This window comes from Silene latifolia, chromosome Y (assembly GCF_048544455.1).
Source record: "Silene latifolia isolate original U9 population chromosome Y, ASM4854445v1, whole genome shotgun sequence".
Lineage (NCBI taxonomy): Eukaryota > Viridiplantae > Streptophyta > Magnoliopsida > Caryophyllales > Caryophyllaceae > Silene > Silene latifolia.
The window spans coordinates 54,350,809-54,422,897 of NC_133538.1; the positions used below are offsets into that span (position 1 = coordinate 54,350,809).

Sequence of the window (72,089 nt, forward strand, 5' to 3'; positions counted from 1 at the left end):
TCAACAGGAACTTTTTCAGTCTCAGCAGGAGCTTTGGAAGTTGTTGTCTTTCTCCTACCACCAGCCATATCTTATTTTTCTGGAAACTGAATTTTTGCAAAGAGATAATTTTTAGAAAGAGAAAGAAGAAAATTAGAAATTGGAATGTGAAGACAAACACGGCAAAGGCAGGATATTTATAACCGCAAATTTATAACGGCTAGGAAAGCAAGTGGTTGAGATTAATAATGACTCTCCTAGGGTTTTGTGAACCTACCATATTTATGGCAAGTAGCCGTTACAAGAAGTTGAATCAAACACTAATTCTAATCCGATAAAAAATCCCTGCCCAAATCCTTCGCCTGGCCCAAATTTTTATCTCCTTATTCTTGGACAGACCCAATAATGGAATAAGCAGATAAGGGGCAATTGTTGGGCCCAAAATTATCCTGCTATCCTGCCTGACCTGACATAGGCCTGGCAACAGCCAAAGCCGAGTTCCAAGCAAAAGACATCTGAAACCAGACATTGATCAAGTATGGACAGGCACCAAACAGGAGTTGATAAAAGACAGGTGAAAGATAACCAGTAGCCTGAAAGGGAAAAACACCAGGCTAACATCGAATAAGCATTGCAGGCGAAAAACAGGCAATTTATATATACTCCCTACAAAAAAGGAAGACCAATTCAAAAAGGAAAAGATATAGGGGATAGTCAAAAGCAACGGCTAAATAAGATGGCAACTACCTCCAGGTAAATAGGGCACATGCCCTATTTACCAGGAAACCCTAAACGGCAGAGAGAAAACGGTGAAAACAAGTATAAATATAAGAGAAGACAAAATCAGAAAGGACATTACACACTCTCTCATCCTTACTTACATTTGTGTATTCTTAAGCATTATAATTTCGCCTGTCAGGCCTGATATACCAATACTCTGTCAGGCTATCTAAAATCATAGTAACAATCACTCCTGGCTTGGTGCCCGTGGTTTTTTCCCTTATTCCCAGGGTTTTTCCACGTATAAAATCTCTGTGTTATTATTTGTTACCTGTTATTTTACTTAATAATACTAGTCAGGCGAATTGTTTGAGTTAGATTACCCTACATATAAACCCCTGGCAGGGTATTCATGTTCAGTGAAATCCCTGTCAAAACAGAAGGCCTTTGATTCTGTGAGTTGGTCTTTTCTTGCTGATTGTTTAAGACTCTTTGGTTTTCCAACTGAGTTCACTTCTGGGGTTTTAGCTTATGTTACCTCGTCTCACTTTTCCCTAAACATCAATGGAGTAACTGAGGGATTTTTCCCAGGCAGGAGAGATCTTAGACAGGGGGACCCTCTCTCCCCATACTTGTTTGCCTTGTGTATGGCAGTTTTATCATGGTTACTGAGGCACCACCCCTCTCACCCTGGGTTTTCTTATCATCCTAAATGTGTGTAGATTAATCTCACACATCTAGTTTTTGCAGATTATCTCTTGGTTTTTACTGGAGATGACCTCCCCTCTATAAAAGCAGTTAGTAATTGTCCAGCTCTTTTTGCTACATATTCTGGGCTAAGGGTCAACCCAATGAAAACCAATCTGAACTTTGGTGGGGTATCTTCTCAGATAAAGGCTCTTATCCTCTTTACTACAAGGTGTGCAGAAGGAGATTTCCCTGTTAGATATCTGGGCATCCCTCTCTTTAGTGCTAGACTTACTCAGAAGCATTTCCAGCCAATGCTAGATAAAATCAAGAGCAAGATCCCTCATTGAGCAAATCATCTTCTTAGTTATGCAGGTAAGATTGCACTAATTAACTCAGTTATTTTTGGTCTCCAAAATTTCTGGGGTGCTAGTGTATTGCTCTGATAAGAAATTGCTTAAAAGATTACAAAACTTTGTATGCATTTCTTATGGGGTGTTGAAGAGGGGCATCATAAACTGGTGTTTAAGAACTGGGACAGTTTCTGTCTCCCTAGAAAAGAGGGTGGGGTTAATATCAAGGAAATTCTAAGTTGGAATAAAACCCAACTTATGATTTGGATCAGAAAGCTTGAACTTGACTCGAACACTATATGGGCTGAATGGGTAAAAGCTTATCTGCTTAAGGGCAAAAGCATCTGGGAATTTCAAGTCACTACTGCTCATTCCTGGGGGATCCACAATATAGTCTCTTGTAAGGACAGTTTGATTGAGCATGCAGGGTCTTTGGAGAGAACTAGGAGTCTTCTCTGCAAACATGATTTTAAGAAGCAGATATATAAACTTCTTCGTCCAAAAGGGGCTTCCTTCTCTGCTTATAAGACTTTGGGAGATCCACTTAACTTCCCTGAGCATATAGTGATAGGACTCCTCGCTGCCCAAGACAAGCTTGCTGCCCTTGACAACATATGCAAGAGAGGATTTCTTCTTGCCAATAGATGTGCCTTGTGCTACTACCAAGCTGAAAGTAGAAATCATTTGTTCTTTGAGTGTGCATTCTCTTCTGAAGTCTGGCAAGCTATCACTCAGTGGCTTAAAATCCCTGCAATTACAGGTTTCTCTAGACTGATCCGTTGGTTTAAAGCTTGTAACTGTGGGGTGAGCCGGGCCAAGAGGTAAAGGAGATGTACGTTCCTTTGCGCTGTATATTTGTTATGGCTGGAGCGTAATCGAAGGATCTTCCAGCGCAAGCACTCTCAGATGGCAACTATAATTGGGCATATCAAGTTTCTCGTAATCATTAGATTTGAAAAATATTTTGGACTGTATGACTGAGTTGGTTCTTTTTACTTTGTGATTTTCTTAGGTTGTTTAAGGTGGCCTCATTGGCTTTCCTTGTAGTGAAGCATAGGATCTTGTACCTCCTCATTGATAATTAATATATATGATCCTAATTCCCTGCAATAATAATAATAATAATAATAATAATAATAATAATAATAATAATAATAATAATAATAATAATAATAATAATAATAATAATAATAATAATAATAATAATAATAATAATAATAATAATAATAAGGGTAGAGTTCCGGTGAGAACGGGGCTTATCGTGAGAACGGTGAGAACCAATCCCTACCATTCAATTTTGATCTAAGGGACAAGATTTAACATCATCTTAAAGGTTAAGCTTTAATATTACACCCAATCCACCCAAAAGTCAATGAACAAAAGGTCAACACCGGTCAAGGGTGGTGATCGCCGGTCAATGGTGGTGCCGGTGGTCGTTGGTCCTGGTCAAGGGTGGTTGATCGCCGGTCAATGGTGGTCACCGGTGGTGGTCAACGCCGGTGGTTGATCACGGTCAATGGTGGTCACGGTGGTCGCCGGTGGTGGTCAACGCCGGTCAATGGTAGCCGGTGGCTGGTAAGGCGGAGGGTCAACGGTGGTTGAAGGTGGTCAACAGCCACCAATGGTCAATGATGATCAACAATTTCAAACTTCAAAAATGTTGTTGATGGGGATTGAACCCACAACCTCTTGGTTGAAATGCACTTACTTTTACCACTGTGACACATGCATCTTATTGTTATTTTTGTATCTCTTTTATATATATATCTTTGTTAAGACCTGAGTTAAAACAATATGTACCTCTAATAAGTATTAAATGTACTTCCAGTTTATATTTAATGTACATTCCTTATAAAATCAATGTACATGATGAGTTAGTTAAGTGTACTTGATAAAAATTGAACAACATATTTTATGTACTTATGTTAATTATTCTTTGTATCTATACTTTATATTTAATTTACCTCCAATATATATAATGTGTCCCCGATGAGTAAGTGAAATAAAGTTAATAAACAATTGTAGTAAATATGATATGTAGCTATAATTATTAAAATGTACATTTATTATATATTTCATGTCCCTTCTATATTATTAAAATGTACTTGAATAACTATTGAAACATGCCTTGTAACTAATTAAGATATACATGGTATGTAACTTTAATATTTATTATATGTACCTATAATATATATTTAATGTGCCTCTTATATAAATAAAATGTACATAATAAAAAATCGAGTCATAATTGATAATTAATTAAAATAAATATGATATGTACCTTTAATAAGTATTATATGGACCTATATTATAAATTTAATGTACCTCTCATATACATAAAATGTAAATGATTTATTCATCCGTGCAAGATAATTAATTAAAATAAACATGATATGAATCTATAATCGTTAATAAATGTACCTATTGTAGATATATTGAATGTACCTCCTAAACAAATTAAAGGTACTTGATGATTTGTTGAAACGTGATTGATAAATAATTTAAATAAAAATAAATACTTTGATATGTACCCATAGTTATTATAAGATGTACCTATATCATATGGTCAATGTACACTTTACACACACACACACACACACACACACACACACACACACACACACACACACACACACACACACACACACACACACACACATATATATATATATATATATAATGAACCTAACGAATTAATGATATGAATTTAATAGATAATTGAAATATACATGACATGTCATATAAGAATATATTATGTACCTCCAATGAAAATAAAATGTACCTTCGGCATAAATATATTGTACGTACATTTTTCATTAAAATATTATAACCTATAACAAATGTAAATTTTATAATAATTATGTAAATAATAAGTACAAATTATCATAAGTACATACGATATTTTGTTCAATCTTTATCAAATATATTTAACTAACTAAGCATTGCATTGATTTTATACTGAATGTACATTGTATATAAGTTAGACGTACATTTAATAATTATTATAGGTACATATTATTTTAACTCAGGTCTTAACATATACACATATATCAAAAGAGATACAAAAATAACAACAAGATGCTTGTGGCACAGTGGTAATAGCAAGAGCATCTCAACCAAGAGGTCATGGGTTCAAACCTCACTAACAACCTTTTTGAAGTTTCACTAAGTGGTTTATCATCTTTGACTATTGGCCGTTAACCACCGCTGACCGACCGCCGGCCACTGCCAGCCACCTTGTATAATAGAGTTAATCACAACCCTTAGATTAGATTTAGTGGAGTTAAATCTAATGGTTGAAAAGTGTTCTCACCGTTCTCACCTAAAGGGTTGTTCTCATATGATCCCAAATCTAATAATAATAATAATAATAATAATAATAATAATAATAATAATAATAATAATAATAATAATAATAATAATAATAATAATAATAATAATAATAATAATAATAAGCTTTGCTAGACTTAGCTTTGCTGTTGCTAAGGGTATGGGAGCCCAGCTTGTTTCTCGGCTCCTCACCAATTTCATGTAAACTTTTTTTTTTTTTAATGAAAGTTGCGCGCATCTTTTTTTTTAAAAATAATAATAATAATAATAATAAAAATAATAATAATAATAATAATAATAATAATAATAATAATAATAATAATAATAATAATAATAATAATAATAATAATAATAATAATGCCGCGCGGGGTTTTACTGCGACTACAGGCTCTGGTATCTTAGGTAACCCTAGTGAAATTGCTGCCCCCAAACTTATGAAGAAATTGGCAGACATTTATTTCGCGACGATTCTTCTTTGCCTCTCAGTGGTCTGTTTTCTCTTTGACACCACGCCAGCTTGCTTTGTGGCAGTCTCAGCAAGGTTCCCACTCCTCTGATTGGTTGCATACGGCTCCTATCTCGAGGTTGGGTCAGACTATGAACGGGAGGAATTACCGTAGTGTGCATGTATATCGTCTGGGTGTTTCGTTATTCACGGTCTCTAGGCCCTGTCCTGCTTGCTCTCGAGTTTTTGCGTATGATGTTTGTTGGGACCACGCTGTTTCTTGTACTGGTACTGTGGGCGTTAAACATCGGCATTACCTCGTCCGTGACACTCTTTTCGACATCTGCTATCGATCTGGTATTTCTGCGGGAAAGGAGGTTGATATCGGTTTGGTTGACGGGCATGGTGGTTCTCTTCGTCCTGCGGATTTGCTTATTTATTCTTGGGACAGAGGACGTGATGTGTGCATTGACTTGACAGGGTCTTCTCCTTTGACTCGGACTGGAATGACGGATTTTGTGCCTGGCCGGGTTGTTGCTGATGCTACTCAGCGTAAGTGTGCTAAGTACGGGGATTTGTGCGCGGCAGCGGGTTATGGTTTCCTTCCCTTCTCTTTCTCATCACTTGCGGATGCTGTTGCCTTGCTCAAGCGGATCCAGAAATTCTCGGTATCTCAGGATGCGGGGGCTCCGGTGGCCGCTTACATTTTTACTAGACTTAGCTTTGCTGTTGCTAAGGGTGTGGGAGCCCAGCTTATTTCTCGGCTCCCCACCAATTCATGTAAACTTTTATTTTTCTTTTAATGAAAGTTGCGCGCATCTTTTTTATTAAAAATAATAATAATAATAATAATAATAATAATAATAATAATAATAATAATAATAATAATAATAATAATAATAATAATAATAATAATAATAATAATAATAATAATAATAATAATAATAATAATGATAATAATAATAATGATAATAATGATAATAATAATAATAATAATGATAATGATAATGATAATGATAATAATAATAATAATAATAATGATAATAATAATAATGATAATAATAATAATAATAATAATAATAATAATAATAATAATAATAATAATAATAATAATAATAATAATAATAATAATAATAATAATAATAATAATAATAATAATAATAATAATAATAATAATAATAATATGATGATGATGATGATGATGATGATGATGATGATGATGATGATGATGATGATGATGATGATGATGATGATGATGATGATGATGATGATGATGATGATGATGATGATGATAATAATAATAATAATAATAATAATAATAATAATAATAATAATAATAATAATAATAATAATAATAATAATAATAATAATAATAATAATAATAGGCCCCTGCGTCCGGCGGATCTTTTGCTTTATTCTTGGGACAGCGGACGAGATGTGTGTGTTGATATGACTGGATCATCTCCTTTGACTCAGTCTGGGATGTCTGACTTTATGCCCGGACACGTGGTAGTTGATGCGGCTCAGCGCAAATGTGCCAAGTATTAGAGCTTTTGTGAGGCGGTTCGCTATAGGTTCTTACCTTTTTCTTTCTCTTCGTTGGGGGAGTTATGGACAGACGATGTTGCCTCACTTAAGCGGATTCATAAATTTTTTGTGTCCCAGATACCGGTGCTCGCGTTGCTGCTGTAACACCCCCATACACCAAGGTGCCTTACCAAGACCACCTAATGCATGAAAGTGCTACCATCTCGGTTACCCGAGGCAATGTATATCAAATAGACCATCCAAGAACGTACTTTAAATAAATAAGTTTAAAGTGATTATATGTCAAAACTCAAAACTGGAAAGTACAACACAACTGTTCCAAAACAAAACCAACTAAAGTAAATAAAATGTTCGACATAACAACGGAAGACGTCTAATAGACTCGTGGTAACTCATGCCCAGCTAATCCCTCGCGCATCCAAATAGTACCTTCTCAATAACTTCTCACCATCCCCGAATGGATCACCGCAGTTTTTAAAACAATTAAACGGGGTCAGTTACTGCATACACAATATAAGATATACAACAACAATATACAAACACAATTCTCCAACTCCGGCACATCACCAATCACCTGGCTAGCCTGAAGGTCTAGCCCTGCCAGATTATGGCCGCAACCAGTATTCCACACCGCCAGTGGGGGACCGCAGCCGTTCCCACCTAAGCCCCGTCATCTTTACCGAGCGAAAACCCATGTTCCTTAATGTGCACATCCCCTCTTGTGGCGGGTTCCACAACGGACGAATTAAGGGCGTGAAGCCACTCCCGCAAGTGGCTCCACTCAGTTGAGGGCGCACCTCGCGAACCACAGACAAACAACAACAACCAACTACAACATCAATAATACCAATTCAATTACGATATAAACAAATGCCATTAACCAAGAACCAAAAACTAACAACCAATAACTATCTCATAATCATGTAAACAATAACAGAGTAGGAAACCCTACCTGGAATGCAATCACCACAATCGATACAATAGCAGATCAGAAACGCTCCTCTAGGAAATCACCTCCCACAATACGACGGTCTCAACGGTGTAAAGAACTCTGGAATCCAACGACTCAAGCCCTTAGATTTTATAGCAATGTGAGAGGGAAATGATACGTAACTTTTGGTTTCTCTTGTAAAAACTTAGAATAAGTAAAAGTAACTGACGAAAAGTGCTTTTTATATCAATCTCGCGTTGCTATCAAAACCCGGCCAAAAACCCGTAAAACCTGACGCACTCGATCGAGTAAGTGAGATACTCGATCGAGTTGCCCCTACTCGATCGAGTACCCATCAGACAGAACACTGTCCAGAACGCAAAACTGACTTACTCAATAGAGTAAGCCTTACTCGATAGAGTACCCAACAGCACATAAAACCGTAGTATTACAGCCTTTCCTCCATAAAAATGAACTTCGTCCCCGACGTTCAAACCCATACACAAAAACAAACTTACTAACTCATCTACGACACAACAACGCAACAAAACTCAAAAAAAGCAAAACCCAACCACAACTCATACCGACTCAAAACAGCCACTAACTGTACCAAAACCAACATAAAACCATATCAAAACCTTATGCGATCATCTCCTACCCCCTAAAAGAAACATGGTTACGTCCCTGTAACCACACATACCTGATCAAAAAGAGACGGATACCGCTCCTTCATAACCTCTTCCGCCTCCCAAGTTTCATCCTCGACATTGTGATTAGACCATAAAACCTTGAGTAACACTGTTTCCCCGGATCTTATTTTGCGAACCTTGCTATCAAGAATCTGTTTTGGCACCTGTAGATAAGACAAGGATTCATCCAACTCGATGTTCTCTACCTCTAACACATGGTAAGGGTCACTCACATACTTCCGTAACTGATACACATGGAACACGTTATGTACACGATCCAAAACTGGTGGCAAAGCTAACCGATAAGCAACCTCTCCTACACGATCCAAAATCTCATACGGTCCAATGAACTTTTGGCTTAAATTCCCTTTCTTACCAAACCGCATAACCCTAAGCATAAGTGACACTTTCAAAAGAACCTTATCCACAACCTAAAACTCAATGTCCCGACGATGTAAATCCGCATAGGTCTTTTGTTGATCTTGGACCGCTTTCATCTTTTGCCTAATCACTTTCACTTGTTCTATCATCTTCTATACCATCTGCGGTCCTAAAACCACTGCCTCATCACTATCATCCCAGCAAATCGGACTCCTACAACTCCTCCCATACAAAGCCTCAAACGGAGCCATCCCAATACTCGTATGGTAGCTGTTGTTGTAAGAAAACTCGATCAAATCCAACCTATCTTCTCAACTACCACCAAACTCCATCTCTTTGGTAGTTCTTGATAGTTCTCTTTGTCTGTCCATCTATTTCAGGATGAAACGTAGTACTCATCTTCAAGGTAGTTCCCATGAACTCCTGCAACTCTTGCCAAAAACGAGAAATGAACCTCGCATCCCGATCTGATACAATGTCTTTTGGCACCTCATGTAACCTCACCACATGCTTCCTGTAGCCATTAGCCAACTGCACCTTACTCCATTTATCTTTCATTGGAATAAAGTGAGCTGACTTAGTCAAACGGTCAGCGATCACCCATATCATGTTATTACCTTGCTAGATCCTCGGTAAACCCACTATGAAATCCATGGAGATAGACTCACATTTTCACTCAGGTACCTCAAGAGACTGAATCTTACCTTGTGGTCTTCGTTGCTCCCCTTTGACTTTCTGACATGTCAAACACCTAGCCACAAACTCAGCTGTCTCCCTTTTCATCCCAGGCCACCATAAAGTCTTCTTCAGATCTCTATAAAGCTTGTCCCCACCCGGATATACTTAATACGGTGTGCAGTGAGCCTCTGTCATGATTACCTTTTTCAACTCATCATCTTTAGGCACACACCATCTCCCATCAAACCGAACACTCCCATCAGAATGAATAGAGAACTGAGACATTGTCCCTTTCTCTATTCCAGCTCTCCATTCCTGAATCTTAAAATCAAGAGCATGCTTCCTCTGAATATCATCATAAAGATCCGACTCCACTGTCAAGTCTCCCCTAGCATCCCCTTTTTGAATCACATGTATACCCATCTTACCTACCTCATCTCTCGACCTCATCAAAGACATAGCGGTGCATAAAGAATGCACACGCTTCCAGCTCAACGCATCAACAACCACGTTTGCTTTCCCTTCATGGTATATGATATCCATGTCATAATCCCCGATAAGCTCCATCTTTCTCCTCTGTCTCATGTTCAGCTCCTTTTGAGTAAAGATGTACTTTAGACTCTTGTGATCAGAAAACACCTTAAAGGTTGCCCCATAAAGATAGTGCCTCCAAATCTTGAGAGCAGACACAACTGCACCCAACTCTAGATCATGCATTGGATAGTTCTTCTCATAAGGTTTCAATTTCCTAGAAGTATAGGCAATTAATTTCTCATTCTGCATCAACACACAACCCAACCCGTTCTTGGAAACATCTCTATACACCTCAAAGTTTCACACCCTTAAGGTAAAGCTAAAACTGAAGTTGTGGTCAAACGCTTCTTTAATGTTTGGAACACCGTCTCACAACTTTTATCCCATCAAAACCTGTTCTTTTTTCTTATCAACGCAGTCGTAGGCCTGGCGATCTTCGAAAAGTCCTTCATGAACCGTCGATAGTACCCTACCAAACCCAAGAAACTCCTGATATCGACCACATTCTTTGGTGCTTCCCACTTAGCTACTGCCTCTATCTTTTTAGGATCAACAGATACACCCTCTTTAGAAATCACATGACCCAGAAAAGCCACTTCCTCTAGCCAGAACTCACACTTAGACAACTTTGCATACAGCTGGTTGTCGCGTAGAGTTTGCAACACCAACCTTAAATGCTCCTCGTTCTCCTCCTTAGTCTTCGAATAAACTAAGATGTCATCTATGAACACCACCACGAACTGATCCAAGAACAGACTGAAGACCCGGTTCATCAAATCCATAAACACTTCCGGCGCATTAGACAACCCAAACGGCATCACCACATACACATAGTGACCATACCTCGACCGAAAAGCAGTCTTTGGAATGTCTTCATCCCGAATCCTCACCTGATGGTACCCTGATCTCAGATCAATCTTTGAAAAGACTCCGGCCCCACTCAGTTGGTCAAACAGATCATCTATCCTTGGCAAAGGATACTTGTTCTTCACTGTAATATTATTCAGCTCCCTTTAGACGATACACAACCTCAAGCTCCAATCTTTCTTCTTCACTAACAGAATTGGTGCTCCCCATGGCGATACACTAGGTCTAATGTATCCCTTGTCTATCAAATCATCCAACTGTTTATTTAGCTCCCCTAACTCCTTAGGACCCATGCGGTACGGGGCCTTAGAGATCGGTCTCGTCCCTGGTTTCAACTCCACACTGAAATCTATCTCTCTCTCTTTGGTGGCAAACCCGGTATCTCATCTAGAAAAACATCTAGAAACTCTCCCACCACTGGTATCTCATCTGCTATCAACTCCACCATACTATGCTCTTTCACATGGCATAGAATCAAAGGACACCCCTTCCTTAAGTAGGACTTCAAGGTCACCGCTATAATCACTTTGACTTTGGGTTTGACAACAAACCCACGAAAAGACACTCTAACTCCCTTAAGACCTCTCAAAGAGACTTTCTTTTGGTGACAATCTATTCTAGCCTTGTACTTACCCAACCAATCTATACCAACTATCATTTCAAAACCATCCATTGGAAATTCTAACAAATCCACTTGAAGATCAACCTGCCGAACTATCATGGATACAGCCATATACAACCTCCCACAAGACACTGACTCACCCGACGGTATAAAAACCTCATCTTTTACAAACTCAAACTCTCTCAAACCCATAAACTTAGCATGATCCGACGGTAAAAAGAGTGTGATGCCCCCGAATCAAACAAAACAAAGGTAGAAACATCATTAACAAGAAAGGTACCAGTGATCACGTGTGCATCATCCTCAACAGCTTTCTTGTTCATCATGAACAACTTGTCATTGGTCTTTTGTCCCCCTCCTTGTACTGTACTAGCTGAAGTAGAAGGCTTGGTAGCTGACCCCCTGATTGTTGTTAGCCGCCGGTTTCTGATAAGAATTACCGCCAATGCGGTTGGACTCACCGTTGTTGTTACCATGCCCTCCTTGATTATTCCATGACCTAGTTGGTCGGTTGCTAGGATTGCTCTATGTCGGGCCCTGAGAAAAGCTCCCCTGTGATGGCCTCTCGAACCCTCTCCCTCCGGCACTAGTACACTCATGCCTCTTGTGGTCCATACCGGCATAGTTGAAACACGAGATACTCCAACTGCTGCTACCACCACGTCCACGCCCATAAGAAGCTCCACCACTGAAACCTGATCCCGATGAATAAGCCCTTGCCTGGTTATGATTACCCCTCTTGTAGCTAGACTGACCACCACCATTACTCTCAGCCTTTCTCTTTTCTGGACCCCTCTCTTTGTTTTCTTTGGCCATCTCGACCAACCGCTCAGCTCGTCCTGCCCTCTTATACATTTCCTTAACATCAGTAAGGACCCCAACCGGTAGCTTCTCCATGATCTGATAAGTCAACCCCTTCTCATACCGAAGTGCTAAGTTCTCCTGACTCAGCCCCATGTCCTCAGCATATCTCGACTTCTCATTAAAGTTTGGATAGTACTTCGCCACCGTCATATCCGAGGTAATCTTGAAAGAATCAAACTCCTCCCGCAACTTACTACGAACATGCTCCGGAATGAACTCCCTTCTCATCGCTCTTTTGAACTAAACCAATGGTATGGCAGACTTACCCTACTTCAGATAAAGATCTAGGGAACTCTCTCTCACCTTGTCCCACCATTCCCCCGCAGTATCTCTCAGGTAGAACGCAGCTTGTTCCACCTTAAAATCCTCGGGACAATGAACCACTCCCAAGATGTTCTCCATCTCCCTATGCCAATTGTCGAGCAAAATTTGCGCACCAGTACCCATATATTCTTTTGGGTTAAAGCGGGATATCGTAGTGCTCATCTTGGCAAAGTCTACCCCGGCATCTTTGTCTTTTCCAAACCTCTTAAGGGCCTCGGTAAGCGTATCTTGATGCTCAAGCGTCTACACTCATCTCCTGAGCCCTAGCATACATGGTTGACCTCTTTGGCGGCATATCTTTGAGCTATAAGAGGAGAGATAAACATAAGCCCATAGCCTACGGCTCAAAGCAAATATGACCCACGCAGCACCTACTCGATCGAGTAACCACACCCACTCGATCGAGAAGAGGTCACCTGATCGAGTTGCCCACTTACTCGATCGAGTTCCCCAACTCCAGAACCTGACCAGAACTGACACAAAAACAAACTCGATCGAGTCACATACGTACTCTATCGAGTAGCCCCCCCTCGATCGAGTTCTCCCCCTACTCGATCGAGTTGCACAAAACAGCAGCTACTGCCCAACGTTGTCATATACCCACTCGATCGAGTCCACCCTACTCGATCTAGTTACCCCCACTCGATCGAGTCATGTTGACGTTTATAACTACCCGCATGCCTTTAACTTTATAACATTTCATCTAGATCAAAACATAGTATACAACACAACATCCTGTACTCAACATGTATTTATATAGCCACATTATTAATCATTTCAGCATACAACATGTTCAACCACAATCATATTATCATATAAATCTACCTTCACCTCTTTGCACCACATCCTCCATTCAACCACACATCATCCATCCAACAAATTCATATAACATTAGTAAACACATAGCGATCCCATGACACCTCATAGTGACCGGTTCAAAGTTGTAGGGCGAGTTTGCGCCTTTAGGACGTCTGCAAAATCTTTGCATTAGCTCCTAACAACTCCTACCCGGCTTCATTGTAGTTTGACTCTCTAAGTTCATTAGATTCCTTAGTTATAGATTCCAAAATCATCGCTCTGATACCACTTTGTAACATCCCCATAAACCAAGGTGTCTTACCAAGACCACCTAATGCATGAAAGTGCTACCATCTCGGTTACCCGAGGCAATGTAAATCAAATATACCATCCAAGAACGTACTTTAAATAATTAAGTTTAAAGTGATTACATGCCAAAACTCAAAATTGCAAAGTACAATACAACTTTTCCAAAACCAAACCAACTAAAGTAAATAAAATGTTTGATATAACAGCGGAAGACTTCTAATAGACTCGTGGTGACTCATGCCCAGCTAATCCCTCACGCATCCAAATCATACCTGCTCAATACCTGCTCACCATCCCCGAATGGATCACCACAATTTTTAAAACAATTAATGGGGTCAGTTACTGCATACACAATATAAGATATACAACAACAATATACAAACACAATTCTCCAACTCCGTCACTCTAATACCCCGTAATTTCATAATATTTATAAGAATAAATAATGTAATTCAAATAATTAATTAATGACATTTATAATAATTGCAAGTAAGAAGTTAATTAAATAATAAAGCAAGTAAGCAAATCGGGAATTGGATTTGAAGCCAATTAAGCGTTGGGCCGTGTGTTGTGGATAAATGGGCCAATTGTATTAGCTTAGCATGAGTATTGGTCGGGATTTGTATCGGGATTTAATAATAATAATAATAATAATAATAATAATAATAATAATAATAATAATAATAATAATAATAATAATAATAATAATAATAATAATAATAATAATAATAATAATAATAATAATAATAATAATAATAATAATAATAATAATAATAATAATAATAATAATAATAATAATAATAATAATAATAATAATAATGGTAAATCCAATAATAATTAGAATAAGGCAATAGTTTCCTAATTGGCATCATATACTCCCTAAACCTAGACAATAAATACAAAGTAAATCTTTAAAGTAATTCATAAAAGTAGAGGAAGGAGATTTATCAGACGGAAGAGCAATTAGCGATAAAAGGTAAGATCGTCTTATAAATAATTCAACTCGTATTTTATGTAATTGAAACCGTATAACATGACCATGACCGTATAGCATGACCATGCCATGACCTTAACCGTATCTCTGACGTGGACCGTCTCGACCTCACCGGATCTGTTATTGACCGACATTGACTAACCAAGGCTGGGAACAAGGGGTGGTTGTCGTGGTGGTTGGGTGTTGTGGCGAGTTGGTTAAACACGGGTTTTGAACCCTTTAATGGACGACGAGTCTTAACCTGGGTATGCTGGGGTTGTGGTGTGCGGGAGTAGTCGACCACAGTGGAGGCGTCAGGGTGGTGGCAGGTGGTGGTTGGTGACGGTGGTGGCGGTAAAACAAGGGAAAATAAGAGAAAGGATGCGACCGTCATAAGACGAGAACCGTGACTATGTTTGTGACTGTACCGGGGAAAGGGTACCACCCATGGAGTCACCGTGGGATAGTGGTGTCAACGGTGGTGGCCAGAGGTGGTTGTAATACTCCGTATTTATGAGTCTTTGGGTACTCTATCGAGTAGGCCTTACTCTGTCGAGTAAGGGTAAGTTGTGTTTTAGAATAGGTTCTGACCTGTTGGGTACTCGATCGAGTAGCTGGGGTACCCGATCGAGTAAGGGGGTACTCGATCGAGTACCTTGGGTACTCGATCGAGTGTCCGGTTTTACGGGGAGTTTTCTCGGGTTTTGTTAATTATGCGATTAAGGTATTTAAACATATTCGTCATTGTTTTAATTCACTTTTACAAAACCTAAAACCCTGTTTAAGAGATAAAGCAGCCACTTCATCTTCCTAATCGCACTCTTAGCAATTCCCGGAGTTCAGACGGTCGGTTCTTGTCGTTTTTCGTGTCGTTGGATTCCTTGCGTCGAGGGTAAGCTTTTAATATAGTTTTTATAATGTGTTGTTAAGATTGGTTAAACCCTAATTTAGGAATTGGGGTTTTGGTGTGTAGTTTGTGATGTGTAGTCTTTATGTGTATGATAGGAGGAGAATTCGTAGAGGAGCCGTTTTGATACATTTGATACCGTCTGCGTGTTGTGCTTTCCGCAGGATTTCCTACTCGCATTAGTCCCATAATGGGATATTGGCGATGTCTTTGTAGTTAGTTGTTTGATATGATGATTGTGATTGTGATTGTGATTGTGATTGTGATTGTGATTGGTTGTCTATGGCTCTCGAGATGCGTTCTCGGCTGAGTGGGGTCACTTGCGGGAGTGACTTCACGCCCTAGTTTCGCCCTTCGTGGAACCCGCCACGGGAGGGGATGTGCACATTAATGGGACAGGGTTATCGCTCGTACGATGAGCGGGGCTTAGGTGGGAACGGCTGCGGTCCCCCACTGTGGGGCGGTCCAAAGTGAATGCATCGATTGAGACGATGGGAGTTGGTGGTGTGTGTGTGTGTGTGTGTGACGTTCACTGTCTTTTTATCTTATTGTTGATATATGTATTGAATTGTGTGATTAGTACGACCCCCGTTTAAATGTTTTAAAACTCGTGGTGATCCATTCGGGGTGGTGAGCGATTTATTGAGCAGTGTGATATGACGCGTATGGGATAGCCGGGATGAGTCATCACGTGGCAGTTAGAAGTCTTCCGCTGTGTCAGACGAAGTCTAGTAGCTTTGATAGTGTTAGCTGTAGACCGTATGAGAACCTTGTAATTTCTTTTATTAGTTTTGGGTTTGAACATGTAGTCACTTAATCTATAATTACTTTAAAAGTACGTTTCTTTATTGTCTTATGATATTCAGTACCTCGGGCAACCGAGATGGTAGTATCCTTATACCTGAGTGGTCCTGGTAAGGCACTTGGAGTATGGGGGTGTTACAGTGGTAGTGATGGTTGTGGTGGTGTTGGCGAGGATCTTTATACACGGTGTTTGTCGATGTCGGGTTTTTGAAGGGGGCTGTTAGGGCGGGTGTTTGTGGGTCGATGGTGGTGGTATGGTTGGTGGTTAGGGCGTGGTGGGATTTGTTGGGTTGCGGGCTGGTGGTGACGGAGGTGGGTGGAGTTGGTGGTGGCTTGTGGTGTCGAGTTTGGTGGGTTTATGGGTGGTGTGGACACGGTTATAAAACCGTGTATATGGGGGTGTTGTTGGGTGTTTTTGTGACGGGTTTTATATTGAGTTGTCCGGGTTTATAATAATCGGGTTTTTGATACCGTAATCATATAATAATAAATAATTAATTTGAATAATAAATAATAGTAGAATGTAATAATTAATAATTGATGGAAAATTATAATATTTATGTTAGGTCGATTTGTGAAGAAATTATAATCAGGTTCGGTTGCTTTAATTATTTGGATCGCTTGAGCTGCTTATTTAGAATTGCTTGCCAGGTAGGGATAAATCCTACTCAACTCTTGTTTGTTAATATTCGGTATGATGGATAATATATATTGAAGTGGAATTTATCTTATGTTGATAAGTGAATTGTTCATATGTTGATATTGTTGTATTTGTTGGAAGAGAGAATTATATTACATTGTGTTGGTTTTTATTAATAATTATGATAAGATGGGTTTAAATTGCTATCGTTGATTGTGAATGTGGAAATTGTGATAAGCTGTGTTACAGTCAGATGTATGTTGTTGAGGGAGTTTGTACTCTGGGGTGAATGGTAATATGTACGTTGTGAGGGAGGGGTACTATTACAGAATGGCAGTACGTTGTTAAGGGAGGGGTACCAAAGTAATGTGAGCACGTTGTTAAAGGAGGTGTGCTAAGTCATGGAAAGGAGCACGTTGTTAAGGGAGTAGTGCAATGTGAATGGAATTGGATTGCCTATCGTATGTTCTTGTTGTTAGTGTTTATTCCTACTAAACCTCGTGGTTGAATGTGTATTCGTGAACACCTATGATGAACCATAATGGGGAGCAGATTTGCCAGGTACTAAAGATTAGCTGACTTGGGAGCTATGAGATGTGTGAGGACTTGGCCAGTCTACCTAGAAGTCTAGATCACATAGATTATCTAATCACTTTACTTATTTCCGCTGCGAGTTGTACTTTAATTTATATTAAGTTTTAGTTTGGATAGTTTGTAATAAACTGTGAGATCCCTTAAAAAATCTCCTTTTTTGAAATAAGTAATGTAGAAGAGTCGCCAGTAGGTTTTATAAAAAAACATACAAAAATTAGTTTAACAGAAAAGTCCCTTTTGATCCCTGGAATGGGGATTGATCCGTCACTCCGGTCTGAACCAAAGATTGCGGATTCAGGGGTAAAGATACGGTCAGGGAAGGTATTAGGCACCCGGGCCACCCATCAAACTGACGGCCTCTACTATTTATTTTTAATATTGTATATTTGACGATTTAAACAAAAGAAAACGATTTTTTAAACAATTTTATACAGGTTATTTACAAACAACAAAGCTAAATTACGATAATATAAGAAGTAAAGAGTAGATATGACCCCCTCAGGCCTACCTGGATACGGGGTTTCGACAATTAGCTTACTCGAAGTGACTTTACGGCGTCTTTATGCTCAAAAAAGGATGGATGTATGTATGTGAGGGTATTCTAGGAAGGTAATATTTTATATGGAATAGTATTTTCTGGAAAGGTAGTATTTTTCTATGAATTTTCCATGTCTAAATAAGGGTGTAAAGAGAAGTATTTATATTAGCAGCTAGTCTTGCTTGTGACGGGCTAATCCCGTCACAAGCTTGTGACCTCTCACAAAAAGAGAGAGGGGACAAGGTAGGGCACCCCCCATGTGCTTCCCACTCACCTCTGAATGGGTATTTTATTAGAGTAAACAGTACCCGTCACAAGCTTGCGACAGGCTAGGTAGCACGGATACTTCTCCTAACTAGCCGTCCCGTGTCCGACACCGTGTCGGACACCCGACACTCGTCGGACAAACGCCTAAAAATGTTATTATTTAGACGAGGAATAAATTGTTAAAAGAGATTGATTAAAAGATTGGTTTGAGTGAGAAATGAGAATTAGTTATAGTTAAGGTCGAATTTTACCTTCAGTTACCTAAATTTAGTATCAAATGCATTAAATTTAGAATCAAATACATTACAAAAATAAAATCATAGGTTATTTATAACCATAAAATATGTTTTTTTTATTAAATTTAAATAGCGTGTCCCGTGTCCTAAATTTCATGGGATGCCGTATCACGTGTCCATGTCGTGTGCGTGTCCGTGTCCGTTTTGGTGCTACCTAGGCGAAAGGTTCTTCCGTCATAAATGAGAATTTGTGTTAAATTAGTTAGGACGGGAGTGTGTGACGAACTCCATAATTTGTGTATGATAAGGTTTGAGCTTACGAAAGCCTATCGATTAGCTGGATTTTCTTATCTCTTTAATTTGATTTCTCTCGTAGTTGTGCTACTATGTATAATTGCATGCTTAGCAAACTTCATTCACCAGTAGGCAACTTGCATTTCCTACATGGAGTACGTATCTCTTTCCAACAATAAGGAAATTAGATTTTTTCATGTTTGGGCCTCACATCCATAAACACGACTTTGGACTTCCTTTTGGTCTGAACTAAAATAATTGCCTTTACATGAGTTGGGCTATTATAAGGCGAGTGGCCTTACTTATTTATCAGGCTCAATTAAATACCGTCTTGAGCGCGATCTATAACAATGTATAACTCCCTATTATTATTTACGGTTTTGTGCCGTTATTATTAAATATTAATCCCATAACTAATTAAGTGGGTTAAGAATGTAGTAAATTACCAAAGTGGACCGGGTTATAAAATGGTTGTCTTTGGGACGATTTTGAGCATAAATAACCTTATATCAAATTCAAGTAAGTTTCATTCCGAATTAAATGAGAGCCTCATCATCGGGTGTTCCAAGGCCGGTAGACATTTTGAGGTGTCCACAGAAGCCCCCCCTTTGACCGACTCTGAGTAAGACGAAGGTCAAAGTAGTCTGGTCGGGACAGATAAAGGTTAAGAAACGTACCTGGGCCTCTTATATTACCTGTCTAGAGTAGCTGGTTGACATAGAGATCATAAAACTTTGTTTTATGACTTGACTGGAAGCTGGCATGGCAAAACTTTGTTTCGCTGGTTGGAATTGTCATAGCGAAACTTTGTTTCACTGGTCTGGAAACTGGTATAACGAAACTTTGTTCCGCTAGTCTAGAACCGGTAAAGCCAAACTTTGCTTAGATGTTCTGGAATCTGGTAAAACAAAACTTGGTTTTGCTGCTGGACTGGAATCTGGATCTGGTATAGCTAAACTTTGTTTAGCTTAAAGGTGAGATCGTGAAATCTAATTTCATGAGCTCGGGTGCGTATCAGGGACCGCCGACCAAGTAATTTCAAAATTTTATTTTGAAAAAGGATGGATAAGATCGTAAAATTTTATTTTACAAACTTACATGTGCGTTAGAGCCCGCCGATCGATAAGTTTGAAAATTGCAAAATTTTATTTCGCAAAAGGGCAAGTTCAGAAAATTTTATTTTAAGAACTCAAATGCATGTCAGGGCCTGCCGACCAAATAATTTGAAAATTTGCAAAATCTTATTTCGCAAAAAGGCAAGTTCAGAAAATTTTATTTTGAGAACTTAAATGCATGTCAGGGCCTGCCGACCAATTGATTTAAAAAAATTATTTTGAAATAGATTTGAAAATGTAAAATTTTATTTCACAAAATAGGATGGAGAATTGTAAAATTTTATTTCGCAAAAATAGAGAGGTATAAAACATTATTTTACAAGAGCGGGTTTAAAACCGTCTAACATACTTAATTAAAGTACCTACAACGGGTGAGGAAATAAGGGACAATTTTATTGTCCAAAATTGAAATGGATAAGTAAATAAATTTCTTTTGACTTATCATCACTAAATGCTCTTGTTTGCCTGTGTCATAAAGAAAACCCATTTTGGATCCCCAAAATTTTCTACCATCCAAACTCACCATGTTTCTGAAATTGCGCACCACACAATTTGATTTCTGGATTTTTTTCTTTGATTCCTTCGTTGTTTCTTAACTGATCTTCTTCAGTTCGTCTATTGTTGTTCACCAGACAAAATTAATTTGATGACATAGCTCGTCGAATCCTTTGATTTCACGATTGTTAATGTGGAATAAAATTAACGGTAGATGTGCCGTCATTCCAGCTCCTGATTGGGACAAAATCAGCGTGGGTTGCGCCGCCTTGGCCGTCATTCCAGCTACCAATCGGGGACAAGATGATAATCTTCAAACGGAGTTTGCATACTGGAATTTCAGATACTTATTTCATCGATCAAGTTGACTTCAGATTTTTTTCCTTTTCCCGATTTCTAATTAATTTTCTTAAATCCCTCCATTGTTGCTCAACGAAGCTCCAATCAATCGTCACTTTGTGAATGAATTTTTTTTGAATTTCTTGCGTTTATAGTTGCCTATCAGAGAAAACGCCGATCAATTCGACTATCCTTAATATGGGATGAAATCGGCGTGGGTTGTACCATCATAACTATTATTTGATATCCTGAGTCCCAATCGGCAACCGCAAAACTGATGGCGGAGCGCCATCGAAGTAAGTGCTTCATTTCTATTTTTTGTCAATTGATTTCGAATTTTATGATCTTTAAATGATTATCTTCAAATTTTCCACTCTTGCCCAATCGTTCTATCCTGATTTGGGACAGCAGCTGTGCCATCGTAGCCATCGTCTGAGCAATAGATTGGCGACGAGTTGACTGATAAAGGAGCACTATCGAACCTCTTGGCTATGATTTTGATCGTATTTCCGTCCTTGTTACCAAGCTATCAAATTGTAAGTGTTCCCGTTCTTTTATGAATTGATTTCATATTTCGAATTTTTGCCTTATTTTTTTTGCTTTGTTTTATGCTTTACTGGTCTCAGGAATAAAGTCATGTGCTTTATGATGATGTTAATTATGTATGATGATGCATGATAATATATGACACTGATGACGCATGACCCTAATTCTAATTTACTTATGGCAATAAATGCTACACATAGCTAACCGATGATTAATTAAGTTAACATAGAGACATCTTACATCTCCGTTACTAGTCCTGTTAAACTATTTTTTTCAAAACGTGCTATTGAGCATGATCCGGAGAGGGGCGGAGTATTTGATTTTTTTTTAATTGAAACCCAGTGATGAGCTCCTATTTCTACTTAGTTTTGGCACCATTTGGAGCTCATTTGGTAACATTTGGGGATGGTTTTTGACGATTTTCACATTATTCAACCAATTCCGAATTCATTATCATTTAGCATGTTTCTAATGGATAACAAGATTCCAAGAGGAAAATGGAAGTGTCCAAGGAAGGGTGAAGAACAAGCTTGAATAAATATCACGAACAAAGCCTTCCAAGGATCAAGCAAAGCACGAAAGAAAAGCGGACTACAGCAAGGAACTCGCACCGTGCGAGTTTCCAGACACCAGAACTCGCACGGTGCGACTTTTCTGGGTTTCATGCCGTTTTGTGTTATGGGTTTTTCCTGTGTTAAGCCCATGATTATTAGGTTATGTTAGGCTATAAATAGGATGTTTTCAAGTAGGTTAAGACATCTTATGCACACTTTTAATTAATCAAGTTGTAATTTGGGAATTATTCATCTTTGTTATTGGGTTTAGATCTAGCATGGAGAACTAATCTCCCTTTCTTAATCCGACTCAAAGGCATAATCTTTGGTTGTAAGACTCCTTAATCTTTCCTTAATTATTATTATTGTTCTTAATCTCTTGTGTTTAATTGCTTAATTTTGGAATCCTTGTTAGATTATTGTGATCAAGTGTGATTTCCTTGTTACTTAATCTTTCCAAGTTCCTTAATTTACATGTTGTTGGGTTTATTAAGTGTGATTTCCTTGTAATCCCATGTTGCAACAACTTGTTATTAGACTAATGAATGTGATTTCTTCTTGGTTTAATCAACATTAGAGAGATTAAGTTGTGATTTCTCATTAATTGTGATTTCATTGTGAGTAATTACACCTATTAGATTCCTATTGCTTCATCTTCTTGTTAATTAATCTATGTGTGTGATTTTCACTAGAAGAGTTAATAAGTTGGGTCAATTATTAAGTGTGATTTCCTTGTGATTGACTTCTAATTAAGGGAATTTGGAGATTTAATCTCACTAATAGGACAATAATATTAATAAGAAGGATTGATTGAGTGGTTTTATCAACTAAAGTGCCTAAATTTGGGTCGGATTAAGTCTCTCTTAAAATTGATTAATTTCCATCTTAAAAAAGAGAACGAAAAAGATGAAAAAGAAAGAAAAATCATGTGCGAAGAAAAAAAATGAGAAATTGTATAATGATTTTCACTCCCATGTTCTACTTATATCTTATGGGGAGTTGACGAGTTTTTGGTATTTCGTGAGTAGAGTGCATGGAATTTGCACCGGTTCATTTTGTTATATTGAGTACGAAGTTGGGATGCAGTTCAAAATTTGGATTCGTTGTTGCTAGCCTGGCTATTAACCCCACATATCCAAATTCATCTTAGACCCTTCTTACCCATTACCTCACTTACCCAAATGTAAGTCATCGGCATGTGTCTTGGTCATTAGTTTGGTTGGAATGCGTATGTACGGTTGTAGAGACTTTATTCATGTTAACTGCATGCATGTTCTTATAGGTCGAGTTAGGTGAGTGTCTTTACTTCTTTCCATCTTTCAAGTATATACTCACCTTTTGCCTAATTTTGAGTGATGAACGACCCGTGAGAGTCCAATATCTTTTGAGTCTTGCAAGGTCGACGGTTCAGTAATTTTGAAACATTGATTTAATTCGTTTGCACTTCTCATTTGCCACTTTGTTAGTTGTTACATTAAACTGGTTTTGGTGGGTGATTTGTAGCTGATGCGTTGGTCTCGTTCCACTGTTTATTCTTAGTTGCATTCATAATTTGCTTGGGGATAAGCAAAGGTTTGGTTTGGGGAGATTTGATGCGTGTATTTTATATAAGGTTTTTACCTCATTTTTACACGCATTTCTGTACTATTCATGTAACATCTAGCTACAAATACCCCCGAATATTCTACTTTGGTTCGTTTTATGTAAATTGCATGAATAAACCCAAGAGGAGCTAAATCGGGCCTTAAATCGTCCCATTTGCATGCATTTATGGAGAACGAGGAGCCGGAGCTTGGAATCTAACACTTTGAAGACACATGAGCTGGTTTCGGAAGGTGTTATAATGTCTAACGTGCCTAAATAGTTCGATCGACTACTTTTCTAGTCGATCGAATGCTTCATATACTGAAGGTTACTCGATCGAGCAGTTCGAGTATTCAATCGAGAAGACTTTGCAAGGAGTTGCTCGATCGAGTGGTTTATTTCCACTCGATCGAGAGGTTTGATGCTTAGTTGCTCCATCGAGTGGTTTATTTCCACTCGATCGAGTGGTTTATCCTGTAATAGACTATTTCCGCCTAATTTCGTATGGGCTTTTGTAATTAGTCCATAGATTAGGTTTAGGAGAGGATTTTCGTATGCTAAAAAGTACTCTAAACTGCGTAACTCCTCTCACTGACTTTTACTCTATCATTCACTACTGTTTCTTGGATTTTTGCTCTTCTTCTACACTTTGCTACCCGAATTCGGATCTGTATTGGTATTATTATTCCTCTTTAATTCCTTAATCATAATTACTCTTATTTTGCTATCTTTCTTTTCTTGTTTTATCATTACTTTAATTCAATCTTCACTAGTCTTGTTATGATGTTTAATTCATATTATTTATTTGTTGTTGTTGTTAATTCAATGATGATGCATAGCTAATTCCCTTTTGCTAAGACTAAAGGGGATCCATGATTATGAAGGGATAGTAATCGATTTATTAGGTTAATGCTGGTGTAGTCCTTGTTGTTAACTGCTGCATTTATCTGTATCTGTTTAATTGAGTCGACACAATTAGGCATTTATATCGCAGTAAACCTTGACCTGGACCGAAAGGTTAGAAAGAGTGAGACTAGTAGCGAACAATAGGGCACTATAGTGAGGGCGAAAGCTAAGTTATTTGTGCTTTAAGGCGAATTGAGACCGAAAGGAGATATTCACTGCTCCTTAGACTATATTTGCACTAACCTGAGACCTAGATTACTTGACCGAATGATCATGGTGAACCGTCTGTCTTAGCTGCCTCCTTTATCTGTTTAATCCTTTTTCTCTGCCTTATTCTCTTCCTTACTTCCATTAGTTTAGAACAATCAATCAATTAAAACCCCCCAATTTGGTTACCGTGACGAACTTAGACAAAGCTGACATTTTCCCATCTCCCTGTGGAGATCGACCCGACTTCCCTAGCTATACTAGTTAGAGCCAGTTGGTTATTTTTTATAGGTATTCGACTGACCTGTCAAATTTTGGCGCCGTTGCCGGGGAGGTGGCGCAATTTTGTTGCTTTATTTAAGTTTATTTCTCGTCTCAGGGAATTTATTCCTTGAGACTAATCTCATTTTTTGCAAAGTTTTTGATTAGTTTTGCAGGTTATTTGGTTTGCTTTGTAAAGTCTATTTGCCAGAATGCCCAATATAGCCAGCCATTCAGAGCCGAATGTGGATTCCCTTCCAAAAGTTTTCTTACTACCCATTACTGATCCGGGAACCTTTGGAATCCACCCATCTTACATACAGCTGGTCGAGAGAAATCTCTTTAGGGGGCTACCTGAAGAAGATCCATGCAGCACACATAGAGTCACATTTTTTGACGGTATTGCTCTACCATTCCTCTTTCTGATGGGGTGACACAAGACAAAGTTAAGGGAGCTCTTTTTCCCTTTTCTTTAGCTGATGATGCCCGGGAATGGTTAAGAGATCTAGATAGGGAGGCAAAATTATGTAACCGACTGGAGTTCCCTTGTTTTGGCCTTTTACAGACGATATTTCCCACCGCAGCGCACCAATACCTTGAGAGATCAGATTAGTTCTTTTGAGCAACTATCTACTGAAAACTTGGATGGGGCTTGGACTAGGTTCAAGAAGCTTGTCCGTTCTGTGCCTCATCACGGGTTCAAACGCTGGTTCCTTTGTACTCAGTTTTACAATGGACTATATCGAAACCAGAGAGCTATCCTTGACAGTGTAGCTAAGGGGAGATTCACGAAGAATGTTGAAGATGACCAAGGGTGGCGTCTCATTGAGGAGATGGCTATTCATGTCTCCGAATATGGAAATCCCCGAGTTAGTGAGCAAGTTAATGAGTTGGCAGCGGCTGTAGTGGAAAGTCCTAGCAAAAGTCTAGGTAATGTGGAGATTACGAAGCTACGGTGAAAGTGCACGGGTTTGTTCGACATCGAGCATGTGGATATATGTGGTAGATGTGGCATAGAAGGGCATGACCCTATTGAGTGTCTGGCGAGTATAGAGCGCGTCCTTGCTTATCAGAAATACAAGCAAAGAGTTCCTTTTTCTCAACTGTATGAAGAAATGAAGAATGTTTCTACTCTTTTTACGCCAGCGCCGCAACCGGTCTCTCCTTCTGCAAACGAGGAAATTGCCGAACTGAAATCCTTGATGTTGAATTTAACACAGCAGTTTGGGAAGAAGTGCAATAGGAATGAAACCGTCATAGTGGAATTGAGAGAACAAGTCACACAGTTAACACTCGCGAAAGACCAAGCCAACCTTCTACCGACATGCGATCCAGTTAGTGCAACGAATCTCCAAGTTGGCCTTACTCATGAGAGGCCAAAAGTACCAGAAGGCGGGGTTTTGATAGTCAAGATACCCTTAAGATGATATGGATGAATTTTACGAAATCCTTGCTGCGTGTTGTCCAGACACTCGATCGAGTGAAAAATCTACTCGATCGAGTGAAATAATTCATCCCATCACTCGATCGAGTGATAATTATGGTCGATCGAGTAGTGCCCAAATTGCTGATGGTCGATCGAGTGATATTCTTACTCGATCGAGTAAAAGTGCTGAAGAAATCATTCGATCGAGTGATAAAACTGATCGATCAAGTGAGCATGGAAAAGAGATCACTCGATCGAGTGAAGGAAATGGTCGATCAAGTATTTCCCAACGTGAAACCACTCGATCGAGTACCAGAAGCAGCGGAGATCCTGTTTTACTATCTAATTCCACTACCGTGTCATCTTCCCCTGCTATGGAGACGTCACGCACTGATAAAGGTAAAGAGAAAGTCGCATGTCCACTCAATGCTACCAGAGTACCCTTCACAGGTCGTCTGAAGGACGCGAATATCGAGCGACAGTACGGTAGGTTTTTGGACGTTGTGAAGAACCTCCAGGTAACCGTCTCTTTTACCGAACTTGTTACCCATGTACCTACTTACGCTAAATTTATGAAAGATATTGTGACGCGTAAGAGAGAGCTAAGTGAATTTGAGACTGTTTCATTTATGGAAGAGTCTAGTAATTTACTTTTAAATAAGCCTCCACCTAAAATGAAAGACCCGGGTAGCTTTTCTATTACCTGTGTTATAGGCAATGTGGTTATTGATATGGCTCTTTGTGATTTAGGAGCCAGCGTCAGTGTCATGCCCTTATCTGTCTGCAAGAAATTGAATATGAGTCATCCTAAAGTGACTAACATTACTCTGAGATGGTGATAGATCTCATTAGGAGACCCTTAGGTGTCTTAGAGGACGTGCCTGTGAAAATAGGCACGCTCTTTATCCCAGTGGATTTCATTGTTTTAGATATAGCTGAGGACACCCGGACCCTAATTATCTTAGGAAGACCGTTCCTTTGTACAGTTGGGGCTATTATTGATGTCAAACAAGGGCGTTTGACTCTTGCAGTAGGGGATGACGCGATCACTTTCGGTCCCTTTCTAGTACTTTGGCTCGGCCAATGATAGAGGATACGTGTTATTCGGTTGATATTATTGACGAGTCTATTTATGACTTCTGGTCTGGTTCTTTCATGAAGGACCCACTAGAAGCTCTTATGCTTTTGGATGAGTGTGTAGATAACCCAGATGACGATGATGCTGTGTTGGATTTGCTTATAGATGATTTAGATGAGCGCGAACTCACCGACGCTGAGGGAGAGCGAGTGGAACAGATGATTAGCACTCTTTGCTCCATTGAGGTGAAAGTACCGGAGCGTAAGTCTCTCCCTTCTCATCTAAAATATGTTTTCTTAGACGATACTGAGCAATATCCAGTCATTGTTAGTGCTAAGCTTGATAATGATCAGCTGACATCCTTGATAGCTGTGCTTAAGAAAAACAGGAAAGCATTGGGTTATTCATTAGACGATATCAAGGGGATTAGTCCCGATATTTGTATGCACAGGATAGAGCTGGAGGAAGATCACAAACCTTGAAGACAGGGTCAGCGCCGGCTGAACCAGAAGATGCAGGATGTTGTGATGGCTGAGGTAATGAAGCTGCTCGACGCAGGTATTATTTATTCTGTTGGTCATTCTAAATGGGTGAGTCTAGTGCAGGTAGTCCCGAAGAAAGGAGGGACTACTGTGGTTAAGAATGATAAGAATGAGTTAATACCCACTCGAGTAGTGACTGGTTGGCGGATGTTTATAGATTACAGACAGCTTAATGCCGCCACCAAGAAGGATCACTTTCCCCTTCCTTTTATTGATCAAATGGTATAAAGGTTAGCTTCTCATAATTTTTTTTGCTATTTAGACGGGTATTCCGGGTTCTTTCAGATCGCTATCCACCCAGACGATCAAGCTAAGACTACATTTACTTGTCCTCAGGGCGTGTTTGCTTATCGCAGGATGCCTTTTGGTTTATGTAATGCCCATGCCACCTTCCAAAGGTGCATTATGGGGATATTTTCAGAGTACACTGAGTTTATTATGGAAGTTTTCATGGACGATTTCAGTGTTTATGGAAGTGATTTTTCTAACTGTCTGTCTAACCTTGATAAAGTGTTGCAGCACTGCATTGAGGTTAATCTTGTGCTTAACTGGGAGAAGTGCCATTTCATGGTCAACGAGGGAGTTGTCTTAGGGCATTTAGTTTCTGATAGGGGAATAGAGGTTGATAAAGCAAAGGTGGAAGTGATTCGGCAATTACCACCTCCTGTTAATGTTAAGGGGGTTAGGAGTTTCCTTGGCCACGCCTGCTTTTACCGCCGGTTTATCAAGAATTTCTCAAAAATTGCTAAACCACTTACACATCTGCTACTTAAGGATGCCCCTTTTGTGTTTACTGATGAGTGTCTTTCTGCTTTTCACGGGTTAAAGCAGGCTTTAGTCTCTGCGCCGATCATACAGCCTCCCAACTGGGAGTTGCCGTTTGAGATAATGTGTGATGTCAGTGACTATGCACTAGGAGCGGTGCTAGGCCAACGGAAAGACAAAGCTTTAAATGCAATCTACTATGCGAGCCGAACTCTGGATGAGGCTCAAGTGAAGTTCAATACCATCAAAAAAGAGCCGCTAGTTTGTAGTTTATGCCTTAGAAGTTTCGTTCTTATTTGATTGGGTCGAAGTTACTTGTTTTTGACCCATGCAGCTTTGAGGCATCTCCTTGCTAAGAAGGAGGCTAAACCACGGATATTGAGATGGATACTCCTTCTTCAGGAGTTTGATTTGCAGATTAAGGATAAGAAAGGAGCTAAGAATGTTGTAGCTGATCATCTGTCGCGACATGAAGGGAAAGATTCTCTACCTATTGATGATTCTTTCCCTGACGATACTTTATTTGCTGTTTTATCGTCTATTTTTAACCAAGAGCCTTGGTATGCAGGTATAGCTAACCCATTTGTCGGTGGCAAGTCGCCCGACCTTTCTCATTAGCGAGGAAGCGTTTTACAGTATAACGCTAAGCGGTATTTCTGGGATGATCCTTATTTATTTAAGGAATGTGCAGACAGTCACTACAGACGGTGTATTCCGCAGTGGGAGGCCAAAGTAGTCCTGGAAGGCTGTCACTCCTCTCCCTATGGTGGTCACCACGGTCCATGGCGCACCGTGGCCAAGGTACTTCAGTCTAGTTTTTACTGGCCCTCTTTGTTTGCTGATGCTAAGTCTTTTGTTTCAGCTTGTGATGCTTGCCAACGATCAGGGAACATTTCAAAGAGACATGAGATGCCGCAAAATAGCATCTTAGAGGTTGAGGTTTTTGATGTTTGGGGCATTGACTTCCAAGGACCGTTCCCGTCTAGTAAAGGTAACAGGTACATTTTAGTGGTTGTAGATTATGTGTCGAAATGGGTTGAGGCAATTACCTCACCTCATTATGATGCCAAGACCGTGATAAAAATGTTTAAAAAGGTCATATTTCCTCGATTTGGTGTCCCTAGGGTCGTCATTAGTGATGGGGGAATGCACTTTAAAGAAAAGAAACTAACTTCTATTATGTCTAAAGTTGGTGTCCAACACCGACGTGGTTTGGGGTATCATCCCCAAACTAGTGGTCAGGTTGAGGTCTCTAATCGCGAGTTGAAAGAGATCTTGTCTAAAGTAGTTTCTAAATCACGGAAGGACTGGAGTCTTAAATTAGAAGACACATTATGGGCCTATAGAACTGCCTTTAAGACACCAATTGGTGCATCACCTTATAGGTTAGTTTATGTGAAATCATGTCACTTACCTGTTGAATTGGAATGTAAGGCTTGGTGGGCAATTCGTGAGCTTAACTTTGATCCTAAGTTGTGTGGTCAGAATCGTCTTTTGCAGCTAGATGAGTTGGAAGAATTTAGGCTTAATGCCTATGATAGCTCGCGCATTTATAAAGAAAAGACGAAGAGATGGCATGACAAGAGAATTCTATCTCGTGAGTTTCATGTTGGGCAAAAGGTGTTGTTGTTTAATGCCCGATTGCGATTATTTCCTGGCAAGCTGAAGTTCAGGTGGAGTGGTCCTTATACGGTGACGGCTGTTACCAAATTTGGATCCGTGGAGCTCGAAGATTCTGAAGGTAGTAGGTTCAAGGTGAATGGGCAATATGTGAAGCATTATCACGAGGCAAATGAAGCAGACAATCGTGTTGAAGTCTTATACTTCGACGAGCTAGATACGCCAGTTAATTGATGACAGAAAGGTCGTGCGGGACCTCTTAAACCTGCGCTCTTCGGGAGGCAGCCCGGACTGTTTTATTGTATTTTCGTTGAACTTTTTATTTTTCTTTAGCTTTATGTTAAACTTTAGACGCTGTTTTTATGCACCCTTTATTTTCTCCTTGCTTTGATACGTGTTCTGCAGGTTACAGCACTCAATCGAGTAGTTTTTCTAATCGATCGAGCACTTTTGGGGTATTATTCACTCGATCGAGTGATATATATACTCGATCGACCAGCTGCATAAACACGTTCACTCGATCAAGTGATTATTTTACTCGATCGAGCCCTTCCAGACACCTGTTCACACGATCGAGCAGTTCCAGACCACTCGATCGAGTAGTTACGTCTTCCAGCTGCTACTTTACGTCTATGGAGCTACTGCTTGACTTTCTTTGACCTCCCATATTCATGGTCGGTTTGGGGAGGTCCTTCTTCATGACGTTTTGTAAGTATTCCAACTCCACCTCTCCTTTTCTCTTCGGTTTGCATTTTTTTTCCCTATTTTTGGTACAATGAGGGCATTGTACAGTTTGGTTTAGGGAGGTATGTATCCGTATCTGTGTCTGCGTGTTTTCTTGCATGTTTGCTTGCACGTTTATATATTTTCGCATGCATTGTCGTTTTGAATTAAAAAAAAATCATAAAATTCAAAAATTTTCACGTTTAATTTGAGTCAGAACGTTTGAACTTTGACGCTACATTGAATCCTTACTTTAGCCTTGCATATTCTTGACATTTAGTGGCATGATTATGTGCATGATCTACGAGTTTTTGTTTCTCTTGAATCTGAACGAATAGACTTGATTCATATATCGGCAAGCTACATTACATTCTGAGGTTAGAGCTTTATAAACTGGTGACATTCATGACCGGTTTCATTTAGGATGTGAGTAGTACTCTCTTTAAGGCATGTAACATCAATTTGCATAAGCATGAGTCTAGTCTTCTTAATACCTGTATGCATTCGGTATGTGGATGGTGACACATGTTAGGAGAGGAAGTTCCCTTTTATTTCATTCTACCCATGAGCCCCACATAGCCAAATTACCTTTTTGTCCTATTAGCTGCTATATATAATTTTTCCTACCCTAGCCGAGCTAGTGATGAGTAGCTGTTTGGAATGTTTTACTGCAGTTTGGTTATTTTTATCTGATTTCAAAAGATGGTGGAAGAATTGAAGGGAATGAAAGAAAAAAAATGATGGATGAAAAATGAAAAAGAAAAAAAAGAGAACGAAAAAGATGAAAAAGAAAGAAAAATCATGTGCGAAGAAAAAAAATGAGAAATTGTATAATGATTTTCACTCCCATGTTCTACTTATATCTTATGGGGAGTTGATGAGTTTTTGGTGTTTCGTGAGTAGAGTGCATGGAATTTGCACCGGTTCATTTTGTTATATTGAGTACGAAGTTGGGATGCAGTTCAAAATTTGGATTCGTTGTTGCTAGCCTGGCTATTAACCCTACATATCCAAATTCATCTTAGCCCCTTCTTACCCATTACCTCACTTACCCAAATGTAAGTCCTCGGCATGTGTCTTGGTCATTAGTTTGGTTGGAATGCGTATGTACGGTTGTAGAGACTTTATTCATGTTAACTGCATGCATGTTCTTATAGGTCGAGTTAGGTGAGTGTCTTTACTTCTTTATATCTTTCACGTATATACTCACCTTTTGCCTAATTTTGAGTGATGAGCGACCCGTGAGAGTCCGATATCTTTTGAGTCTTGCAAGGTCGACGGTTCAGTACGTTTGAAACATTGATTTAATTCGTTTGCACTTCTCATTTGCCACTTTGTTAGTTGTTGCATTAAACTGGTTTTGGTGGGTGATTTGTAGCTGATGCGTTGGTCCCGTTCCACTGTTTATTCTTAGTTGCATTCATAATTTGCTTGGGGATAAGCAAAGGTTTTGTTTGGGGATATTTGATGCGTGTATTTTATATAAGGTTTTTACCTCATTTTTACACACATTTCTATACTATTTATGTAGCATCTAGCTACAAATACCCCCGAATATTCTACTTTGGTTCGTTTAATGTAAATTGCAGGAATAAACCAAAGAGGAGCTAAATCGAGCCTTAAATCGTCCCATTTGCATGCATTTATGGAGAACGAGGAGCCGGAGCTTGGAATCTAACACTTTGAAGACACATGAGCTAGTTTCGGAAGGTGTTATAATGTCTAACGTGCCTAAATAGCTCGATCGACTACTTTTCTAGTCGATCGAATGCTTTATATACTGAAGGTTACTCGATCGAGCAAGTCGAGTATTCAATCGAGAAGACTTTGCAAGGAGTTGCTCGATCGAGTGGTTTATTTCCACTCGATCGAGAGGTTTGATGCTTAGTTGCTCGATCGAGTGGTTTATTTATACTCGATCTAGTGATTTATCTTGTAATAGACTATTTCCGCCTAATTTCGTATAGGCTTTTGTAATTAGTCCATAGATTAGGTTTAGGAGAGGATTTTCGTATGCTAAAAAGTACTCTAGACTGCGTAACTCCTCTCACTGACTTTTACTCTATCATTCACTACTCTTTCTTGGATTTTTGCTCTTCTTCTACACTTTGCTACCCGAATTCGGATCTGTATTGGTATTATTATTCCTCTTTAATTCCTTAATCATAATTACTCTTATTTTTCTATCTTTTTTTTATTGTTTTATCATTACTTTAATGCAATCTTCACTAGTCTTGTTATGATGTTTAATTCTTATTATTTATTTGTTGTTATTGTTAATTAAATGATGATGCATAGCTAATTCCCTTTTGCTAAGACTAAAGGGGATCCATGATTATGAAGGGATAGTAATCGATTTATTAGGTTAATGCTGGTGTAGTCCTTATTGTTAACTGCTGCATTTATCTGTATCTGTTTAATTGAGTCGACGTAATTAGGCATTTATATCGCTGTAAACCTTGACCTGGACCGAAAGGTTGGAAAAGGTGAGACTAGTAGCGAACAATAGGGCACTATAGTGAGGGCGAAAGCTAAGTTATTTGTGCTTTAGGGCGAATTGAGACCGAAAGGAGATATTCACTGCTCTTTAGACTATATTTGCACTAACCTGAGACCTAGATTACTTGACCGAATGATCATGGTGAACCGTCTGTCTTAGCTGCCTCCTTTATCTGTTTAATCCTTTTTCTCTGCCTTATTCTCTTCCTTACTTCCATTAGTTTAGAACAATCAATCAATTAAAACCCCCCAATTTGGTTACCGTGACGAACTTAGACAAAGCTGACATTTTTCCATCTCCCTGTGGAGATCGACCCGACTTCCCTAGCTATACTAGTTAGAGGCAGTTGATTATTTTTGATAGGTATACGACTGCCGTGTCACTATACAACTACCGAGTAAGAATTTCTTGCGGTGGTGTTTGCCTTAAAGAAATTTCGACCTTATATTCTTGGAACCGAAGTCATCATCTTCACGGATCATGCCGCCTTAAGGCATTTGGTGAACAAGAAGGAGTCCAAGCCCCGGTTGATGCGATGGGTATTACTCTTGAGTGAGTTTGACGTTGAGCTCAAAGACAAGAAGGGCACAACTAATACGGTGGCGGATCATCTAAGTCGAATTGTGTATGAGAAGCCTCAAGAAGTCTTGGAATCACCAATACAAGCTTCCTTTCCGGATGACACACTCCTAGCATTGTCTTCCATTGAGCCATGGTATGCCCATATAATCAACTTCTTGGTCTTACAAGAGTTTCCAAAGGGTCTTTCTCGCTCCCAACGGGATAAGATCAAGAGTGATGCTAAATATTATGTGTGGGATGACCATACCTTTGGAAATTTTGTGCCGATCAAGTCATTAGGAGATGTGTCCCGGATACCGAAATCATTCCAATTCTTAAATTTTGTCACGAATATGCTTGTGGTGGGCATTTTGGAGACAAGAAAACGGCTAGGAAAGTATTGGAAAGCAGTTTCTTTTGGCCCACATTATTCCGAGATGCTCATGCTATGGTGAAGACATGTGATAGATGCCAAAGAGTTGGCAACATTTCAAAAAGAGGAGAAATGCCACAAACACCCATGATCTATTGTGAAATATTTGATGTGTGGGGTATGGACTTCATGGGACCATTTCCCGCATCTTGTTGCAATATTTATATACTTTTGGCGGTGGACTACGTCTCCAAGTGGGTGGAGGCTAAAGCCACCAAGACCGATGATGCAAAGGTAGTTGGAGAATTCATCAAGACCAACATTTGTTCTCGGTTTGGCTTCCCAAAAGCCTTGATAAGCGACCGTGGAACTCACTTTTGCAACAAAGCCATTGGAGCTCTTCTCAAAAAGTATGGGGTACTTCATAAAGTGTCAACCTCCTATCACCCTCAAACCAACTGTCAAGCCGAGGTTTCTAATAAGGAGATTAAGGCTATCCTTGAGAAGACGGTGAATCCTGACTACTCGGTTGAGTATCCCCCCAGATACTCGGTCGAGTATCGACTCCATAAGTAAACGTCAAAAATCCAGAAACAACACTCGGTCGAGTAAAACAACACTCGGTCGAGTAGACACTACTCGGTCGAGTATACTTATTTACTCGGTCGAGATGTCACATACAGTAGCGATTGCTACTTACAATCAAACAACACTCGGTCGAGTGCTTGGTTACTCGGCCGAGTACTCCATACTTGGCGAGTACACGGCCCCTTCGGCCGAGTCTCACTATAGACGGGTATACAATATAAGGTTTTCTATCATGCTCACTATTCCCGCAGCAAACACATCGTATCAAGAACTTTAATGCCACGTTATAATCATACAACATACAATTCATGTATATGTTAAATCCAACATGACAAACATTCATAAACCCGTCACATCCACCATTTCTACCATCACCACACTTACAAATTTCAACTATTACCAACATGCATCTTCACATACATGTACATACAAAACCTAACTCTCATCACACTTTCCCATGTTACCGGTTCGAGTTAGTGAGGGCCGATTTGCGACTCCGGGACGTCTCTCGAGTGTTTGCGGTAGCTCCAAACAACTCTCCCCGGGTTCATTTTATTTAGACTCCCTAGGTTCATTAAATTCATTTGTTTAGGTGCCGGAATCTTCGGCTCTGATACCACTTTGTAACACCCCCTCATACCAAGGTGCCTTACCAGGACCACCCTACCATGAAAGTGTGTTACCATCTCGGTTGCCCGAGGTTAGTACGTATCAAAAGCGTCTGAACTGAGCACATTTATTAAAGTACTGCAAGATATAAAGTTTACAACATCTCAAATCCAAATACTGATTTAACCAAAATACAACTTCAATGTCTGACAATAAAAGAAATCAGCTAAGACTCAGACGGTGATGCTATGACTGGTGATGACAATACTCCCATGACTGTGCCCAAGCTCACACTAGCAATACCTGTCAAGCCTGCTCACCATCCCCGAATGGATCACCGCAGATTCCACAAACAACAACGGCGTTAGTATTACTCAAACATTATAAAACAGACCAACAAGTAATCAACTGATCATCTTCCAATTCCAATATTTATTATCACACTGTAACCGACTACACACCAAAGTGTTTAGCCCTGCCAGATTACCCATCGCAACAGGTAATCCTCGCCACCAGTGGATGACCGCAGCCGATCCCACCTAGTCCAGCTCCTCAATGAGCGACAACAATCCCTGTCCCTTAATGTGCACATCCCCTCCCGTGGCGGGTTCCACGGAGGGCGAACTAGGGTGTGAAGCCACTCCCGCAAGTGACTCCACCACAATCACACTCACACGACATCACGGTAGTCTCAATACCCTCACACCAACATCGTCACAACAATCTCCATACTCCGATGATCAACCGATAACAATAATCACAACAAGCATGTCTTACAAAGAGCAAGAACCGAGTAGGAAACCCTACCTTAGCAATCAACAAGAGCACGCAACACGGACAATCAGAAAGGCTCCTCTACGAAGTCTTCTCCTATACAATAATCATATAACACAATTACACAATGCACAATCCCCCATATTCCCAACTTCATATAGATATACAGTAACCCCAAAGAATACAAATAACATAAAGATAGAACTTACCAACAGTAGAATGAGGGATTATACGCAAGAACTCTGATGATTACACACACAACAATGCTATGGAATGATTAGGAAGTGCTTAGGGAGATATTAGGGTGATCGTAGAAATGATGAAGTTTGAAAATGCTCTTTTAGAAACTGACGCGGGATATAAAATACCCTAAACATTCCCTAATCAAACCGTCGAAATAATACTTCGCCAGACCGGATACTCGGTCGAGTAAGTGTATACTCGGCCGAGTATCCTCTACTCGGTCGAGTATCCACTATACTCGGCCGAGTATTCCTCGGCAGAACCGAAACAATCTATACCAACAACACTACTCGGCCGAGTAGTCTCTACTCGGTCGAGTAGTCACTTTAAGAAAATCCGTAGTATTACACCCAGTTTTCAGCTTTAATTCCCACGAGTCCCTCATTGTTCTTCCCCAATTATTTTAACACTCACCCTCTCTCCTCATCCCAACCCTAATCCCCCTCAAAATCACTCATCAAAACCTTCTCAAATCATCAAATTCAAGCAATTAACCTTCAAGTTTTATCAACTTTCAATACCCAACATCAATTTGGGCAAGGTAATTGCTGAAAAATCACAACACCACCAACAATTTCGACCTAGGGTTTCGTTTGGTTGAATATTGAAGACTTTTGGGTTTGCAAATTGGATTAAGGGGACAAATTTAAGCATTCTTGACTAGCATTCATCATCCAATAACACAAACAAGGATCAAAGGGAGGTATAAACCTTATTCTTATCCTTGTCATTCATATTTGCCTTAATTTCGAGTTTGTGTGGTTCAAAATCGAAATCTTGTGTTTAATTGTGTTGTAATTTGTCCTTAAACGAATTCTAAACTTGTGAGGTGTTTTTAATTCCAACAAATAACTAATTAGCACATCATTCTTATAGTGCCTATTAGGTGTTTGTTCTTTTGCGTCACCCAAAATCATTTCCAAAAATTGTGTTTTTCTGAAAAATAATTGTTATAAAATGGGAAAAAGTAAAGCAACCGAGGCTTCCTCCTCAAAAGGACCCAAGGGAGCCTCGACTTATGATGAGAATGAGTACTCGGGTAAGGAGGGCCTCCGAGACAAAGCCCTCAAAAATTGGAAGAAGTTTGCTTCGGTGTCAACCGTAGCACAAACTAAATTCCTTGACCAAAACGTTCTTATCGGGTTGGGAATGCTTCCCATGGCCCGAATGCTCTTAGAAAAGGTCGGGCTTGAGGCCTACACTAACATGGCCGCACCCACCCGGAGAGGTATTACCTTTGAGTTTCTTTCTTCTTTGGAGAAAGTGAAATTGGGAAGGGATAAGACCCCGGGGATCAAATTCCGGGCATGCCGGCTTATCCACACCTTGACTTATGATGAGGTAAGAGAGGCCCTCCACATAACCAAAGCCCCCATAAAAGAAACCCTTGACAAAAGAAAGATGAGTTCCTTTTGGAATGATATCACGGGGGATGTGAGGCATGGAAACTCGAAAAACACAAACCTTCCAAACCTGATTTTGCGCCTCTTAAGCTGCCACATAAACACCAACTTCTTGGTCATGACCGAACCTACAAATATGAACTACAAACAAATACAATGCCTATGGTCTATGACCCCGGAGGGGAGGGGAATACCGGATTTGGTTGACTTGTTTGTGAGTGGTTGCCTTGAGTTACAAAAGGATCCAAAGGGGACCATTTTCATTGGGGGCATGATTGAATTGTTTCTGGAAAAGACGGGTGTACCAATTCCACCCAATGCTTATGAACTTGATGGTAGTGGTCTCATGTACTACCATTACTTGAAGAAAGCACACATGCTTGAGGTGGTCGACAAAATCACCTCCTTGGTAATTTGGTGCATGGGTGCTGAAAACTACAAGTACTTCATGTACCTACCCCGTCCTCCCAACTCACCTTTGGGTTGGGGGAGTGCACAAGATTTCTATATGCCTTCCGATGACGCATTTGTGGACCTTTGGGTTGATAGAGCCCAAGTAGTTGAACCGGATGTTGATGAGAGTGGAGAGCAACCACAAGTGGGGGGATATTTAACCTTTGGTGACATGCCACATCATGATGCACCATATGATGAACCCATGCCTAATGCTCCGTTTGATGAGCCCCATTTCACTCCACCTCAAATGCCACAAGAACAACAACAACAATATCCTTTCACGGATCCTCAATTCAACTACCCGGCTATCAAAACATGGCAATCGAACATCACAAACCGTGTCTCAAACCTTGAGTCTACCCTTTCTCAAATGCAACTTACGGAGAATGCTCGGTGGGGAATCACCGAAAACCGCTACCACCACTATCAAGAGGATTTGGAAGAGATGCGTTATACCAAAACGCAACCTTTGATATGGTGGAGGCCATGAATGCTCAATACATGCATCAATTCCCCACCCAATACCAAGGGTATAATGAGACCAAGGTTCATGAAACAAGAGCCGAAATGGCTAGATTTAGAAGAAGAAGATAATCAAGAAGAAGGGGATGACCTCCGGAACATGGATGTGCCTCAAGCTCACACTCTTGAGTGAGTTTAGGGTGTTCTCCTCACACTTTGGGGACAAAGTGAAGATTTAAGTGTGGGGTGGACATGAGTTGGTAAAATAATGTATATATTGTAATATATTTGTTTCATGCTTCGTATTTCAATTCAAAAAAAAAAAAGAAAAAAAAACCCGGCTAGGATGAAAACCCGAAAGGGCATCCTAGGCAAAAGTGGGAAAGTGGTCGAGGCCGGAGTGAAAACCCGAAAGGGCGCTCCGGGCAAAATGAATAAAAGAGTGCGAGCCACGAGAGTAGATGTGAGGAAAATAGCTAAACCGAAAACCCGAAAGGGCGGTTTAGGCAAAATGAGAGAAGTAGGAAAAAATTGAAAAATCTTGTTAACCTCTTTGAAGCCTTGAAATCATGTCAAATACATGACTATTTCCATTTGGTGTTGGTGACATAAGTGGTGGAGCTCTAGAAGGTCGGAAGGGTAGGTTAGTAGTGTGCCAAGACTAAGAGGGGGATTTGGAAGCTTACTTTGTTACTAGTGCTTGGCATACTTGTTGTTCGGAGTTGAATTGTTTTGACTTGTCTTATGCATTGTTGGAGAGGTTGAGTTTGGTTATTAAGTTGTGAATTTTTGGATAATTGTTTAAGTATGGAGGTATTTGAGGTTGCCTAAATGATGGGTTAGGAGAGGCTTTGATGACTATGGTAGCCTTGTGTTGAACCAAGTGGAGTGATGAGGGGGAGTGAGAGAAGAGAGGTTAGTATTGGTGGAATTTAGGTCGCTTACTCACTTATTGGAGCTATGAAGAAAAGTGACCATGTGGTTAGTCGAGGGATGATATAAGAAGGAAGAGCGAGATGAAGAGAGGGGAATTAGGAGTGCCCATACTTTCTTGGCCTAGGTGGTGATTAGGTTTACTCTAGTTTGCTCGGGACGAGCAAAGGGCTAAGTGTGGGGTTTTTTATGAGCTCCTATTTCTACTTAGTTTTGGCACCATTTGGAGCTCATTTGGTAACATTTGGGGATGGTTTTTGACGATTTTCACATTATTCAACCAATTCCGAATTCATTATCATTTAGCATGTTTCTAATGGATAACAAGATGCCAAGAGGACAATGGAAGTGTCCAAGGAAGGGTGAAGAACAAGCTTGAAGAAATACCACGAACAAAACCTTCCAAGGATCAAGCAAAGCACAAAAGAAAAGCGGACTACAGCAAGGAACTCGCACCGTGCGAGTTTCCAGACACCAGAACTCGCACGGTGCGACTTTTCTGGGTTTCATGTCGTTTTGTGTTACGGGCTTTTCCTGTGTTAAGCCCATGATTATTAGGTTACGTTAGGCTATAAATAGGATGTTTTCAAATAGGTTAAGACATCTTATGAACACTTTTAATTAATCAAGTTGTAATTTGGGAATTATTCGTCTTTGTTATTGGGTTTAGATCTAGCATGGAGAACTAATCTCCCTTTCTTAATCCGACTCAAAGGCATAATCTTTGGTTGTAAGACTCCTTAATCTTTCCTTAATTATTATTATTGTTCTTAATCTCTTGTGTTTAATTGCTTAATTTTGGAATCCTTGTTAGATTATTGTGATTAAGTGTGATTTCCTTGTTACTTAATCTTTCCAAGTTCCTTAATTTACATGTTGTTGGGTTTATTAAGTGTGATTTCTTTATAATCCCATGTTGCAACAACTTGTTATTAGACTAATGAATGTGATTTCTTCTTGGTTTAATTAACATTAGAGAGATTAAGTTGTGATTGCTCATTAATTGTGATTTCATTGTGAGTAATTACACCTATTAGATTCCTATTGCTTCATCTTCTTGTTAATTAATCTATGTGTGTGATTTCCACTAGAGGAGTTAATAAGTTGGGTCAATTTTTAAGTGTGATTTCCTTGTGATTGACTTCTAATTAAGGGAATTTGGAGATTTAATCTCACTAATAGGACAATAATATTAATTAGAAGGATTTATTGAGGGGTTTTATCAACTAAAGTGCCTAAATTTGGGTCGGATTAAGTCTCTCTTAAAATTAATTAATTTCCATCTTAAAACTCTTAATTGATTGCTTGCCTCATACTCTTGTTTGAATTTTGTCTTGCTCTTGTTACAGTTGAAAACCAAACCAACCCCCCCCCCCCCCCCCTTCTTTTTTTACATATTTGTTGTTAGCTTGTTACAATTGTTCTAATTACTCTTTTGAATTCATATTGCAAAACCTATCTTCTCTTGGGTTTGATCCCATTGCTTATTACTTTACTAGTTTAGAATTAGTGTTAATTAGTATGCTTTGTGGTATATAAATTGTTAATTTGGCCGTCTTAAATAGCGACGTTTTAGGCGTGTCACCAAGCCTAGGGGGCCTCTAGCATTTTCTCCTTGGAAAGTTCAACTTATCAATTTCTACTAGAATTGTTATCTCAACAGCTAGCTATTCCGCATCTGAAAAGGATAAGTATCTGGTAACTCCGTATTTAATACGGATAAAGATTTCTATTAGCTCATGCCTTTCCTGTATATAAATAGCACTCATACGCTTAAACCTTTCTCATCTCGAAAATTTTCTATTTTGGGACTGTGACGTTCACGTATTCCGCTTTGGCAATCACGAGATATTTCCTATGACGGAGGAATTTAGTGCCATCCTAGGATCATCTGTTCAATCTTCTCCCGCGCTTCCTAGTCTCGATGATGACTTAAGAAAAGACTTCAAAGATTATCTAGGCATTACTACTCGTCTAGATGAATTTTTGAATGGATATAGGGTAAATCTTTGTCGTCTGATCACGCACTTCACTTGCCCTAGCTATCCCAAGAATGTGATTGACTTCCGTTATAAAAAGCGGGCATTGGTGTTATGCCTACTCAACCGTTATCTATTTTTAAGCCCTTCTTATGTTTACGGACACGGCTGCCTTCTAAGAGTAGTAAAGCACATGCGCAACGACTGCTCACCTATGCCTCTGGTCTTAGCTGAAACTCTTCACTACTTAGATACCTTACGACATAATCCAGAAGCTGCATTCTGCTGTAGCCCCCTGTTACTTCAGGTAATTTCTTGTGTCATTCCCACAACTCACATATTTTCCTACTTCTGATTCCTTTTCTTTTCTTTTTTTTCGATTCCTCTCTTTCTTTTTTTTTTTTGATTCCTTTTCTTTTTTTTCCTTTTTTTCCGACCTGGTGTGGGTTATTTTATTTCTCTATTTTTTCTGACCTGGTGTGGGTCATCTTATTTCTTTATTTTTCCTGACCTGGTGTGGGTCATTTTATGTCGATAAATCTTTGTCTTAGGTATGGCTACAAGAGCGTATGCGACTAATTGAACGACCTCTCGATCCCAAATCTTATCAACCTCATAGCTTCGCTGGCAGACAAAGAGTTGTGAAAGGGAAGCAGCCACTTAGCTACTTGAGGGAATGGATGAACAATGGGTTTCCAATTCGTTGGACTATATCATGGTGGCACATCCCTGCTATGACGGCCCCGCGATCCTCTATAGCATACTATAGACTACCTGGCCTTACTCACTCCTCTTTCATATTTCCTTCTCACTTGTTACGACAATTCGGGCGAAAACAACGAGTTCCTTCTTTAGATACTATTTCTCATGGAATTTTTCCGATGACCCATTCTTATCTGCGTAACTGGTACCAATACTGGAATGCACGTCGGTTCTGGACTATACAAAAGGTTCCTGACTCAACCTACATAAGCGATCATTATAAGGTTTGGATGACATCACACTCTGTAGAGGAGCGTGAATCAGCTCGTCAAGCGGAACGTAGGCTGCAACTTGATGCTACTGAGGTGGGAGAAGGACCTGACCTGACTCGGACAAACTGTAAGACTCAAGACTCAAGTAGAGGACACAAAAGTGGAGGAAGTAGAAGTCTGGTTTGGAAAACAAAGAAGGATCAGAATGACCCGGATGATCAGAATGAACCTAGAAAGAAGAGTGCAGCTAACGAACCGAAAGAGTGACAAGTGGAATCTTCAGTAACAGTAGTTATAGCCTATTAGGGTTGAAATAAGAGAAATTATGCATTATCAAATGTTAGATTAGGAATTACTTTATTGCAATGATAGATTCTAGACACAGAATAAGTGAGACGATTATTAGTTTCCTCAGATTAGTTGCCAACTTTCATAGTAATTTTTTTGAAAACTCCTAATTGGGAGTGACATATATTACAGCGTGCTTATGAATTTGCTATTAAAACCTGCTATGGGTTTCCTTTAACTCTGTTTTCTATTTTATTTCCTCTTTTTTTAGGACTTGAGAGGGGTCCTGCTTTGTTTATTTTTCTTTTTTTTTTTTACTGCTGCCACTTTTTATGCTGGTTTTTTTTTTGTCTTTTTTTTTGCGACCTGGGAGTGGTCTTCCCTCCTCTGTTTTTCTCGGTTCACTTATGTTTTCGACCTAGAAGGGGTCTGTTCTATGGTTTTCTTTTATTGTTGTTGCTCTTTATATCCTCTCGGCCTCTTCTTTTTCCTCTTTTCTTTTCTTTTTTTGACCTAGTGTGGGTCGTTTCTCTGTTTTCCTTTTATACATGATATTTCTTTAATTGATCAAGATTGGTTAATTGACTAAACTCAACCCCTTCTATATCTGTTAGTTGCACAGCTCCTCCTTGTAAAATCTTTTTTAATTATGTAAGGGCCGGCCCAGTTTGGTTTGAACTTGCCTCTCGGGTCTCTGTCCGGTGCTCATATTTCTTTAAGAAGTAAATCACCATATTTTAAGTTCCTTGTCCTGACCTTTTTATTAAAAGAATGATAAATTCTTCTTTGGTATAACTAAACTTGGTTAAGAGCTGCTAGTCTTTCTCATTTATTAATAGCAATTCTTCATATCAAGCCTGTACCCAATCCACTTCCGGTATTTGACTTTCTAGTACAATTCTAAGGGAGGGAATTTCAAGTTCTATAGGAAGCACGACCTACATCCCGTAGATTAGAGAATATGGTGTTGCTCCAGTTAGTGTTCTAACCGACGTACGATATCCCCATAAGGCGAAAGGCAACTTTGCAGGCCAATCATGATACTTTTCTGTCATCTTTTCAATTATACTTTTCACATTTTTATTCGCCGCTTCAACTGCCCCATTCACTTGTGGTCTTTACGTAGATGACTTACGCTGCTAGATCTTGTAATGTGTTAGTAAGGCAGCCACATCTTTCTTAAAATGGGGACCATGATCACTAATCAACTCATGAGGAACACCATACCTACAAATTATATTTTTAGTGATGAACTTAGCAACATGTTTAGAAGTCAAGGTAGCATAAGACGCTGCTTCAACCCACTTAGTAAATTAGTCGATTGCTACTAATATAAATTCATGTCCTCCGGTTCCTTTGGGAGTGATTTTGCCAATTATATCTATGCCCCATATCGAAAATGGCCAAGGTGATGCCAAATTGTACAGCAATGAAGGTGGTATATGCTGTGCATTGGCATAAATCTGGCAGTTATGACACCTCCTAACATACTATGTACAATCATTTCCTGTGCATTTTTATTTTCCCCTTCTTTATTTTGCATAACCTGGGATGGGCTTGCGTTAGTAGGTTTATATTGCCTACCTGAGCGAGTCAAATGTTGTACATTATTCTGGTCACGGTCAGGTGCATGCATTATCATTATCAGTGTTATCTTCAACCTCATTATCTGCCCAAATGTCATGAGACTCACTTTCTTCATCACCCCAAATATCATGAGTAGTATCACCATCTTCCTCATCACTCACCCATAAACCCATAACATCAGCTATAAATTGAGTCGGGTCAGCATAAAGGTAGTCATTAGCTGAGATGACCAGAACGTCTCTGAGTAGATTTTTATTATTGTTTGGCTTTCGAGCTGCTTTGAGTAAAGGGATAGTGCGATTATCAATCAAGTTTTGGATGGAATGCTTTAAGGTGAAGTAATAATCCGTATCGTGCCCTTTACCTCTATGATATTTGGAATATTCATTTTCTCTCCATTTCGGACTTTTGTTGGCTGGATCTGGAGTGGGTCCAATAGGTTTTATATATCCCTCCTTAATTAATCGGTCCAGTGCTCGTGACAGGCTCATAACTAGATCGGTGAATTCCCTCCTTGGTTTTTGTTCCACAACATTCACTATATCTCCCCCTTTAGAAGTTGAAGCAAAATTTTTCTTATCTTTAAAGCAACCTTTGGTCTGATTTTTGGCAGTAGACTCGACAACATCATCCTCTATTTGTATACCAATCTTGTTTAGCCGAGCAAAGGATTCAATGCCTGCATATCGCAGGTGTGATTTATAAGGTTCCCGTAAATTTTTCACAAAAATATCCACCTGTTCGGCTTCGGGCGGTCTTTCAATCATTTTTGCAGCTTTATTCCTCCATCGAGCTAAAAATCTGTAAAACCTTCCTTCTCAGTTTGTTTCGTAAGCTCTAAATCCCGCCTTGTGATCAATAAGTCTGCATTGCTGGAATATTGTGTCAGAAATTCTTTTTTTATGTCTTCCCAGTTAGAAACACGTATAGGATCTAGGGAGAAAAACCAACTCCGGGCTACATCTTCTGGAGTGGAAGGAAAAATAGCCGGAAAAACCGATGCATCCACTTATTTTAAAGCCATTGCTTTCACAAAACTCCTTAAGCTGGAGTGACTACTAAGTGGTCGAGCAGGCTTTCCTTAAGGTCCTTGACTGATTCTTCGAGCGACATGGTTACTGGTGGTTGGGTTATGGGACTGCTTGCGGATGGAGAGTATGGAGATGTGTGAGTAACGATTACGGTTTGGGGTATGCTAACTAGTCTTCTTGTACCCATGTCTCGTCCCCAAGCTGGAGTGACTACTAAGTTAAGGTCTTTTTTACACCTCCCTATCCTGGATCATGACACAGTAGCTTTTAGAAAATAAATTTTATTTCTCTTATAACAGGACTAGAATGGAGTACATATATTGAATGCACATGTATCTAATACTAGCTAAGACCTGAATGTTTTACATGCTCAGTATTATCGTGGTACTATTGGTGTACTGGACTATTGCCTATTAGTGCACTAGAATAGTACTATATGCGAAAAAGCTGTTACTGCCCAGATATGAGATATGATGTGATGCATGCTCTATATAAGACCTCGGCTAAGAATGGAATTTACTATGTTGAATGCATATGATGAACTACCTAGGATGCACGTTCTATCTAGTGGACTATATGTGCTAGTATTAAATTTGACGCGCAACTGATAGACGGGCTGAACTAATCTTTTTTTTCCTAACAGGACCGACGGACCGACAGACTGGACTAGCGACATGCAAGACCAGTTAAGCTGATCGATGAATGGATATGTCAAAGTAATGTCCTATGATGCCTCCCTAAGTGTTTAAATTATGTGTGCATGCAAGACTAATGAATGTAATGGCTAATGAGGGTATGAAGTCTTATGCGAGCAGATGCAAGAGAAGTGCAGTGACAGCCTACTGACGATGTAATATGCAGATGTTAGGACATGGTTTAGTTTACATGTGATGCTTTTTATATTTACATGTTGAAACCTAAGTATGTAAGGACTCATTCCAATGTACGTTTATGACGGACTGAGGTTACTGTTAGCTTAGACGAACTTATGTGTACATGTTAAACCCTTTTTTTTTGCTCATTATTAACACAGGTAAGATTATAACAAACAAGACATACATAAAATGACCTAACAAAAGTTTTACAGGATCTATGGTTAGGTTTGTAGGTAGGAAATTGGGTACTCATAACATTAAAATACCTGAAGGTATCTCTCGTTTTTGTGCTCACCCAGCCGAATGTACCAAGCGAGTTGCTGTTACAGGACTGTGCCATTGCATGGTATGGGACATAAGTCCGACATCGATCAAATGGAGGGTTGATGTGGGATTTATATAGGACAAGGGCTTTACCACCCTTTGAGCTAGCTTTTGGGGTGAGTTCTTCTTTGTCCTATATCAGTGGTATCAGAGCCGACCTCGGAGTGGGTGGCCTAGACCCAACGAGGACGTTGGTCCTGAAGAAGGGACGAATGTTACAGGACTGTGCCATTGCATGGTATGGGACATGAGTCCCACATCGATAAAATGAGGGGTTGGTGTAGGATTTATATAGGACAAGGGCTTTACCACCCTTCGAGCTAGCTTTTGGGGTAGGTTCTCCTTTATCCTATATCACCCGAACGGTACGCACGTGCTATTTTACCAAAAGCATTGGGACATTGTGGGTGGATACTTGTGTAAATTTGCTCGGGAATGGTGGAACAATTAAAGCCAACACGTCTCACTAAACCTGACATCAGTGGTCCTAATTCCTAAGGGCAATGATCCTACACAAATTCTCATTATAGATGGACACTATCCGTCTATACGTATAGACGGATACCACTTTCCCTTACAAAATACCCATTTGCCATAAAGTGGGAAGCACATGGGGGGTGCCCCACCTTGTCCCCCCCTACCCATTTTATTAGAGGTTTTTATCCGTCTATTCGCCCCATCCGTCTATACCAAGACCTAGATCCTAAACGAATTACGGAGTTTCATCCAATTAGCTTATGCAATGTCATCTATAAGTTGATCTCGAAAATTCTAGCTAATCGGATGAAAGGGTTCCTAAATGAAATTATTTCTGAGAATCAAATTAAAGTGTTTTTAATCCCGGTCGTTGTTACAGGACTGTGCCATTACATGGTATGTGACATGAGTTCCACATCGATCAAATGGGGGGTTGATGTAGGATTTATATAGGACAAGGGCTCTACCACCCTTTGAGCTAGCTTTTGGGGTGGGTTCTCTTTTGTCCTATATCAGTTGCCAAAACACGACGTCATAAGGTGGAAAATACGTGTAAGGCCTAGTCGGTCGGATGAACCTTCTAAGTATACATCGTACTTTACCAAGGGTGAAATAGGGTAACTTAAATGGCGTGATATTAGCTGACGGGGAGCTCACACCTTTTTTTGTCTCAATTATACAAAAAAAAAAAAGCCAAAAAAAAAAAAACAATAAAAGGAACAAAGTCAGTATGGCACAAATTGTAAACTTGTAATCAAAGTCACATGCAGCGAAACCATCTTATTACGCTTGCGTTTTGCTTTTGGTCCTTTTTGGCCCTGTTCTTTTGGACTTAAAGTCACTTAATATAAGTTAACTTCAGATCCTATAAATTGATTCGATTCGATTCGATCCTATAAGTTCGATTCGATTCTATAAGTTCGATTCGATTCGAATCCTATAAGTTCGATTGATTCGATCTTATAAGTTCGATTCGATCCTATAAGTTGATTCGATTCGATTCGATCCTATAAGTTCGATTCGAGATCTTATACCTCACTTAATTTAAGTTCGATTCGATCCTATAAGTTCGATTCGATTCGATTCGATCCTATAAGTTCAGTTCAAATCCTATAAGTTCAGTTCAGTTCAGATCCTATAAATTCAGTTCAGTTCAGATCCAACGTGCATCCCTCAAACAATTGAATTAAATTTTGACAACACATAATATGACAAACATTTAGAGCACGACTCGTAATGTATAAATCCTTTGGTCACTAAATAAAAAAGGTCAATAAGATTATAAACAAATTTCAAGTTTTACCCTCTTGATAATTCTCCAGCGGAGTCGCCGCTGTGAAATCCCTGAAAAAATCTCCTTTTTTGAAATAAGTAATGTGGAGGAGTCGCAAGTAGGTTTTATAAAAAAACATACAAAAACTAGTTTAACAGAAAAGTCCCTTTTGATCCCTGGAATGGGGACTGATCCGTCACTCCGGTCTGAACCAAAGATTGCGGATTCGGGGTAAAGGTACGGTCAGGGAAGGTGTTAGGCACCCGGACCGCCCATCAAACTGACAGCCTCTACTATTTATTTATAATATTGTATATTTGACGATTTAAACAAAAGAAAACGTTTTTAAAACAATTTTATACAGGTTATTTACAAACAACAAAGCTAAATTACGATTATATAAGAAGTAAAGAGTAGATATGACACCCTCAGGCCTACCTGGATACGGCGTTTCGACAATTAGCTTACTCGAACTGATTTTAGGGCGTCTTTATGCTCAAAATATGATGGATGTATGTATGTGAGGGTATTCTGGGAAGGTAATATTTTGTATGGAATAATATTTTCTGGAAAGGTAGTATTTTTCTATGAATTTTCTGTGTCTAAATAAAAGGATAAAGGAGAATATTTATACTAGTTAGGACGGGAGTCCTTGACAAACTCCATCATTTGTGTATGATAAGGTTTGAGCTTATGAAAGCCTATCGATTAGCTGACTTTTCTTATCTCTTTAATTTGATTTCTCTCATAGCTGTGCTACTATGTATAATTGCATGCTTAGCAAACTTCATTCTTTTTTAGACAAACGTGTACTGTTGTATAGAAATATCAGGTTCTATTACATACACAACAACTACACTGCAAACCGAGGGGCGTTAGAGACCCCTAAGCTGGAAGAAATCTAAGTAACATAACTAGTAAAACAAATAGATTCGTTAAAAATACAAAGACGACGCCTCTTACGCAGTAAATGATAAAAGGCGTCGAACTGGTTTGGACAAACCCCTTTTCTTTTAGAAGCAAACTTCATTCACAAGTAGGCAACTTGCATTTCCTACATGGAGTACGTATCTCTTTCCAACAATAAGGAAATTAGATTCTTTCATGGTTGGGCCGCACATCCATAAACATGACTTTGGACTTCCTTTTGGTCTGAACTAAAATAATTGCCTTAACATGAGTTGGACTATTATAAGGCAAGTGGCCTTATTTATTTATCAGGCTCAATTAAATATCGTCTTGAGCACGATCTATAAAAATGTATAACTCCCTATTATTATTTACGGTTTTGTGCCGTTAATATTAAATATTATTCCCATAACTAATTAAGTGGGTTTAGAACGTAGTAAATTGCCGAAGTGGACCGGGTTATAAAATGGTTGTCTTTGGGATGATTTTGAGTATAAATAACCTTATATCAAATTCAAGTAAGTTTCATTCCGAATTAAATAAGGGCCTCATCATCCGGTGTTCCAAGGCCGGTAGACATTTTGAGGTGTCTACATAAACATGTAATCACTAAAGTTATATTTAAAGTACCTTGGTGAATTGGACTTTGTTATTCGCTACCTCGGGAAATCGAGATGGTAATAGTCCTATTTATTTGAGAATGTCTTGCTAAAGGCTCCTAAATAAATGGGGGTGTTACAAAGTGGTATCAGAGACAGGTTCTTTCTTGGTTAGGTGTTGAGATCGTCACATCTTAGCACCGCCTATTTTGACATTTTAAACTTTTCCAAAAAAAAGAGTTTTTTTGTGCTTTGAAAATTTAAGTTCGGGGACGAACTTTTTCTTTAAGGTGGGTGGATTGTAATACTCCAAGATATTTTTTATAAGTGTTTTGTTTTCTAAATCGAATTTCGGGGACGAAATTCTCTTTAAGGGGAGAAGATTGTCATAACCCTAAATTTTAAGTATATTCTAATAATAGTTTTATAATTTCAAAAGGTACTAGTTGAAAAGCCCGTGCGATGCCCGGGGCTCTCATTAGGATCATATGTATAAATATATTCTATAGTTGATAAAAGAAGTTCAATTATGTTTAAATTATTGATAAACAAAAGTTTGTGGTTGGTGTAGTTGATCATCAGTAAAACTATTAGTGCTTTTAGCATAGAAGTTTTGTCAGTAATCATCATTTCAGTTGTGAAACAACAAGTAACATAGTAAGAGTATGTAATTATTTTTTTCATTATTGTTATAGGCGGGGGCGGACCCACCTGGTAGCAAGGGGTGGCGTCCGCTACCCCAAACGTGAAAAAAAATCGATTAAGCGGATTGATCTTTGCTACCCCAAATACTACTGAAGAGTTGATAAATACATATTAGCGCATAAAATATACAACAAACAACATGTGATTCAGTTGTAAAGGCTTTGTTTTCTCACCTATGGTCTCGGATTTGATTCCCATGAAGTGTATATTCCTTTTGTTTTTCCTCTCCATAAATGTATTTAAGTAAATGTTTATGTGAAGTGTCAATGTGTAGAATATCTAAAGTTAACGCATTGATGTTTTGGGTATCACATTTTTATGTTATCGAATCTTATTGTAGAGAGTTTATTTTTGGTGACGTTTTACAAAGCAAGTATAAAAAATTATTCATATATAAAACAAAAACAATAAAAATTCGCTATATTGCAAGATAAAAACTTAGTCGATGAATTAGAAAACAAAAATAAACTTATAACCATAAATTAGTAATGAATATAACATGAATTGATTATTTTAGTTGGGAAGTAACAAAATTTAAAGTTATTATGTAAGCGGTCATTGTACTCGTTATACATATTGTGAATTAGATTAAACAAGTTAACAAATTTTTTTTGGTATTAATTATATCAGTTGTATAACATCCGAAAACACAATTGTATTATGTAATTACCAATTTTTATTGTTGTACGCATCACCGATTTTAGTTAATTTAAAACGTCATTCCCAAAAATGTGGTTTAGTTCCATAAAATGAATACGTGATAACTGAGCCTGGTTTTATAAGATTCACAAATTAGATTAACTTACAACACCTACCAATATTCCATTTTGTAAGCATGCGACACTATAAATGGTGAATGGTGGTACGCAAAACGACATGTATCTCAATTATATATGTAGCCTGTTTGGAAGATTTTTGTTAAAACAATAAAAATTTGTTTTTGGTTATCTACCATTAAGACTGATTGTTCCATATGAACTTCATGTGAAATATATAACACGAAATCTAATTTTTTAGATGTGAAATATACTTTTGAGTGAATTAACGGTGAAACTTTTCAAAGTTTGACCTCCAAAAAACAAATTAGGAGTTTTGTGTTGATTGGAGGGAGTAGGATATTAGGATACTACTCTTAAACTTGATTAGTTTATATAATTCTATTAAAATTATAACTCATTTTTGTTTATTTGAAATGTTATTTATTAACAAAATCAAGTCTCATTATCTTACATTTTTATTCTACTCTTTATTTATAATAACAAAATGAACAAATTTCAGAAAAGAGTTTCAATTTTAAGAAAATGGCTTCAAATTACTAAATATATATGTACAATCGTTTCACTTCTTAACCAATATATATGAGTTTGACCTAATTTATTACAAAAAAGGAGTACTTTATATTCAACAAAACTCATATGAGATACCTCATAGTTAACCATTAACAAAAAAAAGGACTATTTCCACTTTGCTGCCCTGAGGTTTGACCTATTTTCATTTCAGTGCCATGAGGTTTGCATAATTCCACTTTGGTGCCTTGAGGTTTTGACTACTTCCCACTTTAGTGACCTATACGGTTATAGATCGCATTTTTAGTATTTTATGCTCCCTCTCAAGTTGGGCGGTGTGAGTGGTAAGGGCTCTCATCTCTTAAACAAGTGGTCAGGGATTTGATTCCTGACTCTTGCGAATGAAAAAGCCAAACTTGGGAGGGGTCAACCCATTAAATTGCCTTCAGTACCCCGAAGGAGATTGTCCCAACTGTCGGTAGGGGATACTTCTGGTCAAACATCAAATATTTTATTGAAATAAGAATATAAAAAAGGAATGGAGGGAGTACTAAAAAAATATTTTGAACATAAATCCCTTTTTTTTGCAATATTATGTTGATTATATTATTTTGTATGTCGTTTAATATCCAATTTTGCACTTTATTTTACTGAAAATGTAATTAAGATAAACGTTGACTTTTAAATGTTTTAGTTCACCAAAATGAAATTTTATTCAAAACTCAGGTTACCAAAGTGGGACGTAGTCGAAACCTCAAGACACTAAAGTGCAATTATGCAAACCTCAGGGCACTAAAGTGAAATTATCCAAACCTCAGGGACCAAAATGAGAATTTTGTTTTTAAAAAAAAAAAACAATAAAAAACTACTATAAAAACTATTGCACTTTTAAATATACAATCAGTACATGACAAAGTAATAAGTCTTATAACCAGCCATACGCAAATCGCGATAAATAATTAAGAAAACAAAAAGATGAATTGGCATTTAGAAAGTAAAAATGGATGTAACCGCATAATCTTTGTATATTTGGCAGTTCAATATATTTTGAACGTCTATTATAGATTTGATATGATTTTGAAGCCAGTTTGAAGAAAAAATTCGGTGATATAATAATAGATTATATATAATTCTCACAGTTTTTCTATATATTTATCGTACACTGATTTATTCATAGTTAGCTGGTTCTTTGATTATTAGTCTCGCATAAAATTGTAATTCTTGACTTTGTTCATTTGCATTTAATTTTTTGGCTTATTTGACAAAATCGATATGAGACTTATTTAATATTTTTAAATGGTAGCTCAAATTTTTTTAATCTTATGTGAATATTATTGGTAATTTAATCATACACATTTGATAGGTTATAGAAAGTCAGAGTTAAAACTATTTAATTTTATGCCATCGTTGAAAAAGTTGTTTATTTCTAATATTGTCATTGTAACAAAATTTATCTGCCAAATGCTGAGTAAATGTTAATCTTTACTTCTTTTTCTTATTATGACATGTTACTTTTTCCTGAATTTTTTTTTTAAAATAAAAATTAGTTTTTTCCTAAGGTTTTTGTAAGACAATTACTGGTTTGGTTATAATGAACAACTCGAATCTTTTGTAAATCTTTTAAATATTCAAAAAAGAATTTAAATAAAATTATCTTTGTTACTACACGAGTTTTACGAAGTATTTAAAATCGAACAACTTAAATTTTTGACAATATTTTATATTTGTAAGAAATTAGGATCTCTTTTTTTTTTTCTCACAAAGATTAATTGTATGTTTATAAAATATACAATTTTCACATTTTTATACGTTTATTATATGATTTTTTTGCGTTATAAATATTTCTAAAATAAATATTCTTTATAAAGTTATTTTTCTACTATTATTTTAGTAAAGAATAATCGATAAATTATTAGATCCACTTCTATTAGTATTACTTTTCTCATAAGTTATTAGATTTAATAACTTATGAGAAAAGTAATACTAATAGAAGTGGATCTAATAATTTATCGATTATTAGATTTAGATTTGGAGAAGACAAAAAACGCGACTTTTTGCCATTGTTAGGGCTTGATTTTTCTTCATTATGGCTCGTAATTCTGCAACAAAATAACGAAATAAACAGTCTGCTCGCAATAAACATAGTAGTTCTCATGGAAAACCAAAGTTTGGCCGTAATGGAGTAGGGAAACAGGGGCCCTCAGAGGAAGATGTGATATGCACGAAACCTATGCATGAGGTTAATGGAGTCCAAGGACTTTCTTTTGATGATGAAGATGAGCCCTCTAAAAATGTTCAATGGGTCACACAGCGAGGTAAGAAACCTGTTATGACTACTCAAAAAGAAAACCTGTCTTAAAATGGTACCCCCTCTGTTTTAGATGATCCTTGTTCCTCTAATGAAACTCCACAGATGTTGCAATTCTCTACAGAGGATGTGCAGGAGGAGGTAGATTACTGGAATCATGCGGTGGTTTGCTTTGTCTTAGGAGCAAATCCACCATGGGAGGTATTGGAGGGATCTATCTATAGGATTTGGAATAAACATGGTATTGATAAGATTTCATTTTTGCCAAATAGTATATTCCTTGTTCTTTTTAAAGAATTGAAAAGTAAGGAAGAGGTCTTGCAAGCAGGTTATCATATGTTTGATAGTAAACCGTTAGTGGTGAAACCCTGGCAGAGTGATGTGGACTTGCTTAAGGAGGAAGTCAAAGTGGTTCTAGCATGGGTGCGTTTTCATGGTTTGCCTCTGAAATTTTGGGGTATATGTTTGCCCAAAATAGTTGGTTTAGTGGGGCCTTATATCAGGATGGACCAAGCCACAAAGGAAAAAACTAGATTGGGATATGCTAGAGTTATGGTAGAATTGAAAGTGGGGAATAAATTCCCAACTAGTGTGCAATTTAAGGATGAAAATGGACAGCTTTTATAGATAAAAGTAGCATATGACTGGAAGCCCAGTATATGCTCAAAGTGCAAAGGATTGGGGCACGAAACAATTGAATGCAGGAAGAATCAAGTGATAAAACAGACAAATCCTGTGGTTCGAAAGGAATGGAGGCCAGTGCCTAAAGTTGCATCTAATTTGTCCACTACAGAGTTTCCTGCACTCCCTAGAACTAATACACCAATTATCTCTGCAAAAGTGGCTGAGAATAATGATGACAGTGATGAAGAGGAGATAATTGATTTGGATAAAATAGAGAAGCAACAGAATAGTGAAATGCAAACTGGTGACCCTCCTATTCAACCTGTTTCTCATGAATAATATTGGATTTTTGAATGTGAGAGGTCTTAATAGTGTAAATAAACAGAAGCTAGTTAGGTCTTTTATGAATAATCAGAATGTAGGCCTTTTTAGTTTGCTTGAGACAAAAATAAATGGTGGAAATGTGAATAATATTACCCTTAATTTGTTTGATGGCTGGTGTGTTACTACTAATAGCCATTTGCATAAGGGGGGTAGGGTGTGTTTGCTTTGGCAACCTCAGCTTTTTGATGTTTCAGTTTTGAAATATAATCTACAGTTCATTCATGCAATGGTTAAGGGTAAAGTCACTGGAAAATGCTTTGCCCTAACCATGGTTTATGCTTTTAATGAGGGGAAGGATAGAGCTGCATTGTGGAATTGGTTAAATCATTTTGCCAGCTCTTGTAGTGGGCCTTGGGCTATTGCTGGTGATTTTAATACTGTTTTACACCCTGATGAGAGACTTGGGGGACAGACTAGAGATGAGGATATGGAGGATTTTGTGAATTGTGTGAGCAATTGTGAAATGGTGGATATCCAGGCTACTGAGGCATATTTTACTTGGACAAATAAACAGGATGCTGAGCAAAGAAAGTATATTAGGCTAGATAGATTTCTAGTTAATCTAGCTTGGATTTCAGTTTACCCTGAAATGGTTGGGTATTTTCATCCTGAGGGACTACTTGATCATAATCCTTGTGTTATTTCTAATAAAAATTTGGATGCTGCAAGGACTAGGAGTTTCAAGTATTTTAATATGTAGAGTACTTCTGCAGAGTTTCTCTCTAGGGTTAAGGAGATTTGGGATAGTTCTATCAGTGGCACAAAAATGTTCTGTATTGTAAAGAAATTAAAAGGGTTAAAGAATGTTTTAAAGGATTTAAATAAGGACTGCTATTCTGACATTGAACTTAAAGCTACTGAGGCTGAAAGGAATCTTGGTGCTATTTAGAAACAGATTGCAGATGATCCTACTAATCAAGCATTAATCAATATGGAGTTGACTGCAATGGAGACTCTAAGGGGTTTGGCAAAGGCAAGAGACAGTTCCTCAGGCAGAAATCTAAGGCTACTTGGACTGAGGAGGGAGATATCAACTCAGCTTATTTCCATGCTATAATTAAGTAGAGGTACATGAGGAACACTGTTATTCAGATTGAGGATCAGAGAGGGAATGTGTGCACAGATAGTAAGAGCATCCAGGGTGCTTTTCTGGAGTTCTATCAAGACCATCTTGGAAGTAGGAAAGACACTGAACCTGTGAGAAAAGCTGTTCTGGATTATGGTCATGTCTGTACTGATGAGCATGTTGCTATTCTGAATTCTCCAATGACTTATGAGGAGGTGAAGCATGTTGTATTCACTATTCCAATTGATAAAGCACCAGGACCAGATGGCTACTCTAGTGGCTTCTTTAGGGATGCTTGGGAGTTGATTGGGTCTGACATTTTTGAGGCAGTCAAGGAATTCTTCAGTACTGGTCAGCTGCTAACACAACTTAATGCAACTAATGTTAGCCTGATCCCTAAATGTGAAAGACCTAATTCAGTAAGGCAGTTTAGGCCTATTGCTTGTTGCAATGTTCTATACAAGGTTATCTCTAAATTACTATGCAATAGGCTGGCACAAGTACTACCTGACATTATTCATGAGAGTCAAGGGGCCTTTGTTCAAGGCAGATCCATCATTGAGAATGTGCTTATATGCCAAGACATAGTGCATCAGTATTCTAGGAGGAATGTTTCTCCTAGGTGTCTATTCAAAATAAACCTGCAAAAAACTTATGATACAGTGGAGTGATATTTCCTGATCATTTTATCTCCCTTCTTATGGCCTGTATTAGAACCACTACTTTTACTCTAGTCCTAAATGGCAACAACTTTGGATATTTTCAGGGTAAAAGAGGTTTAAGGCAAGGTGATCCTGTTTCACCACTTATTTTCACTATATGTATGGATTACTTGACTAGACTTATAACCTTTGCTACTGCTAGATGGCCTTTCCACTATCACCCTCTATGTTAAGGAATCAAGCTTACTCATCTCATGTTTGCTGGTGATTTGCTAATGTTCTGTAAAGGAGATCCCCCTTCCATCCTTTTGCTTATGAGCGCTTTCACTTCTTTCTTTAATGCCTCAGGATTGCAAATGAATAATACCAAATCAGAGATATTTTTTAATGGGATGACTGAGGATTTGCAGCTGGATATCTTATCAGTCACAGGATTTCAGGAAGGGAAAATGCCTTTTAGGTATTTAGGAGTTCCAATTCAGCCAGGAAAAGTGTCTAAAAAGGACTGCAGTGTGCTTGTTGAGAAAATGGTTGCAAGGATCAGAAGCCTTGGAGCTAAGAAGTTGTCCTATGCTGGCAGGGTGGTACTTATAAATTCAGTTCTCAATACTCTATACAATTACTGGGCTGCAATGTTCCTAATCCCTAAAGCTGCTATTAAAAGAGTGGAAGCCATATGCCGGAATTTTCTGTGAGATAGCACCACTGAGTATCAGAGAGTCCCTCTGGTGGGTTGGGACAAAGTCACAATGCCTAAGACTGAAGGGGGTTTGGGCAATAAAAAAGCTGATGTATGGAACATAGCCTCTGTGGGCAAGCTGGTGAACTGGATATATACTAAGTCTGAAAGGCTTTGGATAAAATGGGTGGATAGCATCTACCTTAAAGGAGCAAGCTGGCATGACTACTCCCCTGCTAATGATTCTACTTGGACCTGGAAAAGTATCTGCAAAGTCAAGGAGAAGCTTAAGGATGGCTTTAATGACAATGGATGGATTTCTCAGCATAAAGGGTACACTATTAGAAGTGCCTATGACTGGTTGATGGGTGTGCACCCTAGGCAGAGCTGGTTAAAAATTATTTGGAGTAACTGGAATATTCCCAAGCACTCATTTATTTCATGGATAGTAATGCAAGGAGGATTAAGAACTAAGGACAAACTCCATGCTTACGGCTGTTGTCAGGATGATTTATGCATTATGTGTGAGGAAAAAGCTGAAACTGATGATCATTTATTCAGTGAATGCATCTTCAGTCGTAAGGTGCAGGAATGTGTTGAAGATTGGACTGGCAGACCCCTCCCTACTGTCACTGAGCTGCTGTCTGCACACAGAAACAGAATGCAGTGGAAAGCTCTTTCTCTAATTCTTACTGCATTCAGATATATAGTTTGGTATCAAAGGAATTCTGCTAGACTCAATTTGTGTGTCATGAAGCCTGAATTGGTTGCAAAATAGTTGAAGGAGACAGTCCATCAAAGAATTCGAAGCCAGTTGAATTCAAGGAAAGGCCAAAATGAGAGACATAAGAGCTACCATAGGATTCATATGAAAGGAATATGTTGTATATTGTTTTTTTGTTTTCATATGTTTATTCCTTGATAAGTTTGTACTTGGAGAAGGTTTTTTGAAATATATATATATATATATATATATATATATATATATATATATATATATATATATATATATACACTCACATTTCACCAAAAAAAAAGTTATTAGATTTACTTCTATTAGGATTACTTTCTCATAAATTATTGGATATACTTAGATTAAGATAATTTTCTCAGAAATTATTAAGAGGAAAAAGCTAGATCTACACTTATTAGTATTTCTAGAAAAGTTTGGCTCTCTAATATCGCTCGAAAAGTTCCTACTTTATTGATTGACTAGATTTGATGCACGTGCGATGCACGAGCCATTCTGTAATATCTTACCATATATGATCCAATAATATTCTTACTACAAGTAAACTTAAATATTTTTAGAAAATTAGTTACTTTTGTTATATGAATTATGACCTTGGCGAGTTGCGACATAACTAATTAACTCAATTCGGTTGACTTTATGAATTGTCTTTAATTATTTAGATTCATCGTTACACTTAAACTTATTCTCTTTGAATCATCCTCACTTCACAAGTCCAACCCTGATTGTAAGTTATCCAAACAAATTACACAGGTTAACCTAAAATTTTGAGTTCAAATTTTATAAGACAGTAAGACGGTTAAAGTTTCAAATGTAGGGCTCTCTTACACTATTGCTCATAGAGTTTTAGTGCAACCCAACTCAATCAAATACATAGGTATAACCAATCGATCTGTAACTTATAAGCCTCGCTTAGTTATAGCTCAACTCTTGCTCATACCTTCTCTCATACTGCGTTAATCTTAGCCTTAAATTATAGGTGACAACTTTTTCTAACGCATATGACGATATTATTAAGACTCAAAATTTTGTAAACATATTGTGAGATTGTTCGTACTTTATTTACATCTATAGCTCAAAGGTGAGAGTGGATTATATAATTGTGTAGGAAATATTTGATAACAGTCGTTAAATACAAATTCCAAAAGGCGCCAACAATATTACGATTAGTAAAATGACAGAACATCAATTAGTTTGAGTAGTTCTACATATTTGAATACAGTTTTTCATATTCAATTTGTGATATAAATTCCCTTTTTAATGTTGCTCGAATCCCAATTCTGGTAGCAATATTAAAAGAAGACCTCAAAGATATCATTTACCATAATGGTAGGTGTTTTTTATTAATAATTTATTGCCGACATCTAAAATCGTTCCAAATATTTGGTTTTCTCATAAAAGTTGAATTCTTGTCACCATCATAAGCAAAGTCTTTACCATAGCATTAGAACCCTGAAGAACATTTACACAGCAATTAACTCTTTACCAGGACGAGCACCACACCCTTATATTGTTTTTCGTTCGCATTATTTAATGAAGCTGTAAGCTGTGGGCTTGGCCATTGCTTTACTCTGTACTTTGCCAAGAACTCTTTCAACATCAGTCCATTTTTTTTCCTCATCTGCATATACTTTATCTGATTTCGCTTCAAGAATTTCCCGACCAGCGATCTCAGCTATGGTAACATTTCCATGAAGCCTACAACCTGAAAGGAAGGAAGCCCATATATCAGTTGATGGTTTCACCTCCATGCTGTAGATTATCGCATATGCTTCATCCAGTTGTCCTGCTCAGCTGAGAAGATCTACGAAACTTGCGTAATGAGCCAGTATAGGCGTAATACTATATTTCTGATGTATTTTATGAAAAATTTCGCGAGCATCCTCAACCAATCTAGCATGGGCGCATGGCTACATGCGGTCAACACAGAAGTGAGAGTACCCTCATCCGGAACAATGCCATTCACTATCATTTGGTGTAAAATCGAAATAGCTTCCTTTCCCTTGCCATGGTTACCAAAGGCTGAAATCATGGTAGTCCAACAAACCAATTTTTTTTTATTTCTTCAAATACAAGCCGTGAATAAGTCAATTCTCCACATCGAGAATACATGCCTGTGAGAGCAGTTGCAGCCATTGTGCTTCTACTACGATTGAACGGATATACGGAACTCCGCTGCCCTAGCTTCCGCTATACTCGGACACCACTGCACCATTGTTTGCACCATGCCTAAGCGCTAAGACCTTTCCGTCATGCCCTCTAAGCATCCCCTATAGGTCGCAAGCAGCCACGCCATGAATAACCGTATTATCGCCTAAGCCGTCATAAGCATCTTGCTCTGCTCCTTTCCTTCGTAATAAAGGAGAGCCTATTGAAGCCAGTCCGCAATGAACCTGATAGTCCCCCAAGGCTCCTCGACATCCCATCGATGACAAATTATAGGAGGCATGTATATATATATATATATATATAAAATAAATAGTGATTGACATAACTATGACTCCTACGACAATTAATTTTGCTATGCAAATAGGATTGTTTATGGTTTATCTGGGATAGAGTTTTAGACGATTTATATTTTTATATCCTTGCATTATTTTATTCTTATTGGTCGAAAGCTTTTAACATAGTTTGGACTCTCCGTAATTGTAATACTACGGTTTTATGAGTCTCGGGGTACTCGATCGAGTGGGACTTACTCTGTTGAGTAAGGGTGTTTTGAGTTACGAAACAGTAGTCTGCCTGTAGGGTACTCGATCGAGTAGCCTTGGCACTCGATCGAGTAAGTGGCACTTGATCGAGTACATTAGTTACTCGATCGAGTAGCAAGGTTGACGGGTAATATTTTGACGGGTTTTGTTAATAACGCGGATTAGTATATATTTTATATCGTCTTCTTCCCTAAACACTTTTCATAAATCTAATTCACTCAAAGGAGGTATAAAACTACGTTGTTCTCTTCATCCGCGTTATTGACAAATCCCGGAGCTTGAGAGGTCGGATTTCATCGTTCTTTGTGTCCTTATGATCCTTGCGGCAAGGGTAAAATCTACATACCAATTTTATATCATTTAATTAACTTTGTTCAAACCCTAATTTGGGGGATTGGGGGTTTTTATGGTTAGTTGTGCTAGTAGTAATTATGTGATCATGTGATAAGAGGAGGATTCGTAGAGGAGAGGTTTTGATACAGCTGTTGAGATCGTCTGCTTGTGTTTGCATTCCAAGTAGGGTTTCCCTACTCAGTATTAGTCACATAATGTGGTTTGGTGTCGATTGTGATTGTTGTTAAAGTATAGTATTGGTACTGTGACGGTTGTTGGATTTTATCATTATTGGTTGTTGTTGATTGTATCTGTCTGTGATCTTCAGGGTGCGTCCCTGGCTGAGTGGAGTCACTTGCAGGAGTGGCTTCACGCCCATGATTTGCCTTCTGTGGAACCCACCACAGAAGGTATGTGCACATTAATGGATTTGGGTTTATCGCTCGATGAAGATGAGCGGGGCTTAGGTGGGAACGGCTGCGGTCCCCCACTGGCGGCGAGGAGTAACTTGTTATGATGGGTACTCTGGCAGGACTACATACTTTAGTGTGTAGTCAGTATTGAGGAGTTGGTAATGGAGTTCGGGATGATGTGACGATTGAGCTGTGTTGATTTCTGTTTTATTGTGATTATGTAATTGTCTGATTAGTACTGACCCCATCTTTGGTTTATCAAACTGTGGTGATCCATTCAGGGATGGTGAGCAGTTGTTGAGCAAGTTTGATATGGTGCTTATGGGTTAGCTGGGATGAGTCATCACTTGCAGTTAGAAGAGTCTTCCGCTGTTGTCAGACATTTTGTTTAGCTAGTAGGCCTTTGGATTTTTGGAGAACATGTATTATATTTTCCTCAGTTTGGTTTTGGATTGTAATCACTTAAACTTTATCACTATTTAAATTATGTTTCGTTATTGTCTTTTGATTATCATTGTCTCGGGAAACCGTGTTGGTGACGTTCTTATACCTGAGTAGTCCTACTAAGGCACTTGGAGTATGGGGGTGTCACAAAGTGGTATCAGAGCGACGATCCTAAAACCTGTAACCAATAAATGTAATGAATATAGGGAGTCAATTAAAATGAACCCGGGGTAAAAGTTGTAGGAGCTAATGCAATGGCTTGGGAGACGTCCTAAAGTCGCAAACTCGCCCTGCAATTTTGAACCGGTCACATGGGGGGTATGTGTCAGGATCGTGTGTGTTGTCTTTTGGTTTGTATGTGTGCATAACGGCATGTGTGGTGAATTGTTGGATGTTGGATGTGGAGAATTGGAAGTATGAATAAATGTTGGAGTAGATGTGTTTCCATGTTGAATTGAATGAAAAGTATGTTGGATGTTTATAATGTGGCATTTTGATAACATGAATAGATCATTTTGGTGATTATATAAGATTTGCGTAGATTTGCATGCGTAGTCATGTTTATTTTGGTTAAAATTATAAAGATTGCATAGTATGTTTGGGAAAGTGAGATAATATGCGGGTAGTTGTTTACGAGTCTGCATGACTCGATCGAGTGGGGGGCACTCGATCGAGTAGGTGAGGTGCTCGATCGAGTGGGTCTGACTCGATCGAGTGGTTAGTTTGATGTTTTTCTGGTCAAAACAGTATTTTTGGGTACTCGATCGAGTACATAGGGGCACTCGATCGAGTAGGGGTCACTCGATCGAGTGGCATGTTAGCTCAGTCGAGTATGTGTGTGATCAAGAGGTCTGATTAGGATCTGGAGTCGAGGCACTCGATCGAGTAGGTTGGGCACTCCATCGTGTAGCCTCAACTCGATCCAGTGGGTTCAGGTACTCGGTCGAGTGGGGTCTGTGCAGTTTATATACGTGTTTTGGGATGTGGTATGCATGTTTATATATACCTTTTCTTATATAGTTTCAAGATGTCGCCTAAGAGAAACGCCCTGTACGCTAGAACTGAGAGCATGACCACCGATGACATAGTTAAGATGTTGGAGCACCAAAATGCTCTTACGGAAGCTTTAAAGAGAGTGGGGAAGGATAAGGAGTTCGATCACTCAAAGATTAGTCTCTACATAGCGAGGTTTAACCCAAAAGAGTACAAGGGGACCGGGGAGCATATTCTTCTGGATAATTAGCACGGAGAGATGGAGAATATCCTGGATTTGGTGCATTGTCCGGATGAGATGAGGGTAGAACAAGCTGCGTTCTACTTGAGAGAAGCGGCAGGTGAGTGGTAGGACAAGGTAAAGGTGAATGTTAGGGACATGTATGCGAAGCAGGGGCTGCCTGCTATTCCTTGGGAAGAGTTTAGAAAGGCTATGAGGTGAGAGTTCGTGCCGGAGCATGTGAGGAGTAAGCTGAGAGAGGAGTTCGATGGGTTTAAGATGATAGCTGACATGACGGTGGCTGAGTACTACCGACAGTTTAATGAGAAGGCTAGGTATGCTGAGGATATGGGATTTGAGTGATGAGAACCTAGCTCTGAGGTTTGAGAAGGGGCTGACCCCCAATATCATGGAGAAGTTACCCGTGGGAATCCTTACGGATGTTAAGGAAGCTTGTGAGAGAGATGGGAGAGCTGAGAGGCTGGTAGAGATGACCCGAGAGAGGGGTGCTGGGAAAAGAAAGGCTGAGAGTGAGGGTGGTGGCCAATCTAACTACAAGAAGGGCAACCACACTCAGGCTAGGGCATATTCATCTGGTTCTGGGTTTAGTGCTGGGGCTTCCTATGTGCGTGGCCGTGGGAATAGTAGCAGTAGCTGGGGAATGGCCTGTTTTAACTGTGGCGGTGTAGGCCACAAGAGACAAGTGTACCAGTGCGGTGCCGGGAGGTTTTCAGAGATCGGCTTAGGGAAGATTTTCTCAGGGTCCGGCACAGAGTTATGAGAGCAACAGACCAGCTGGGTCATGGAACAACCGGGGAGGTCAGAGCAACAACGGTGGAGGTAACAGCAATGGCGGTAACTCTTATCAGAAACCAGCTACGAACACCAATTACAATCAGGGGTCGGGTGCTAAACCGGCTACTTCAGCTAGTACTGTCCAGGGAGGTGGGCAGGAGACCAGTGGCAAGCGGTTCATGATGGAGAAGAAAGCAGGTGAGGATGACGCTCATGTTATCACTGGTACTTTTCTTGTTAATGGTGTTTATACCTTTGTTTTGTTTGATTCGGGGGCGTCACAGTCGTTTGTATCTTCGAGTCATGTTAAACAGTTGGGTCTGAGGGAGTATGAGTCTGTAAGTGAGAAAATTTTTATACCCTCGGGTGAGTCTGTATCGTGTGGGAGGTTGTATAGAGATGTATCTATGATAGTTGGGCAAGTTGATCTACCTGTGGACTTGCTAGAGTTTCCCTTAGACGGTTTTGAGATGATAGTCGGGATGGATTGGTTAGGAAAGTAGAAAGCTAAGATAGACTGTGATCAAAAGAAAGTGTCTCTGAGAGGTCCTAAAGGCATTAGTGTGTCTTATCGTGGGTTCGTTGTCAAACCCAAAGTTAAGTTGATTGCAGCTGTGACCTTGAAGTCCTATCTGAGGAAGGAGTGCCCGATGATCTTGTGCCATGTGAGAGATGACAGGATGAAGAGTCCGACAGTTGATCAGATACCAGTTGTGGGGGATTTTACGGATGTCTTTCCAGAGGAGATTCCGGGGTTGCCACCAAAGAGGGAGATAGATTTCAGTGTTGAGCTGAAACCGGGGACAGGGCCAATCTCTAAGGCACCGTAACGGATGGGTCCTAAGGAGTTGGAGCAGCTCAGGAAGCAGTTAGATGATCTTATTGAGAGGGGATACATTAGACCTAGTGTATCACCGTGGAGAGCGCCAGTTCTGTTTGTGAAAAAGAAATATGGGAGCCTGAGGTTGTGCATAGATTACAGAGAGTTGAACAGAGTAATGGTGAAGAACAAGTATCCTTTGCCAAGGATAGATGACCTGTTTGATCAGTTGAGTGGTGCATCAGTCTTTTCCAAGATTGATTTGAGGTCGAGGTACCATCAGGTGAAGATTAGAGAGGAGGACATACCAAAGACAACTTTCACGTCGAGGTATGGCCATTATGAGTATGTGGTGATGCCGTTTGGGTTATCTAATGCGCCAGCTGTGTTTATGGATTTGATGAACAGAGTCTTCAGTCAGTTTTTAGACAAGTTTTTGGTGGTTTTCATTGATGACATCTTAGTCTATTCCAAGACTAAGGAGGAACATGAGGAGCATCTGAGGATTGTGTTGCAGACCTTGAGGGAGCATGAGTTGTATGTAAAGTTGTCCAAGTGTGAGTTCTGGTTGGAGAAAGTTGCTTTTCTGGGGTATGTGATTTCTAAAGATGGGGTAGCTGTGGATCCGGCAAAGATTGAGGCAGTTACCAAGTGGGAAGCACCAAAGAATGTAGCTGAGATCAGGAGTTTCTTAGGTTTATCTAGATATTACAGACGGTTCGTGAAAGATTTCTCCAAGATTGCTAGACCTATGACAGCTTTGATGAGGAAAGAGAACAAGTTTCGTTGGGATGAAAGTTGTGAGATGGCGTTCCAGACATTAAAGGAGCGTTTTACCACAACTCCAATCTTAGCATTGCCTGAGGTGAGTGAGAACTTTGAAGTGTATACAGATACTTCAAAGAATGGTTTGGGATGTGTGTTGATGCAGAACGGTAAAGTAATTGTCTATGCTTCTAGGCAATTGAAGCCTTATGAGGAGAATTATCCTACACACGATTTGGAGTTGGGTGCAGTTGTGTTTGTTCTCAAGATTTGGAGACATTACCTTTATTGGGCGACCTTTAAGGTATTTTCATATCACAAGAGTCTCAAGTACATCTTCACTCAAAAGGAGTTGAACATGAGACAGATGAGGTGGATGGAGTTGATTGGCGATTATGACATGGATATTATCTACCATGAAGGGAAAGTCAATGTAGTTGCAGATGCTTTGAGCAAGAAGAGTGTACATTCTTTGTGCACAGCTATATCCTTGATGAGGTTGAGAGATGAGGTTGGGAAGTTTGGGATACATATGATCCAGAAAGGGGATGCCATGGGAGATTTGACAGTGCAGGCTGATCTATACGATAATATTCGAGGTAAACAGGTGTTAGATCCCAATATGGCGGAGTGGAGAGCTGGAGTAGAGAAAGGGGCAGTGTCTAGATTCTTTATTCATACAGACGGTAGCTTGAGGTTTGATGGGAGGTGGTGTGTCCCTAATGATGAGGAGCTGAAAAAGACAATCATGACAGAGGCACATTGTACACCATATTCGGTACATCCAGGTGGTGACAAGTAGGGGCGGACTCAGGAATTTATTTTTGGTGTAGCATAATTATTGTGTTACATAAAATCGCGGGATGTCGTTAGCTATGACCAACTTTAAACTTTCTCAAAATTCTTGAAGTTCAGATCGAGATTGATTAATATATATTTTATGTACGTATATCTTAATTTTTAAAGATAATTTTTCCGGCTCATTTATTTGTTTACCTTTTTTTATTTGTGAGAAGTATTTTAAAGGATTGAGAGGGAGGGAGTAAATTATAATTATTAACAAATTAAAAAAAATTAGAATAAAGCTAAGGTGAGCATTTTCATGTTGGAGATGATTAGTGATAGTATTTGAGATGAAATGTGCAGTGCTACTAAATGATTCCTTTCTCACCTTATATTTACATTTCTATTTCCGGCTGGGTGACATTTTCATGTCGGGGATGAATTAGTATATAAATATAATTATTGTACGATAACTAGTTATGAAACATTGAGTAAATAATTGTTAAAGTATAAAATTAAGCAAAATATTATTTATATACGAAGTATAACATAAAAATCGGGGATGGAACTTGGAAGTAGAGTTAATTTGGAAATTTGGGTTGGCAGATTTGTATTGTTTGGTTACTTGGTAGAACAAAGAGATTAATGAAGAAAAAAATGGTGAATTTACAATTGAACATTTTGTTATATAAAAAACATCAATAAGTGCATTAAATAGGCAGAATTAAGGGGGATTAAAGAGGATTAATAAAAGCTTTTTTGAGAGTATTAAGAATTATACAGTAGTAATTACAATTAGAACAATTAATTGCTAAGCAATAAATGTGAAATTATGGTATAACAAATTGGATGATTTCAACGCAATTTTTTTTAATTTGGTGTAGCAAATAATACACGTGGGCCCGCCCCTGGTGACAAGCTGTACAAGGATTTAAAGAAGACTTTCTGGTGGCCTGGGATGAAGAAAGAAACAGCTGAGTTTGTGGCCCGTTGTTTGACATGTCAGAGAGTTAAAGGGGAGCAGCGTCGAACACAAGGTAAGATTCAGTCTTTAGAGGTACCTGAGTGGAAGTGGGAATCCATTTCCATGGATTTTATCGTGGGCTTGCCAAAGAGTCAGCAGCGTAACAACATGATATGGGTTATAGTGGATCGACTGACCAAGTCAGCTAATTTTGTGCCAATGAAAGATACATGGACTAAGGCACAATTAGCTATGGCTTATCGGAAGAATGTGCTAAGGTTACATGGGGTACCTAAAGACATAGTATCTGACAGAGATGCGAGGTTTATCTCAAGATTTTGGAAAGGGTTACAGGAGTCTTTGGGAACGACATTGAAGATGAGTACAACATTTCATCTTGCAACAGACGGTCAGACAGAGAGAACAATCAAGACTCTTAAGGATATGTTACGAGCTTGTGTGATGGATTTTGGTGGTAGCTGGGAACAGAGGTTAGATTTGATTGAGTTTTCCAACAACAACAGCTATCACACTAGTATTGGCATGGCGCCATTTGAGGCTTTATATGGGAGGAGATGTAGGAGTCCGATTTGTTGGGACGACAGTGCTGAGGCACTGGTTTTAGGACCAGAGATGGTACATGAGATGGTTGAGCTGATTAAGATGATCAGGGAAAGGATGAGAGCAGCTCAAGATAGGCAAAAGAGTTATGCAGATCTACATCACCGGGATATAAAGTTTCAGGTTGGGGACAAGGTTCTTCTGAAAGTGTCTCCTATGCGTGGGGTCATGAGATTTGGGAAGAAACGCAAGCTGAGTCAGAACTTCATAGGACTATAAGAGATCTTAGACCGGGTTGGAGAGGTTGCTTACCGTTTGGCTTTACTGTCTTCTTTGGATAGGGTGCATAATGTGTTTCATGTATCTCAGCTGCGGAAGTATGTGAGTGATTCGTCACATGTGTTAGAGGCAGAGAACATAGAGCTAGATGAGTCCTTGAGGTGCCTAAACAGATTCTTGACCGGAAGGTTAGGAAGACTAGAAATGGTGAGACGGTCTTGCTTAATTAAAATTCTTTGGTCTAATCATGAGGTTGAGGAGGCTACATGGGAGGCAGAGGAGTCCAAGAGAGAGCGCTATCCACTTCTTTTTTATCAGGTATGTATGGTTACGGGGACGTAACCTTGTTTCTTTTAGGGGGTAGGAGATGATCGCGAAGAGATTTTGCATCTTTTTATGTTGTTTTTGGTATAGTTAGTAGTGAGTTGTGTCGGGTTGAGTTTGGGTTGGTAGCATGTGTCGAAGTTTTTGTGTTGAGTTTTGTTTTGGTTGTAGTGTCGGGAGTGTGGTAGTCTGTTTTTATTTTGTTGTGGTTTGAACTTCGGTGACGAAGTTCTTTTTAAGGAGGTAAGACTGTAATACTACGGTTTTATGAGTCTCTGGGTACTCTATCGAGTGGGCCTTACTCTGTCGAGTAAGGGTGTTTTGAGTTACGAAACAAGTAGTCTGCCTGTAGGGTACTTGATCGAGTAGCCTTGGCACTCGATCGAGTAAGTGGCACTCGATCGGTTGACGGGTAATATTTTGACGGGTTTTGTTAATGACGTGGATTAGTATATATTTTATATCGTCTTCTTCCCTAAACAGTTTTCATAAATCTAATTCACTCAAAGGAGGTTTAAAACTACGTTGTTCTCTTCATCCGCGTTATTGACAAATCTCGGAGCTTGAGAGGTCGGATTTCATCGTTCTTTGTGTCCTTGTGATCCTTGCGTCAAGGGTAAGATCTACATACCAATCTTATAGCATTTAATTAACTTTGTTTAAACCCTAATTTGGGGGATTGGGGGTTTTTATGGTTAGTTGTGCTAGTAGTAATTATGTGATCATGTGATAGGAGGAGGATTTGTATAGGAGAGGTTTTGATACAGCTGTTGAGATCGTCTGCTTGTGTTTGCATTCCATGTAGGGTTTCCCTACTCAGTATTAGTCACATAATGTGGTTTGGTGTTGATTGTGATTGTTTTTAAAGTATAATATTGGTACTGTGACGGTTGTTGGATTTTATCATTATTGGTTGTTGTTGATTGTATCTGTCTGTGATCTTCGAGGTGCGTCCCTGGCTGAGTGGAGTCACTTGCGGGAGTGGCTTCACGCCCATGATTCGCCTTCTGTGGAACCCGCCACAGAAGGGATGTGCACATTAATGGATTTGGGTTTATCGCTCGATGGAGATGAGCGGGGCTTTGGTGAGAACGGCTGCGGTCCCCCACTGGCGGCGAGTAGTAACCTGTTGCGATGGGTACTCTAGCAGGGCTACACACTTTAGTGTGTAGTCAGTATTGAGGAGTTGGTGATGGAGTTCCGGATGATGTGACGATTGAGCTGTGTTGATTTCTGTTTTATTGTGATTATATAATTGTGTGATTAGTACTAACTCCGTCTTTGTTTTATAAAACTGTGGTGATCCATTCGGGATGGTGAGCAGTTGTTGAGCAGGTTTGATATGGTGCTTATGGGCTAGCTGGGATGAGTCATCACTTGCAGTTAGAAGAGTCTTCCGCTGTTATCAGACATTTTGTTTAGCTAGTAGGCCTTTGGATTTTTGGAGAACATGTATTATACTTTCCTCAGCTTGGTTTTGGATTGTAATCACTTAAATTTTATCATTATTTAAATTATGTTTCGTTATTGTCTTTTGATTATCATTGCCTCGGGAAACCGAGTTGGTGACGTTCTTACACCTGAGTGGTCCTGGTAAGGCACTTGGAGTATGGGGGTGTCACAGTAATCGCTCGAAAAAAACTTCATTTATTAATATAGATAGATAGATTGATTGGAAAAAAAAAAAAAAAAAACAATTAGCCAGTTGTTATCTAAATAGGAAATTTTGATATCATGTCAATATAGATCTAACTAGGTTTAACGCTACCTTTTAATGTTTTAATATACTCATCTTTGCTCTATCTTTTAATGTTTTATGTTTTTATATACTCATCTTTGCTTTAAATTTTATTAAGCCTATTAACACTTTGTTTTCTCTCCAAAAGTTTGCAAACATATTATATTTCTGTCCCTTGTTTGCTTATAGACGTATCCATTGTTACATAACCTTATTTAAACCAAACCCTACTACCTTAATATTACTTCTTATATACCCTATTAATTTGCTTCGTTAACTGCCAAGTTGCCTCGCCCAAATTTCAAACAACAATTTTGACGTACACCTATTCTCTTTATCATTCATACTGATTTGTGTTCTTGCTCAATTTATTTGTGCAATGATTACGTATCATACCACCATGTCTCGCCATCTCTTGTCCTTAAAGTTCGGATTTTCAACTTTTATTTTCTCGGGTTTCCAAATCGTTTTTTATTCAGATTCAAGAATGATATTTTCTGAGGCGTCTTTATGCGATTTTGAATTTATTAAAAGGTAACACGATATTAACGATTCTATTATTATTTAGTATTGTTCGGAGTTGTATGTGTATGTGTTATTATCTTTATCTTATGCGATAAAAGTAAATTGGGAATGACGTTTGCATTAATTGTTATTATCTATAATAGTAGTTATATGTATTTAATTTTCAATTGATAAGTATGAATTGTTAAGGGGGCATGGAGAGTATGTATATGGCGTAACTGGGCATGAAATTGCTGGAATTGGACATAAAACTTAGGATAAGTTC

At 38.8% G+C, this 72,089-nt stretch overlaps 3 protein-coding genes and 1 long non-coding RNA gene across 4 annotated transcripts; all 4 read left to right on the plus strand.

Annotated features, from left to right (window-relative positions):
• Positions 1–715: 715 nt before the first annotated feature.
• Positions 716–1,736, plus strand: LOC141628076 (uncharacterized). Its single transcript, XM_074441262.1, has 3 exons — positions 716–732; positions 1,187–1,344; positions 1,450–1,736. The coding sequence occupies exons 1-3, from the start codon at positions 716–718 to the stop codon at positions 1,734–1,736; spliced, it is 462 nt and encodes a 153-aa protein (XP_074297363.1).
• A 129-nt stretch (positions 1,737–1,865) lies between these two features.
• LOC141628077 (uncharacterized) lies at positions 1,866–2,824 on the plus strand. Its single transcript, XM_074441263.1, has 2 exons — positions 1,866–2,560; positions 2,752–2,824. The coding sequence occupies exons 1-2, from the start codon at positions 1,866–1,868 to the stop codon at positions 2,822–2,824; spliced, it is 768 nt and encodes a 255-aa protein (XP_074297364.1).
• Positions 2,825–20,788: 17,964 nt separating this feature from the next.
• LOC141634181 (uncharacterized) lies at positions 20,789–23,285 on the plus strand. Its single transcript, XR_012538941.1, has 2 exons — positions 20,789–21,557; positions 21,673–23,285. It is a non-coding gene; the product is annotated as an uncharacterized LOC141634181 (long non-coding RNA).
• Positions 23,286–58,475: 35,190 nt separating this feature from the next.
• LOC141628078 (uncharacterized) lies at positions 58,476–59,183 on the plus strand. The gene has a single exon (XM_074441265.1). The coding sequence runs from the start codon at positions 58,476–58,478 to the stop codon at positions 59,181–59,183; it is 708 nt and encodes a 235-aa protein (XP_074297366.1).
• The last annotated feature ends 12,906 nt before the right edge of the window (positions 59,184–72,089 follow it).

Bases quoted from the DNA above. Each gene is read 5' to 3' on its own strand.
- LOC141628076 (XM_074441262.1), top strand. The intron at 1,345-1,449 runs GTATGGCAGTTT...TAGTTTTTGCAG, and splicing joins CCCATACTTGTTTGCCTTGT to ATTATCTCTTGGTTTTTACT.
- LOC141628077 (XM_074441263.1), top strand. From the start codon at position 1,866: ATGCATTTCTTATGGGGTGTTGAAGAGGGGCATCATAAACTGGTGTTT. The intron at 2,561-2,751 runs GTAAAGGAGATG...TGATTTTCTTAG, and splicing joins GGGGTGAGCCGGGCCAAGAG to GTTGTTTAAGGTGGCCTCAT.
- LOC141628078 (XM_074441265.1), top strand. From the start codon at position 58,476: ATGCCTAAGACTGAAGGGGGTTTGGGCAATAAAAAAGCTGATGTATGG.